Genomic DNA, 72,089 nt, shown 5'->3' with positions numbered 1-72,089 from the left:
TGACGTCTACTCAGCTTGTGTTGTCCATTGATGTACTTCAAGGCCTCATGATCGGTAAACAGAATAAACTTCTTCTGTACTAGGTAGTGACACCAATGCTTCAGGGACTGAACTATGGCATAGAACTCCAGATCATAAGTGGAATAATTTTTCTTTGATCCCGATAGTTTTTCACTGAAAAAAGCAACCGGACGACCTGCCTGACTCAAAACACCACCAATGCCAATGCCAGATGCATCACAATTTAGCTCGAACACTTTGTCAAAATCTGGAAGTGCCAAAACTGGAGCCTCGGTCATCTTCTGCTTGACCAGTTGAAAACTGGCCTCTGTCTCCTCAGACCACTGGAAATCACGCCCCTTGAGGCACTCTGTGATAGGGGCGATCAGAGTACTGAAATTTCTAGTGAATCGGCGGTAAAAAGACGCCAAGCCATGGAAACTTCGGATGTCATGTAAGGTCTTTGGTCTGGGCCACTCCAAGACTGCATCTACCTTTGACTGATCTGCATGAACACCATCAGTAGACACAACAAAACCAAGAAAAGTCACAGAAGTAGTGAAGAAAGAACACTTCTTTTGATTGACAAACAAGCACTCCGTTTTCAGCATCTCAAAAACAGCACGGAGGTGATCGAAGTGTGAAGTCCATGTCGGACTATAAACGAGGATATCATCGAAGTAAACTACAACAACTTTCCCCATAAAAAGCCGCAAGACCTGATGCATAAATCTCATGAACGTACTGGGCGCATTGGATAACCCGAAAGGCATGACCATCCACTTATACAACCCTTGTGGCATTTTAAACGCCGTCTTCCACTCATCTCCAGGTCTTATTCTGATTTGGTGGTAACCACTCTTAAGGTCAATTTTTGAGAAGACCTTAGAACCAGTTAGTTGATCCAACATATCATCTAGACGGGGAATTGGAAACCGGTACTTAACTGTAATTCTGTTGATCGCTCGGCTGTCAACACACATACGCCAAGAACCATCTTTCTTTGGCACTAGCAGAGCAGGGACTGCACATGGGCTCATACTCTCTCGGATATAGCCCCTCTCCAATAACTCTTCCACCTGTCGCTGCAACTCTTCAACCACTTTGGGGCTGAGGCGATATGCTGGTCGATTTGGCAAACTTGACCCAGGAACAAGGTCAATTTGATGCTAAATATCCCTCATAGGTGGTAGCCCAGGAGGAAGATCCTCTGGCATCAAGTTAGAGAATTCTGCTAGTAGCCGCTGCACTTCTACTGGTAAATCTGCATCCACGTCTACTGCATTGTTCTCACAAGGTAGTAAGGCATAGACCACGTCGCCATGCTCAATCTCATCTAAAAACCTGGACATAGAAAGCATAGTAGTATTATGGGTTACTGGGGTAGGAGTGAGTCATTCCCGCCGGGGTACCAACACAATCTTTTTTCCCTTGATGCTAAGGGAATATGTATTCTTCCGTCCATCATGAATGACACTGCGATCATACTGCCAGGGTCGACCCAACAATATGACACGCATCCATAGACACACATCACACCAGGCATTATCAAAATATTTTCTACCAATTGAAAAAGACACGAGGCATCGCCTATCAACTGTTACCTCACTGCCTTTATTTAGCCATGACAGCTTGTATGGCTTAGGATGACGGTCCGTCTTTAACTGCAATTTCTGGACAACCTCCTCGGACACTACATTCTCACAACTGCTGATGTCAATGATCATTTTGCAGACTTTATCTGCAACTGTGTAGGTCGTGTGGAAAATATTGGTTCTCAACCAATCGTCCCCTGAATCGCTCTTGGGAGTAAGTAGACTCTTACGAATGACCAGAGTCTCATGACCATCTCCATACAGCACATCATCAGTCTCATCATCGTCATACACGGGTTCGCCAATCTCCTCAGTCTCGTCTTCCGCGTTTTCCTCAATCAACAAATTTTTGCCCTTTTGACTAGCAGGCTTCCTGCAATCAGTCGCCCTATGCCCTTGTTCACCACAACGAAAACATCTAATAGTAGGGTTAGAATTACCCTGCGGTGGCTGTTGAGCAGGACGGGAATCCTGAGGACGAACTGGTCGACTGTTGTGATCGTTCCTGATCACTGGTCTCCTGTTTTGTTGTTTTTCAACAGCAAGTGCACGCTGGTAAGCTTCCGAAACACTCCACAGTGAATGAAGGCTGAGGACATCTTGTAAGGGCTGGCGTAAACCCCCTAAATACCGTGCCACCATTTGCTCCTCCGTCTCAGATAAATCGTTCCGGGCGACCAATTGGTGGTAAAACTCCTCCGTGTAATCATCGACTGATCATGCGCCCTGCCTCAACGCATGAAGTCGCTGAAACAAGGTTTGCGTGTAGCCGAAGGGAAGGAAGTGACCCTTCATCTTCTTCTTCATCTTCTCCCAATCAATGATCTTGGCCTTGCCCTGTCTTTCTCGTGAACGTCGCAATTGTTCCCACCACGCAGATGCTCTGCCCTTGAGTTTGATGGTGATCAGTTTCACTTTCACACGATCAGGGACTTCATTATATTCAAAAATACGCTCTACTTCATTAATCCAATCCACGAATCCCTCGACCTGTAACATACCAGAAAACTCAGGGAGATCGATCCGAAAACCGAGGTCTCTATGACGCTCTTCCCGACCACGGTGTTCCCGGAATAGAGCACGATTGTAATATGGGTTTTCGAAAGCGGAATTGGTATCGTGATCAGAGGCCTCACGATCCTCGAAATCCTGCGCCGCCAGGCGCTGGGTTAATTCTGCGACTTGCCTCTGTAAATCCGCAATCATCACATCATGAATGTTGCGATCACGGCGTTGGGCTTCCTCATTCGAAACCTGCTCACGACGACCACGACCTCCATCCATTGAAACTGATGAAATTTCCCAGGAAGATGCTGAAGCTCTGACACCAACTGATGCCAGACAGAACAGTGATTATCCTGCAAGCGCTCCAACAGATGATTCACAAGAGAAAATTCGCCCAAAAAAATCCAGAGAAAAAAATTCTCTAGGGTTTAATAAAATATTATCAAATCAAACAATACAAAAATCAGTCCACAAGTCGGACTGTTATAGCCAAAAATCGTCTTTATTCGAATTTTGCCAAAAAATAGCAAAATCCCGAAATCACTCTAAATTGAAATTCGAAATAAAATAAGCAATCTCCAAAAAATCCAGCCTAAATCGGATTTAAATTGACTTCCTAATTGACAATCGAAATATTACCATAAATAGTAAAAAATATCTAATTCTAGTGATTCGGAGGGGAAAACGACAGAATTTGAGGTTGAAAAAAAGGCCACATGAAGCGTAGCTCAATGTGGAGAGCGTGCGCGTCGAAAAGAGCTTTCCGGATTAGGGTCTTATGCGCGATTCTGACACCTGTAGCCAAAGTTATGGCCAAAAGACTGAAACATACTCAAAACGACCCCAATGAGGAACATGTCACAATTAATTCTCGCCTTTGCGCTGATCTGCCAATTCATGGTATCTCAGCGCCATCAAAGTGCAATCTGACAGCTCAGCATCATCTGTCTCGGATCCCCCTGCATCAATATATAACAAGAAAATTGCTGCCACTTACTATCACATTTTACCTGTTAATTGCTTGTCGTAACTAAATGTTATTTCTACTTTTACAGGTTCTGAAGAAGGCAGACGTGATTCGAAAAAATGCGGTTGAAAGTATTTTAGCTGACCGTAACATCCTAATATCTGTACGCAATCCTTTTGTGGTGAGGCTCAACATTATAATAGTTTTAGGGGATGCAATCTGTTTGTAACTTGCTGATATGGATACATCTTATGATCAAATAGGTCCGTTTCTTTTACTCCTTCACGTGTAGAGAAATCTTTACTTGGTCAGAGTATCTAAATGGTGGAGATCTTTACTCTTTGCGAAATCTAGGCTGCTTAGATGAAGATATGGTGCGTGTATATATTGCAGAAGTTGTAAGGGCCACGATCTTATCTAACATTTTATAAGAGACTGCGTATACCTGATTTGGACACAATAAAGTTCCCTCATTGATGCACATTGTTTTATATTTTGCAGGTTCCTGCATTGGAGTATTTGCATTCTTTAAATGTTATTCATAGGGACCTGAAACCAACAGTTGACAGATTTTGGGCTCTCAAAGGTAGGTCTATCACAGTACAGATGACTTATCAGTCCATCATTTAGCATAGTGGATATACGGAAGACGATGAACCCAAAGAAGATATCCCATCAAATATAGAACGGCGTCAAAGCATTCAATTGTTGGCACCCTGACTACTTAGCACCTGAGATACTTCTTGGAATGGGACATGGTCACTGCTATTTAGGATCAAATGACACATACATTATGAAGTTTAAAGTTTCCTTCTTTCTTGCTCTTGGTTATCCTTTTTTCATACTCCATTTTATTTGTAGGTGCAACTGCTGATTGGTGGTCTGTGGGTATTATTCTTTTTGATCTACTTGTAGGCCTTCCTCCATTCAATGTCTGAAACCCCTCAGGTAGGTCACACAAACGATTTTGGATCATAGTTACGTCTGTATGTAGGCGTGTATGAATTTGTTTTTCCCTTTTGATCAGATCATTAACTTTAGGAGGTGTTGAAGATTGTACATGTAGTTTGACCCATCATGTTTTCTGGTTCACAATATATTGACAATACGACGCGTCATTCTATCTTAATTCACTTTCTCATTACTTCTGTAAGTACCAAATTAATTTATATAACATGAACATGATTTAACTAAGATTATATGCTAAATTTTGAAGCCAAGATACATATATGGAGAATGGTATGCTGGATAAAATAATTAGTGTGGAAATCGATAAGACCCATTTTACCACTAAGCCAAAGTTTCAAAAGGAAAATAGTGAAAAGGAATTCTGAAGCCATCCTATCACCGCCTCACTTGTTTTATTATTTCATTGTGATAAGCTCTAAATCTAAGTTAATTTTATGTCTCATAAAGTTTGTAGTACAGGATGCTAAAATATTTTTAGCAAACAATTTTATTGGTCCTTCCAGGAGTAAGTACTGGCAGACTCTAGATGGCATATCCACAAATTCACTTCACACATGGATAATTAAGAACGTTAGGAAATGCAGCGGCTCATTTTACTATGAATAATTATTTATATAATTTTAAAACCTACTTTTAGACATTACAACAACTTAATACGGTGTTGTGCAAAGCTGGATTTCTACATTTTCTTATCTCCAGTCTAACCATTGGATAGGATTGCAAGGGATTAACTCATTACTCAGATTTTAGCATCCTTCAATTCAAACAGAATCCTCTGAACATTGGATATTTTTATTCATTCTTAATGTTATAAAACTGATAGTGGTTGTAGCTCGACATTATTACTATTTTGTCTTGATGATTGCAGCTAATTTTTGACAACATTGTGAATAGAAATATACCCTGGCCTAAGATACCAGAGGAGATGTCATACGAAGCATATGATTTGATCGACAAGTAAGCTTTACAAACAAAGAATTCTCAAACTTTATGTATGTTGACCTTTTGACTTTACATATGGTCAAAATTCATTGTAGAAACATTCATTCCTGCAGTAATTTTTGGTGTTCATATAATACTCATTACATGATCATGAAAAGTATGCACAAGTAAATACCTTCAAAGTATAAGCATCTGTCGAAAGCACGACCGTTAACTGAATGAAGTCCCTTAAACCCGTCCTAGTTGGTAATTAGAAACGTCTGTTAAATGTATTATGACTGAATCCATCAGAATGATAAAGATAATGCTCCGTCCTTATAAGGAAGAATTAATTAATCAAGAAAATTAGTCAATGGCATCCATAAGAAAAACATTGACCCTGAGGTTATAGTATCGACTGAATACAGAGTCCTTTTCATCTCTTTTGTGAGATGAGGAATTGTAGAAAAGATTTCCTTATGTTTGAACCCTTGCTTTGCCCCCTTCAGACTGTTAACAGAAAATCCAGTTCAAAGGCTAGGAGCCACAGGAGCTAGTGAGGTAATTTGCCTACAGCCCTTGGCAGGGACTTCTTTACACGATAAAATGATGTCAACAGTAAGCAACATGCTTTCTTCAGGGATATTAATTGGAGTACACTTGCAAGAAAAAAGGTCTTTAATGCCATTTATCTTTAACACAAATTCATTTTAAGAATAAATAAAGAGGAATATTTGTAGAACATAGTGAGATTTCCTTACTGGGATGCAGGCTATGTTCATACCATCAACTGAAGCACATGACACTAGTTACTTTATGAGCCGGTACGCAGAAGATGAACAAGCTCATGGAAGTAGTGATCTCGATGATTTGACTGACACCTGCAGCGGGTCACTCAGCAACGTGCAAGATGAAGATGTATGTGAAAATTTTAACATTCTTTTTATTTTATTTTCTGTTTATAGTGGATGATATTTCGATGATGCCTCTGCTACACAGCAATTTAAGGAGGCAACTTCTTAGTTCAATATAGTTTGAAAAGTTTATAGGACTTCATTTGAATGAAATGTTGCATAGACCACTTTTAGATGAAGAAAAAGGCTCCATCTATAAATAGTCACAAGGACTAGATAACGGTGTCTCTAGAGAGGAGAATGAATAATTCTTTAAAGAGTCTAAATCATGATTACCATATACATATTAAGAATTGCCCAGTTTGATATTTTATTTGAACCTGTAAAATACGGACCATTGCCGTTCTGAATTTCTTATGCCTATGAACCAGGGAGACGAATGTGGCAGTTTGACGGATTTTAGTGCTCCTGCCCTTGCAGTGAAGTACTCATTTAGTATTTCTCGTATAAGGTGAGAATGGCCACCACTACTCACTCAACCGTTTCCTTTATAACTTGTCAGATGGATTTGAATTAATTATTGACTACTTTAATCGTCAATTTTTTTCATATTGGTCCAAGTAGGAATCTAAATTATCCCCAGGCAGTACCGGGGGAAATAGTTGTCTTTGTGGGAAAGATGATAAATTACTAATATCTCTGTTTAAACGTCATTTACGCCTTATTACAATGTTGCAGTAATATTGTAGAATTTACTGGAGTTTTCTTTAACAGAATTTGTCTCAGTTGGCTTCCATCAATTATGATCTGGTTGTAAAGAACGCCAAGGAATCAGCAGAAGGCCCCAACCCTCTGAGCCATAACCGGTTTAGCAAATGTGTATGCAATCCCATATTTGTTCATCTGTTCTCTCGTGTTAGTTTCATCTCTCATGCAATCGTATTTCATCTACAATCCCTTGATGAACAAAATTTCTTTTTCCCTGAGAAGTTCAGGACGACGCTCATGTGGCTCAACACGGGCTCCAGCCGAAAGCGTAGCAGTTGATTTTTCCTGACTACAATTATATGCTGACATTTTCTACAAAGGGTGCATTGTAATCAGCTGACTATACAAATGAAACTGTAGAAGCCTGTCATAAAGTTCAGCCTTCACATCCGATCCTGCCGTCCCCTTTCGGCATCCTCCAGCTCCCCACACCACATGCCAATATCCCCATCATCTTACTTTTAGTTTCCTTAACGTTGTCGCCTTTTTCTGTATATAATTATGTTTCTATTTTTCATTATATTATTAATGAAATATAATAGCTTATATTGCTGTATTTCATTGTTATCTGCATTAGAGCCAAGCAGCGAAGACACGTACAGAGTAGCAATCATCGCTCAATTTGCATGCTTTTGGAAGTGAAGCAGCACTAAGCAAGTAAGCATCTCATTACTTGTTTTAAGTAGGGATGGCATTTTTATCTAGACCCGATCCGGATAGTTTTTTTTTTTTTAAATTGGGTTTGAGTCAGGTCGGGTCAGATTTTTTTAGGGTGTGATGGGGTGAGGTCGGGTTCATGATTAGGGTGAAAAATCTTATCTAGCCCTACATGATATTATATCTTAACCTTGTGGTCGTGGGATCGAGTCCCACGGTGGGCAATTCATAATTTTGACTGCCGGAGGTCTCCCACGGAAGCTGCTCTCAACCTGGTGTTGGAGGCAGCCTACTATCCTACCTCTCTCTTATTCCATTACAGATGGGATTAGGGTCAGCTAATTTTTACAATAATATCTCTTTTAATTTCATTTTCTTCAATTAGTTTCTTATTTAACCTAACAAAAATGAATTATATACATAATTATTTCGGTCGGATTTAGATGAGTGCGAGTTTAGACTAAAAATTCGGATTTTTGGTTGGGTGAACTCTCCTAAATTCAGGTTAGTTGCAGGTGGAGGGCTGTAAATTTTTGGATCGGATTCAGATGAGCCAAAAATCCTATTCGACCTTGATACCATCCCTAGTTTTAAGAGACATATGAATAACAACTAATTAAAATCCAGCATTCCACTTGGCCTAGGCTTTTAGGAAAACTTTGTCGTTGACACTATAAAATGTTGGAAAACTTTTGAGGATCTAAAGGAAAATACAAGTGTAGACACACCATTTCATCTCGCTTTATATGATATTATATATTACAGTTATATTGCATATTTATATCACAGGGTATACACGTTATATTACATATTTGTAATATTTATATATATTATATTTAGAGAAAATAATCTCAGTGACCGAAAATGCCTTATAATATACGATTTTGACCAACTTTTTTTCGATTTGCCAAAATGACCAACAAAATCGCAATGCGATCTCTAAATCGCAACGCGATCTCCAGTATCGCAAATCAGTTTCCAGATTCGCAACGCGATTTTGATTATCGCAATGCGAATATGTAAATCGCAACGCGATTATGAATATCGCAACGCGATAATACAAAATCGCAACGCGATTCTGACTATCGCAACGCGATAATACAAATTTGCAATGCGATTTTCAAAGCGCCATTAGTATCGCAACGCGTATTTTATTTTCAAATTCCAAACACGAATATTAATATATCCCGTAATCGTAACTCATAACCTAAAACCCTAAATCACAACTCAGTCCCATCTATATATCTCTCACTCTCTACGGCGACATCCGTCCCCATCTCCGAAGAAATCCGTCCCCATCTACGGCGAAATCTGTCTATCTCCATCTCTCAGAGCCACCCTAACAATCATTCACGGTCAGAAATGGAAAATCAATCAAATCAACCACCGAGGGTTAGTTTTTTTAATTATTTTTATTTTGAAATTTTTGCATTATTATTAGGTTTTTCATATTGAAATTGATGATAAGTTTACTGGTAATTTCAATAATAGATTAACCATTTTACTTAGATTGCTTCTTAAATTCATTCGATTGCTGCCAATACTGCTAAACTGTTTAGTCTTTAACCCTGTGAAGTTAGTATTTGTCTTTGTTTTGTCTTTTGGTTGAAGTAATACAATTCATTCAAGTTTCAATTTTAGACAATGACTATTTGAAACAGAGAAACGCAACGCGAAATGAAAATCGCAATGACAAAATCGCAACACGATTTTAGTTTCGCGTTGCGATTATCTCATTGCGATAGTCAAATTCGCGTTGCGATAGTCATTTTTCGTGTTGCGATTTTCATTTTCGTGTTGTGATTTTAAGTTTCAGAAACTATTCTTCTTCTGCAAATTGAAACTTGAATGAATTGTATTACTTCAACCAAAAAACAAAGACAAATACGAAATTCACAGTGTTACAAATTTAAGTTTGAAGAATAAACTACTACTACTACTCTTTATGTTTATTATTATTTTTGGTATATCTTCACAGTGTAGTTTTTGGTATATCTAATTTGGTATGTTTATTGTTTTTGTAGAACTTTTTTTCAGCTCAATTGACCTTAAGGAATAAAATAAGCCTAGTCACTACAATTACGTCGAAGCATTCACCTGTACAAAGAAAATTGTTTGAGGATACTTGCTTCGGGCCATGGCTGAAAGTACAACATCCGGGTGGAGATGTTATGTTGACCCATTTGTGGCTTCAGACCATGACTAGCGATCTACCCGAGAGTATAAAACGTGGTAATGAAGAGATATTTGTTTCATTTTCCACCGGCGTATACGTGTTTTGGGCGGGAGGAGTTTTGCTTAATCAATGGTCTACGCTTCGGACACGATGATATAGGTTGATACACTAGTCATATTACCCGCCCATCATGGTTATCCCGGGTTTTTCCTGAGCTGTCAATGGAGAAGTCGAATTTACACGTCCCAGATTATTTAATAAGAAAGATAGTTTTACTCGAATGGATTACGTCGATGTTGTCCGAGTATGCCTTTTAGTACTTTTGCATGCCGACTTTTTAGGCAGAGAGGCCAGACCTATTCCTAAGACCTAATATTATTGGTAAAGACCTAAAGGCATGGAACCTGTTTCCGTGGGGTTCGTATCTATGGAAAGCTCCTGGAATAAGTTGTCTGTCTGCCTTTGATGACCGAAAAAAGTTTGCGTGACGATGGTTCCAAATACACTTTGTCAGGCTTTATTTGGGCCTTTAAGGTAAGAATTTTTATATAATGTTTCAAAATTATAATTAATTATTTAACAATTACTAATGTTTGTGTATTATATTGTTTGTAGATTTGGATATTTTAGGCTTTTCCTGGCATGCAGAATATGCATTAAAAACTTTAAATGATATTCCTAGGGCTATTTCCTGGAAGAGGAAACGACGGCTGTTGGATTGGGAAGAGTTACTACGGTATACGACAATAAATATGTAAGTTAACACAAATACTACTATATAAACAAGTTATTACTAGTACATGTTTAAATTTGTTTGAGCTTTTATATTATTAGGAGGCCAACACTCCATTACAGAGGTTGACACCCACGGAGGCTGAGCTTGCCACTGATTGGTGGCAAGCTAGTAAGCGTTTTTTTGATGGAACGGATGATGAGCAGCCTCCACTTCGAGAGCCATCACCTCACCCAAAGCCATCACCTGATCAACCACACTATACACCTCTACAACGAGAGCCATCATATTCCGTCACATCATCGAGCCTCTTCTCCACCATCACCTCATGATAGGCGACCGGCAAAGATGCCACGACATTTATCTCCATGTTCTCCACCTCCACGATGAGTTAGGGGAGTTACGTGATGAGGTCAATGTCTTGCGTGAGGAGGTCGGTACTTTACGCGATGACAATGGTACATGGCGTGATGAGGTATATACTTTACGTAATGATAGCCGCTCTACGTGAGATGGTAGCATCGTTGCAGAATGAGGTTCATACTCTACGCAACGAGGTAAGTTTAAGATTTTCATATTTAACTTGATTTACTCGTAATTTCACTTAGATTAACCATTTCACTTAGATTGCTTAGTAAATTCATTCGGTTGCTGCCAATACTGCTAAACAGTTCTAAAATAACCCTGTGAAGTTAGTATTTGTCTTTGTTTTGTCTTTGGTTGAAGTAATACATTCATTCAAGTTTCATTTGCAGAAAAAGAATAGTCGCAACACGAAACTTAAAATCACAACGCGATTCGCATTGCGATTTTGGTTTCGCGTTACGATTTTTATTTCACATTGCGATTATCCCATTGCGATAGTCAAATTCGCGTTGCGATAGTCATTTGCGCGTTACGATAGTCATTTTCCGCGTTGCAATAGTCATTTTCGCGTTGCGATTTTAAGTTTTAGAAACTATCTTCTTCTGCAAATTGAAACTTGAATGGATTGCATTACTTCAACCAAAAGACAAAGACAAATACTAACTTCACAGTGTTGCAAATTTAAGTTTCAAGAATAAACTACTACTCTTTATGTTGTCCTTGAACATGCATTAAACCTATATGTTGTCATAAATGTTTATATAAGTGTTTACTTCTGGAATGTTATTGATGCATTTTGTGAGCTATGATAGAATAATGACTTGGGTGAATACGTGTAAGTTTGAAACATATTTGTCTTTGTTTTCACTGTTTAATATCATGTCTGTTATTACTGATTTATGTATTAATTTATTTTTAGTGACCCGATAAGGTGGATGTTTACGTCGGTGTTTCTTGTATGACGGGGTTCACGCATCAGGCGGTGTGCACGTGCCATACGTCTTCGTTCACCCCAAAAGTGCGAAGACTCTGTAAGAAGCCCGACTCATCTGTCTTCGTTCAAGGGGCCTCTCCTATCGTTCAAGAGGCCTCTATCATCCCTCAAGAGTCCTCTCACACCGTTTAAGACACAGTGTTGCAAATTTAAGTTTCAAGAATAAACTACTACTCTTTATGTTGTCCTTGAACATGCATAAACCTATATGTTTATTTTAAATGTTATATAAGTGTTTACTTCTGGAATGTTTATGATGCATTTGTGAGCTATGATAGAATAATGACTTGGGTGAATACGTGTAAGTTTGAAACATATTTGTCTTTGTTTTCACTATTTAATATCATGTCTGTTATTACTGATTATGTATTAATTTATTTTTAGTGCCCGATAAGGTGGATGTTTACGTCGAGTTTTTCTTGCACGACGGGGTTCACGCATCAGCGGTGTGCACGTGCCATTACTTCGTTCCCCCAAAGTGCGAAGACTCTGTAAGAAGAACCCGACTCACTGTCTTCGTTCAAGGGGCTCTCCTATCGTTCAAGAGGCCCTATCATCCCTCAAGAGTCCCTCCCACCGTTAAGAGGCCCCTGTCATCGTTGAAGAGGTCCCTCCCACCATTCAAGAGCCCGATTCACACGGCGTAATATGTCGAATTATTGAGAACCCTCTCACGTGCGGACATGATGGATGAGTGTTGGCTTTCGTATGAGTTATCAGCCAGTACTATTCCGGCAGATGAAGTGGATAGGAGAAACTACCGGAAATAATTCTGGATAATACCTTTAGGCTAAGACCGCAGTTGATTTTTATCTACATGAGTGGAGCCAGGTGTTACGCTGACATATACAAACTCAATAATATGTATTGTTGCTTGATCGTCTTGGTGGGTATGTTATTAGGGTTGAGACATAGCTATTTCGATGGGGGGTAAGTCTATATTTTCTATATTTCATTTTGATTAATTTTTTTTAAATTTATGTAATTCACTAATATATATCTTTTTTTGTAAAATAGCATATTGATGCATGGTGTCACGTCTTCTAATAATGAGGAAACTGAGGAAAAATAAAAAAATACGCGATATAAAATTATGCCGACGTCTTTTCACGTAATTCACTTGAATACTCAACGAGATGATTCATATGTGTTGGGTAATGGACAAGCTAAACTTTATCCTGCATGGTGGGTAGATAAGTGGTATTTATTTTTTTAAATATTTTAAAGGTTCTAAATAAGTGCGCAATTGAATTATTACTTATGAGGTGGTTTATCCCTGTTTTGGAACATAATCATTGGTTTCTCGTCGAGCTTCAGCTCCCATCCCTAAAGACAATAGTATATGACAGCATGATAAATTACATATCATTGTCTGATTTGAGAGATATTATTAAGGGATTGAGCTCTCATTTGAACTAAATTCTTGGATGCGATTAATTATTGGACTTATTATGGAAACAAGAAGCCAAAGAAGTTCAATGTTACAGTTATCAGAGACGAGATCGCGCCACAACAAACGCAGGGAGCCAGAGGGGATTGTGGTCCTCTCGTATGCATGTACTTAGAGCGTTTGACGACATGAAGTATACAGTTTCTACCTCTCATCGATAGAGATAGAGGTGCAGTAGGCTTGTAGTTTCGGCATTTTATGGCTAGAACGATATATGCGAGATGCAGCCTACCTGCATCCGCGTTATGAAAGTGTTCATAAACAATTGGTAAGTCAAATGCAAGTGTTGTTAAGTACCTATAATTCAATAATTTTTTGTTTTTTGGTTTTAGATGTGTAGAAAGTGTTGTTTGAGCAAATGTTTGGTTTCTGCAGGTTAATCCTGAAGTGAGCTGCGTGAAATTGATGTATGGGTGCATAAACAACTGTTTGGGGTACACTTTTTTTGATTGTTTAATTGATTCTTAAAAGTTGATTTGTTTAATTGATGAGGAAAATAAGAATTATTATTATTATTTGCTTGTTTTAATTGATTTGTAAAAGTTGATTTGTTTAATTGATGTGTAAATAATTCTTATTTGTGCCTGTTTAATTGATTGAAATGTAAAAGTTGATTTGTTGATTTCAATCTGCATCATATTGAAGGTAAAAGACCTGTTGAAGGTACACTTTCGCAACGTTAAACTCAAAATCGCAATGCGAAAGTCAAAATCGCAATACGAAAGCCAAAATCGCAACGCGAAAGTCAATTCGCGTTGCGATAGTCTAATACGCTTTGCGATTTTCTCGTTGCGATAGTTAAATTCCCGTTGCGATAATCAAATTCGCGTTGCGATAGTCAAATTCGCGTTGCGATAGTCAAATTCACGTTGCGATTTTTGCGTTGTGATAGTCAAATTCGCGTTGCGATTTTTGCTTTGCGATAGTCAAATTTGCCTTGCGATTTTTGCTTTGCGATAGTCAAATTTGCGTTGCGATAATCAAATTCACGTTGCGATAGTCAAATTCGCGTTGCGATTTTTGCGTTGCGATATTCAAATGAATGTGTAATAAGTGATAACAACTGAACAGATCATAGAAATGTTCAAACTCAAGTTACTAATACATGCCTAACTGAAAATGTTAAAAGTTTACACGTAAAATACACATAATACAATGTTTGCATTTAAAAATCACCTAAGTTAATAGTCCCAAAAGGTAAAGCCAGTTGTGATTGGGATTTTGATTTTGATTGCCTTTTGCTTGACACCATATGAGCTTTGGATTTTGATGAGGATCTATATTTTGGTAGAGGAAAAGATGATTGTGATGGCACTGGTGATCCACATGTCAACCTTGTATGACCACTTTCCTTGCACCGACTACATGTCGATATCTTCTTCTCTTCACCCTTAGACGGTATACGATCGTGACTTTTTGGTCGGCCAGGTAGCCTTTTGTCCATGGCTGGTGGCAAAACTGTTTGTAAGTCATCTGGTATGTCTCACTCAGAAGGATGTGGAATATGGTAGATAATCTCGGCATAAGTCTCTGTCGATATACTTCTGTAGTGTAGCAATCCATAGCGTATGCGCTTGAATCATCTTGGTTTAGATTAAGAGCAACTTTTATAACATGGCCACACGGATAACCAGATGTTTGTCATTTCATACAACTATACGTCTTTGCATTTAGATCGACAAGCCCATTTAAGTTATTATCAAGTACTTCAAACAAAGTGTTTGAACATGGTTCAACTCTCCATGACGTTGACTTCACAACACGTTTCGTTATCTTTTTTTCAGTCCATGGTGTAACACGATGTTCCAATGTTCCTGTAAATTAAATAATAACTTAGTAAAATATGATAAGTTACGAATTTAAAGAAATAATATCTGCATGGTTTCTTTTCTTGTAGTACCACTGTTGAATAGAGGCTCGAAAAAACTCCATTAACATAGTAATGGGTAATTTCCGAGAATGACGACTTAGAGCGTTGATTGATTATGCACTATTAGACGTCATGAAACCTTATCTTGCTCCAAGTTGATGTACTCTTGACTATCTTTCAAACCCGACATCTTCTAGTGTTTGAGCACACTGGGGCAAAACATGTCTTAAACAATTTATATGCTTATTAAAATCCACTTCCCGATAAGCTTTTACAGCCTTCCAGTATGTCCATTTGTGATTTTTTATACCAGCAGACCTTGATTTTAGATTTCTATACAAATGAACACCACAAAGTCCATGAAAAGCATCTGGGAAACACCTTCTAACAGCGTTGTCAATTGAGTTTGCCCTATCGGATATGATTTTCAGATTGCTAATAGGACCTATGCAATCCCTAAGATGCCCCATAAACCATGTCCATGAATCAGAGGTTTCAGATTTGCCAACCCCGTAAGCTATTGACAATATCCCATTGTTAGCATCCATGACTACTGCTAATAAGTTTACTCCAAGGTATCGACCTTTCAAATGTGCTCCGTCAACTATAATAATTGGGCGCATGCAAGTAATAAACGAACGAATCTATAAAATATATACAAAAAATATAATCATTTAAATGTGAAATGCATGTAACTAACGAAAATGGTCAACAAAATTATATGATTTACTAACCACACACCAATGGCGATAAACAGCAACTCAAAGCGTCCATCTCTATCTGTTTTGATATGAGTTACCGACCCATGATTTTTCAGCTTTAAATTGTGACAATAAGCCGGCAGTTGGGAAAACGATGCTTCTGGCGATCCCCTCAACAATTCCAAGGCATAACATTTGGCTCTCCAAGCTTGAGAATATGAGAAACTAATCTTGAACCGAGCATTCATGTCAGTCATAATTTCATGTCCCCGATATACCCTGTCATTCAAAACATTAACTCAGCCAGAAAACCACCCAAACCTTTTTGTTGCCTGTCTATGGTGAGGAAAAACTTGGGTTCTTGAACATGTATGTTTATCAATAAAAGTCCTAACTTGAAACATTTCGCAATTTTTTATCCTCTTTACAATCATACGCTACGTACAGTTTTTGTCAATCATACACATTGTTTCAAAACGATCTTTGCTTGATTTGTTAACTTTTAGTTGATAGCCATCTTTCACACATTTCGTATACAAAGTTATCTTCAAGTCTTCCTTTGTATCAAAACAATCATCTTTCTTGTTACGAATAATTTTTGTGTAACAATCAACTGCTATCTTTATCAACTCTTCTTTCGGTATCTGAAGTAATTATGGCATATTCCAGTTATACTCTCGTGGCATTTTCTTCGGGAATTTTTCTTCGAGGATTTCTTCTTCTTCTTTTTCTTCTTCAAGGTTATATGAATTACATAATGGATGTTCAACATGTTCATTCACAGTCGTAACTTCCTCCTCATTATCATCAACAACATCTTCCTCGACAGCGACTGTTTCATCATCAAAATTTGGGTATTGACCAATATCAAAATCATTACACCCAGGGTCTGTTTCTTCTTCTGAATCATCATCAAAATCCGAGTATTAACCAAGATCAAACTCCGGGTATTGACCAAGATCAAATTTTGAATACTGACTAGTACTCACAATTTTTTCCTGTTGGCTCATCATCGTCTAACTGGTCAATACGAAAACCGGAATTTGGTGCGAAAGTTGATTGGGATTTGGATTAGGGAAAGGTTATGGGTTTTGAGATTGTGTTTGGTATTGGAAATGTGGTGAAACAAAATTTGCTTGGGTGATGAAATTGTGGTGGAACCATTAAATTTTGAGCACCATAAACTGGGGTTTAAAAACTTAGTTGATTACTACCCGCTACTGACTCAACTTCACTACTTCTAGGTTCAACAACATACAATGTAACATCATCTTGTGAAACACTAATGTAAGTAATGAATCGTTCAACATCTTCATTGTCGGTTAACAAATAAACTTTACCTTTTCTCTGATAAGATAGCCTAAATCCACTTAGGGGCTCTAAATTCAATTTATTTGCAACACGTAACATTAAAGTTTCATAAGTTAACTTTGTTAATGATAGTTTTAATTGAAGATTCATGGGTAAAGGCATATATTGTAAAACACCATGAACATTCTCCCATTACCCTCTAAAACACAAATCTATCCAAACATGATCAACATTAGATGATTTCATTACTGTAAATTAATTTACTAAACAAACGAGTTGCGAAACTAAAACCTGTTGCTGGATGGGGAAGGATGTCGTTGGATATAGGATGTCGTTGGATATAGGAACGGATGTCACCGGAGAGAGTGATAGATGGAGATGGAATGAGTTGTGATTTAGGGATTTAGGTTATGAGTTGTTGCTGCTGCATAGTTATATACCCAAAATATTTGTGTTGCGAAACTAAAACCTGTTGCGAATTTGAAATTCAGTGTTGCGATAGTCAGAATCGCGTTGCGATTTTGTATTATCGCGTTGCGATTTACATATTCGCATTGCGATTTTCTAAAAATGCAACGCGAATTTGGAAAATCGCAATGCGATAGTCAAAATTGCGTTGCGAATCTGGAAACTGATTTGCGATACTGGAGATCGCGTTGCGATTTTGTTGGTCATTTTGGCAAATCGAAAAAAAGTTGTTCAAAATCGTATATTATAAGGCATTTTCGGTCACTGAGGTTATTTTCTCTTATATTTATGTTTATAATATTGAACATATATATATATATATTATTGATTTTATTACATGTTTTCAGACCCAAACATATTCCCAAGGCCCATTACAACGAGTGACCCAATACCCAGCAACCTAGAAGCCTAACAGTGATCCAACAACCATAAGGCCCCGATCTTGGAGCAACCCGAACCGACCCAAGACCCAGTTCAGACCCGAACCAGCTTAACCCGAAACATCTAGGATTTTCAAACCCTAGCCCATCTCCTCAGCGCCGCGCAAGCAAGATCCTCATACCTCACGGCACTTTGATTTTCCCGGCGACGTGATGTTGTAGGACTCCAAAGCCAGCCAACAAACAACAAACAAAGCAAGAATTTTAGTCCTATTAGGAGTCTAAAACCGAACCAAAAATAGGTTTCTTAGCCCTATAAATGCATGTAAAAATCACAAATAAAATATAGAGAAAATACGGAGAGATCAAAGAGAAAAGCTTGTAAACTTTCGAAAATAAACGTAAAATTGTAACCTTTTTTTTCCTTTTTACCTGTCTCGGTGGTGCTTGCATGTGGCTTTGAGTGTCTTTGTTTCATTTTTGACTCAAAAAACTCAAAAATAAGGAAAGCCGATGAACATGGGGTAGGGTTTCGAGATTTTCAATCTTAGATCTATCCCTCCCCGATGCTATTTTGAAAAAGGATTTGGATTTTTGATATGGGGAAGAAGAGCTTTCGGAAAAAGCAAAAAAATTCGACCACGGTCGATCTACGGCGACCAACCGGAAACTGGGTTTGGTGGTGGTGTTCTTCGTTTTCACGAAGAAAACCAAGAATATTTGAGAGAAAATGGTTTTTGGGGTTTTGATCTGTTTAGCTTGGGGAGAAAAAATGAAAATGTGTTTGTGGTTTTGGGTTTTATACCCAGACCCAACGACCCGAGCGGATCCCCTCAGGGATCTTTTTGAATTAAAAAGGGTTAATTTCCTTTTTAGTCTCTTGCTCGTTTTAAAGATCTATTTTGACCCCTTTAATTCAATTTTATCCCGATTTCTTCTTAATTTTACCGTCCATTTTATTTTTATTTTATTTTAGTCCTTTTTATATTTTATTCCTTTTTTATATTTTATTCAATTAATACTACATTTTATTATATATATATATATATATATATATTATTTTTTACTCTTTTCTTTTTGTTTTTTTGTTTTGTTTCTATTTTTTTCTTTTTTTTAAATTCCATTTATTTTATTTTATTTTGCTTTATTTTGTTTTTATTTTTATTTTATTTTTCTCTCCTTTTTATTTTTGATTTTATTATTATTATTGTATTTTTTTCTTTAAATAACGTTTTTACTTATATATATTTATATATGTTTTTTATTATTATTTTTTTCTTTTTGTATTTTTATTGTTTTTCCTTTACCTAACATTATATATATATTATATATTTTTTCTTTTTATATTTTCTCTTTTTTTATTTTTTATTATTATTATTTTTTTTATTTGACTTATTTCTTTAATTTAGTTAACTTTCTTGGTTTTTACCCTTTTATTTTGGGACATTTTTTTTATATTTATTATCTTTGGATTCTACATTTTACTTTATCTAATATTTTTTTACTCTTTAAGGGTATGCTTTTAAATTTATTAAAGGTGAGTAATTCGGATCGAATTTTTATTTTTCAATTTAAATTACAATTTTCTTAAGTAAGACAATTGAAAATTAATTAGTACCGTAAGGGCATTTCAATGGTGTTAATCTTTTCTTGACTGTAACCGACTCCCGAATCCAACATATCATTGGTAAGATGCAGATCAAGTAAGAAATTGAATATTTGATCAGCTTATTTTGTTCTTAAAATAAATGATTAGTGTCGACTCAAATTATTTTATTTAAGTCGAAGCCTAATTCGACCTACTCAAAAGATGACTGCTACAATAAGCAATCCGAGAAAAGTATATTAAGTCGAGCTTTAAAAGCTGCGTTGGGTCTGATCGATTGATTTGAGCTAATAGTTTTAAAAATACATTTTGTATTGATATTTGCAACATGCCCATCGTTAGTTCCGTGTGATCAGGCATTTTCGTTTAGATTTAGATAGTCATTTGTAATTCGATTGGAGGCTTTTTAGGACATTCAATCTTCAATATTCCCTTTTGTTTTTGTTTACGCTTTTCTCTTTTATTTTTCAAATTAGTCAAATTAATCTTTTCTTATAATCAAGTTTAACGGAATGATGCTTTCGTATTTTTAGATTTGGAGAAGATGAAAACAGCGCACTATGGAACAGGGGAAAGAAACGAAGGAAAGCAGAGGAGAAGGCGGCCGCGTGAAACAGAAGGGTAGGGTTTGATTTCATAAAACGCAGGGGCGAATCGCAGCATATGTCCCTGTTGTTCCTAATATTTTCGATAAATGGCCCAAAACTTTATTTATTTTACAAAATGGCCATTTAAATTTATGAAAAAATCAGTTTGATCCTAAATTAACTTTAGGGTTTTAAAAATATCCCCAATTTATAGATTTTTTAATTTGGAGAAAAATCGGGGTGTTACATACGTTCTATCCTAAAAAACCTCGACTCATGTTTACATGCTAGCAAAAGTCAACGGAGTCTTAACATTTTCAATTTGACAACAGAACGATGGAGCCTGTTAATGAAACAATAAGTTTGGATGGTATAAATGAATTAATGCGTTTTGGGGTCTTTAGTTTGTTACTGGTTCACTCTGTTAATGGCTTTTTCACGATACTTTTCACGACGATCGGCATACTTTCACGGTGGGTGGGGAATTGGGTTTTGGTCGAGGCGATGAGACGGTTCTGATGGTGTCAACAGTGACAGTCACGGACTGACGGTGGTCGAACGATGGATAAAAAAATAAATTTTGAATTTTTTGAGTTTTTTAATTATAATATTAAATATTTTTTAAATATATATTTTTAAAATTTTATATGCATGACACTTGGTAAATAAAGGCCCAATTTAACAGCTGTTACGGTCAAAGTACTTAAAAATATAACGTTAGACACCTATTTTTAGCGAAATTCTTTAGATACTAAAATTTAATTTGAGGCATAGTCTAGGCATTTAAAAATGTATTAAGCCTAAAAGAAATGAATGCTACACTAGAATTAAAACCCAGAAAAACAGAAAATATAAACCCCTAATCTTTTGTTCTGTTCTGTTCATCTTTTAAGACGTCAAATATAGGAAGGGATATAAGAAAACAACCTGGATGCGGCGGCGGCGGCGTTCGATTGTCTCTTTCCTCACAAAAACGGACGGAGAAATGCAAAAGATATCTTTTTACAAGATATATTAGATTTAATGTTAGGGTTAGGACTAGGGGGTTTTTTTTTGTTGGAAGGTCCCTCCGAAATCCAAATTGTCTTACGGGTCGGGTTGCCATGATAATCCCTTTCTTTTGGTTTAAATGTTGATTTAGTTCTGAAATTTTCGTTTAGAATTTAAACTGAAATTTCGTTCATAAAGTAATACTTTTGTTCATTTCTTCTATCATCGTTTATTCACTAATCTGTCAACCATGCCATTGGCTTGAAAAGAAATCTTTGCACAACACAAATATTTATTGCGTAAAATTATTATATTTCTGATAATCTTTTTCACAAATATTTATGTCAACATTAATTTTACAATCGAAGTCTCTAAAATGTCCCAAATTTGAAGTCTTCTGAAAAATTTATTCGTTGATCTAATGATCATCATCTTTCTATCAACAATAATCCTTTTACATTACCTCTTATAAGATCACATAGAGACAAACAAAAAATTTATGACACGATGTGAACTTAAGAAGTTATATTAAAAATTTAAGAGATGCCAAATTATTATCTATAGAAATACATAATCTATATGGATATTAAAATTTTCACGAGTATAATCACACTCTCATCAATCTATCCATGAACTTATGTGATCTATCAAATCCAAATCACTGAGAAAACAATCATATATATTTAATTTACTTTTCTACAAGTAGTCATTATTATCCTATGTGTTAAAACAATACTAAAGGTTTTATATAAATTCTTATGCAATATTGAATAGGGTTTTTCAAATTTTATCCCTCTCTATTTAGGCCAAGTGCAGTAGGCATGTGCCCACCTTGAAATCTTTTTTTATGTTAGTTGTTCATTTACTGAACGTACTCACTCTAAAATTTTATTTGTGCTCGTCTCATACGAAATTTTTTTGTTATTAATACATATGTGCCCACCAAAAAAATATTTATAGATCCGCTAATATCAAAGTGTTATTCATTATCTATAACTCATCACTCTCCCTAAAATATTCATCAACTACGACTCTCTAAATAAAAAATGATTAATCATCTAAATTCATTGATTTCGACTCTTTATTTAAATAAAAAAAAAATAATCATTTATAATCCACGTAACCCCATTTATTACCATCAACAACAGTCTATGAGTGCTTGGAATGTGTGAATTTTAATTAGTATAGATTTCTCCTCCCATCTTTTTCATCTATTTTGTTTATTATAAATATTATTTTATAATATAAATAATAATGTTTAATTTGATTTGGAATAAAACTTTAATTATTAATTTAATTAATAATAATTTACAGTATTGTTATTAAAATTCCTAAGAAAAGTTTAAGCAGACAATAAGAACAGTAGTACAAACAGAAAGAGGTAAAACCAATGTTATTAAAACCGGACCGGATCGACCGGTTCGACCAGTTGAATCGTGAACCGGTGGCATGTCCGGTCCGGTTAATTCCCAAAATCGGATTAGCATAGAACCGATAAAGAATCGGAAGAACCGGCTGAAAACTGAGAAAACCAGGGTGAACCGGCTGAAAACCAGCAAAACCGGTTTGAAATGCCGGTTCACTTTTTTTCTTTAAAAAAAATTAAACCAAACGACGTCGTTTGTTCAACGAGCCAAGTCAAATTCGAGTATTGCTGAGCTCGACTCGAACTCGAAAACTTTAAAAGTAAGCTCAACTCGACTCAAAACTCACGAGCTAAAAATTATCAACTTGAATATATTAAAACTTGAAATTGAAAAGGCTCGAACTCAAAAAAAACTTTAGAAGTTCGATTGAAGCCTAAAATTTGAGCTCAATTGAAGCGAAAGAATAGTTCGCTTTGTGCTCACCAAAGGCTCCTGATTTGAATGCCAAATTACCTCTATTATTTATAGAAGTAAGTTGGGATCTTTTTGTTCTTAGCCATGTGAGATTGTTTTGTTCTCATATTTTTACTCTTTAAACTTTGGGATACTCTTCTATGTTTCTAGCCATGTGAGATTATTTTTTTTAAAACAATAAACCAAATGACATCATTTGTTATAATTTTTTAAGCCCTAATTTTATTTTTGATTATAGTTATAATTATATTTATTATTTAATATGTTTTACCTTAATTATTTATAGTTGATTTGAATTATTTTGTTTCACTTGATTTTATGGTTTTCATTTATACGTGTTATGACTTGTGATATTTTATACCTTTTAATATTGTAAACTTAAAAAATGTTACATATATATTAATATTGCTTTGAATATTCTGTAAAATTAAAAAAAAATTTATATAAAATCTGGTTCAACCGCGGTTGAACCAGTGAACCAATACCTTCACCGGTTCAATATCCGGTCCGATTTTAAAAACATTGGGTAAAACAATTCATCATTTCATTCTCATTTTTCAAACCTATTTTAACCTATTTCTCATTTGAGCTAATATAGGCTGTTACACTTTTTTTTTACGGTCCAACTCACGCATTTGATATACCGAAGAGAAAAACAAGTAGTAAGCACGAGATAACTTATTTTAGTAGTTAAAAAAATTATTTATGTTCCTAAAGATTATAAGTTTAAGTATCAGTGATTGAAAGTTCTCTTTTTATTAATTTGAGGTGAATACAAGATAATATATATTTAAAATAATTTAAATCATTTAACGATGAATGTTTATACAGTCTGCAACGTTTTTAAAATATATTTAGATAAGAGTGCTTAATTATATTTGAGCAAATTTTCGAGAAACAAACATATAAGTTTCAGGTAGACTCAAAAGTTTACAATGATCTTAAACATTACTTTTTGTCCTGCGTGCTTTTCCATCGTGCCACGCTATCCATAACTTACCATGTTAAATTTAAGAATGAAATTTATTTTTAACTGTTAAAAGTAGATACTTTTGAGAACTAAATAAATATTTAATCCATAATATTTATAAATAAATATTTAAAAAATGATTTAACTTTTAAAATTAAGACATCAGACATACATTGTTCTCGTAATAAAATAATAGACGAGTAGAATTTTTTTATTAATCAGTAGTCATTACAAAGTTATATCTATTTAACAAAAATTAGTCTATCTGTAATACCCACCGATTGATGTAGGTGACCCGATCCAATCCGACTTGTCACATAAGGGCCACAAGAGCGATCCGCGGTAAAAATCCAGGAAAAAATTAACTTCATTAAAACATGTAAGATCATTAAACAATTTATAAATAAAATACAAGTTCAAAAAATCACTCATATATTACAAACAGGATTAAAATCATACAAGTTTCAGACTCAGTATAAAAATCAAATGTGACATACATCCCCCTAATTACACTTGTACCGTACTCTGCAAACAAAGCCAAAGGAACTCCCATTACAGATGTCGATAGATGCATTTGATCAATTCTTTTAACCTGAAATGGTGAGTAAAAGAGTGAGCTTTGGGAAACTCAGTAATATAGAATTACCAAGTGATGTTGAAGGACATGCATATAATAGGCATGCATAAAAATTTTCTTATTGATTCAGGCTTCTATAGGTTTTTGTAACTAGCTGACGTTCCACTGATATTTCTTCAAGTAAAAGACATTAAGGTTACAATTTAGAGGAAACGTTTAGAGGACCGGGTTCAGCAGATCGAAATAGGATGCCTAGTGTATTCCTACGAAACCAGAATAAATAAAATCATAGATTAAAAATAGTAGTATTTTATTTCAGTAAAACAAATTTTTAAAATCACTGTAATATCGTCCATCTGAATACTTCATATGCAGTCCCCAAGAACTGCATCCATAAGGGCTTACCTTAAGCATAAAGCAAATGAGCCCCTAAGGGAGTACCTTGGGGCCTATGAGCCTACCCAAGGGTCACCTTAGGTCTGTAAGGAATTACCAGCTTGATCAGAGTTGAACCTCCGTACTCCAGACTCCTACCCATACAATATCCAGTAGAAATCAGATTTAGCAGTATCTTATAATATCAAAATCATGATCCAATAGAATATTGTAAAAATGATGTTGGGATTTCGATGAAGCTCAAATTGATCAACCGAATAATTTATCGAGAGGCGGTGAATTGACTTTTGAGTTTAAGAAGTAAGGAGTATAAAGGTCAGACAATTTGCACAAGGATTTATAGTGGTTCGACTTCTCAACCAAGTCTACATCCACTACCTAAGCTTCTCACTTAGGATTTTCTAGCAAATTCACTATTTTTTCCAGGATAAAGAGATAACCTTTACAACTCCCTAGCTTTTCAAAGGCTAAGGTAACTAATCCCCTTTACAAAGGAATAAAAGAAATAACAAAAACCTCTTAAAGGAATGTGTTTACAAAAATTAAGCTCACAAGAAAACAATTAAAAAGATTTGCAATGAGCTCAAACACATATGTACAAAGAAATATCGGTAGCCCCTTGGGTATTGGTACATATTTGCATTCTGGAATTGAGCAATTTGGAAAGCAACTGATAGTATCGATACTATAGAGAGTATCGATACTTCTCTTACCTTTGGTATCGGTACACATGAACAGTGTCGGTATTGTACATGTAGTATCGAAACTGTAAGAACAGTATTGGTACTACGTACCCAGAAAAATAATTTTGTGCTCAAATTCTAGTTTAATGGACTTTGAATTATTTTTGAAAACTTTGAACAAATTCAATCAAGTCCAAAACATTTGTCTTAATTTGCTATATCAAATATTATAAAACATAGTTCAATAATCTCCCCTTTTTGAATAACAAAACATTTGAAAATTTGTTTTGGCAAAACTCCCTTTAATAAAATATTTAATGAAAAAATAGCATATTTGGAAAATATTAAAGCTCTCACTTTTTCATTCTTGAAGTTGAATTTTTCAAACTTGTACTTCCTTTTTGTTATATAAAAATAATTCAACTTAAAGTTCAAAAATAACAATGGAGAGTAAGTGGAAATTTTAGCATAAAATCATTTGAAAAATCAAAGCCCCCCTCAATAAAAGCATTCCAAACAAATTTGACTTTAAAGCTTGACACTTAAAAGACATGAATTTCAGCAAAGATGAACATACATGTTAGTAGCACATGAAATTCAATATTCAGTCTAATAAACTTTATGCAATACCAATTTTTGTATTTAAGTGCATGTGCATAAAGATATCCAAAAATGTTATGCATTTGAGAAATTGATATCAATTGTTAGAGAGATATCAATTTGCAATAAATCATGCATAAACATTAAATTATGGTCAAAAATTAAAATTTGAAGAAACAAAGCATTAAAACCAATTTTGACCAAAATTCATTATGAGAACAAGCATATGAAAAATCATTAAACTTTAGAAAATGTTCATCACAACACTTTTTAACATACATGAGATAGAAACCATAAAATGATTTAAAATCAAAACTCATGCATGCTTACAGCTAAATGAGCAACCAATTATGCAAGATAATCAAAATAAGCTTAGAGGTTCCCATCCTTTTCTTTTGTGTGACATGAGCAATTTGAATATATTCACTTTATCACCATTGCTCCAATACACCTACAAGAGACTTTCATTTGGATTTTGATATCCAATTGCTTTGGATCCTGAATATTAGTACCAATGTCTCTAGTTCCCAAAAGAACTCATACTTGTCTAATTTTAAAAGATTTTCTTTTCTTATAGGACAAGTAGTACATTGTGACCATGAAAATGACAATGTGAGCATTTGTCATTTTTAACATAGATGAATTATTTTTAGAAATGATTATTTTTCTTTTGTTAATCATTCAAGCTTAACTTTCAATTCAAGATTTTATTTTTCCAAATCTTCAATTTGTTTTTGAAAGCTCAAATCATTTTTCAAAATTTCATTTTGCTTTTCAAATCCAATTTTGCTTTTAAGAGAAAATCATTTTCAACTTTGAAATTTGAAATCAATTTCTTATATTTGGAATTCATAGTCTCAAATTCCAAATACAATCATCATAGACAACTTGTAACTAATTAAAAGAATAAGAATTTGATTCACTGGAGCTATAAGTTACTCGGGCTCTTCAAGAGCCATTAAGCACACCTTTGTTGGTTCTTTTTTCTTGTTTCCATGGATCTTCGAGCTTATTCCAAAGCTCCTTGGCATTTGAATAAGAAAGAAACTCATTCATAGACATCGGACAAATGCACAACACAACATGTGCATGGCCTTAGCATTTTATTGAGTTTTCTTCCGTTCTTGGGCACTTCACTAATTCGACTTCTTCTTTGGAGAAGAGTACCTGTTCTCGATCATCTCTCACATATCAAGATCATTGTATTGGATGAATAGCTTCATTAATTTCTTCCGATGATGGTAGTTAGCTCCTTGAAGTATGGGTCTTGTCGATCGGTTGGAGTCTTCATGTGGAACGAGCCGGAGGTGGAAGTCATTCTCGGTTACTTCAAAAATGGATAGAGCTTCTTCAAGGATCATATCAAAGTTGTTAGACCTTCTAATGAGTCAAGCTATGATACCAATTATTTGAATTTCGATGAAACTCAAATTGATCAACCGAATAATTTGCCAAGAGGGGGTGAATTGACTTTTTGAGTTTATGGAGTAAAAAGTATAAAGATGAGACAATTTGTATAATGATTTATAGTGGTTCGACTTCTCAACCAAGTCTACATCCACTACCTAAGCTCTTTACTTAGGATTTTCTAACAAATTCACTAATTTGTTCTTTATTTTTCCATGATAGAGAGATAACATTTACATCTCCCTAGATTTTCAAAGACTAAGTTATAACCAATCCCTTTACAAAGGAATAAAAGAAGTAAACAATAAAACCTCTTAAAGGAAGGTGTCTACAAAAATTAAGCTCATAAGAAAATAATTAAAAGATTTGCAATGAGCTCAAACATATATGTACAAGAAAAAAAGAAAATAAAGAGTGAAAGAGCTTTTCTCTTGATCTCAATTGCTTGGATAGGTATTATTAACCTTCTTCAAGTGTCATCAACTTGTTTTTATAATTTGGAATGAGTTTGTGACCGTTTCTAGCCGCTGGGGATATTTTGGAGCCGTTGGGGATTAATTTTCTGCAAAATAAAATTTCCTAAGACAGGGAGTATCGATACTCCTTTAATGAGTATCAGTACTATCTTTGTAATATTTAAATAAACTAGTTGTTAAAGACCATTGGGCTTGACCAGCATCGATACTATATTTCAAGGTATTGATACTACTGTGTAAAGTAGTATTGGTACCCCTTTGGGTATCAGTACCTATTTTGCATTATGGAATTTGAGCAATTTGGAAACCAACTGGTAGTATCGATACTACCTAGGGAGTATTGATACTTCTCTTACCTTTGGTATCGGTACTATGTACCAAGAAAAACAGTTTTATGCTCAAATTCTAGTTTAATGGACTTTGAATTATTTTTGAAAACTTTGAACAAATTCAATCAAGTCCAAAAACATTTTACCTTAATTTGTTATATCAAAATATTAGACAACATGGTTCAACAAATGACTATGTAGTTATTTAAATCACATTAATGCCCTCCACCCGTACACTATATGGAGTTCGCCAGAACTGCATCCATAAGGACTTATCCTAGGCCCAATGGACCTAGGAACCAACCTAAGGAATACCTTGGGTCCGTAAGGAATTACTAGCTTGATTAGACCTGAACCTCCATACTCTAGTATCCTACCCAAAACAGTATCTCAATAAAACAATTCACACAGTAAGCAGTGAATTCAATGGTCCATAAATCGACATAACCAGTGAAAACAAGTAATCATATAACATATATAAGATAGTCATGGTACATAAACAGTCAACCTGTATATCAGTAAATTAGTAAATCAATAATTTTGGTAAATCACATTTCAAAACAGATAAAATAATCATATAGCACGTAGGGAACACACCAACAAATTCAGTTATTTTTCAGAGGTATTTGATCGTTATCAAGAAGGGAAAACGTATAATTTTTGTAGATTGATCGGATTTCAAGTAGGTTGTCCCTATATAAAAAAGGTTCAATTACTAACGGATTTAATCAGACATTTAGAAATTGATACTTCAGTACCATTTAGGATTCAAGTGCATCAGGAAGGTATTCAGAAACCTTACGTCAGAATAATTTAAAATTCATATATAACTAGAATAATTCCATTATTCAGGCAATCATGGGCATTTTGGACATTTGATTATTGGAAAATTCTTAGTAATATAACCTAATAATGGTTGGGTGATAATTTGCAATAATTAAGATTATATCAAATAATCATACTTGAGTCAAGTCTCACTAATCAGATTCCAACACTGCAATACTTGTCAAACATTTTGGTCAAGATAATTCACATATATTCACTCCCCAATACTAAATGCACTAGTTGAACGAATCTCCATTATAATCAACATTGAATAGATCTTTACAAGATGAACAAATATTTCGGTTGTGTTTAATTTATTTATGAATTGCAACAATATCCAGAATGACCGACGTACTTGGGTCATGCTTCACCTTAAATGGCGATACAACACTTAGGTTTATCGATGTTTCTAAAATCTACCAAGGACATCTACTTATTTTAAGTCATTTAGATAATAGGTCGCTTCAAAAGTCGAGGTTACTTCGATCATCTTAGAGTTCAAGGTATTTTGGTTCTTTTAGGGTTCAATATATTTTAGTCATTTGAATATTGGAGGTTATTTTAGTTGTTTCGCAACTCGATGACATTTCGGTAATTCTGATCAATCCAAACATATGTACCTTTTCTGGTAATTTGGTTAGGTATGTCATTTCTGGGTTATTTTTTACTTTTAGGGGCAATCTTGGTCTTTTTACATTGCAAAAGCATTTTTGTAATTTTACTCTATAGGGTTGTTTTTGTTATTTTGATTTTTTGAAAGAATACTTAATAATTCAACGATAATTCATCCTATTCAAGATTTATTTTGAATTATCTTGCTTCTGGGTCAAATAAGGTTGAATAGATCTCAACACTACGATACTCACTAAACATTCGGACTGATATCCTTCAAAATATTACTTCTCAATACTGATTACACTAGCTGAACTAGTCACCATCATACCACCATCAGAATAAATCTTATAAAGACGAACATGTATCCCAATCATATTACTTATTTATGTATTGCAATCGTATCCAGAGAAACCGACAAGCTTGGGTCGTGTTCCAAGACTTTTAGAGGCAATTCCATGCTTAAGTTTAAGGTATTTTTAGGGTTTATCCAAAGTTATTCACTTATGCCAAGTTGTTTCCACTATCAGAGTTAACTCATGTCATATTTGTATCCGAAGGGTATTTTCAACATTTTACCGATATCAGTATAGGTTTAGAATAATTAATATTTATTCCCAACCTAATCATATTTATTTATGCATTAACCAATACTTAACTTGTACCATACAACATGCAATGGGTAGTAAAGTATTACCTCGATTCTCGAGCTACATCGTATGAACATTAAAACTTTATTTGATTGCTCTCGAACTTGAATCCAACGTCCAATAATATCTCGGATACATATCAACAGAAACTACATTAGAAGCAGAGCTTAATTGCGAAAACGGATCGAACCGAGAGGTTAATCAGTTAAAAATAACTTATTGAGTTCGAATTTGGCGAAACGGACCTAAAAACGGACTCAAGACGTCAAAAAAATCAGGATAGGTGTTCTTGAAAAAAGTCAACGACCAGTCAACGGTCAAGGCATGGTTAATGGCTCGGCTCGGTTCATGGCTCGGTTTAGCTCAACCTGTTCAAACTGATCAAACTAGTTTAGACCTGTCCAACTGACCCCTTTGTTGACAGACGATGCCTACGTGCGTGTGGCGCGTGCGACGGCTCTGGCCGTCGGTTTGGCGTGAAAATTTCCAGATTCGTAGATCAGCACCTCGGGAGTCTCGTGCATGGGTTATTTTTCGATGAAACACGGTGGAGTGTGGAATTTTAAAATGTTCGAACTTTTCCAACAGTGACCGACGAGTGACAGTGGTGGAGCATCGACGGCGCGATGATTTCTGTTGGGTTTTGAGCGCACGACGACAACGAGTTTGATGGTGCAGGAGGTAAGGCTAACAGACGGTCGGATCAACGGGAAACGCTGAAAATTCGAGCGTCGAGGGTGATTTTTCTGGTGATGCTTCGAATGTTGATTCGCACTGATTGACGACAAATCACGTTTCGATAGCCATTGGGTTTTGGTCGTCGGTCGACGGTGAATCAAATGGGAGCGGTAGCGGGCTGAGTGGTGGCCTGACAATAGAGAAATCGACGATGGAAGGGTCGGCGACTAAGGATTGTGGGGGTTAGGGATTTGGGAAATTGGGGATTTTGGGGTGGGTAACCCGACCTTTAAATCAATAAAATCATTTTAAATTAAAAATATCAGTAACAGTACCCTAGCCTTGGCGACCTTCTCGGGGGATAAGGGTTCAAATTCCCGCATCCACCAACTCCATTTCTTTTTATTTTTGTCTCTGTCTATAGAAAAAGGGAAAAATTGGGGTTAAGTCCCTGAACTTCAAACATCTTCTAAACCAAAATGCAAGTTTCAAAAACTTGTAATTTGGTCCCTAGTTTCATTAAATTTGGGGTGTTACACTATCAATTACAATTAAGTATACTCTTTTTATAGGCACAACTACTTGAATCTGAATCATTTAGAAAAATAATATTATCTTTCAACACTAAGATTACTCAACGAGTTCAATACACAAGTAGATTAAACATAACTAAAATATGCAACAATCATTTGTTAAGATGATTGTCTCTGTAATATTCTTCACGTTGTCTCATCAACTTGGTGGATTTATTCTTCACGTTTGTTACTAAATTTGTGTTAAGTAAACATACAAATTGTTTCATCTTGGTAGTTTAAATATCAAGTTCCGCGCCTCCTCCACCAAAAGAAGGCAATTGTTTGGTTTCTTTATTTCTTTATCCTTCTCCGGCGCAAGAATCAAAGGATACTTCTTAAGTATTGTCTCCCCTGTGTTAGTTACCATTTATGTTTCTGTTTTTTTTTTTGTTATTAAAAAGACTGTTTTGTGAAGCCATAAATTAAGGAACTTCCATTAATCCATTTGGTGATTCGTGTTTTTAGTTTCCTAAGCACGTTTGGAAATTTGGGGTTTCTATTCTTTTGCCAAATTTCAGTGAATGAAAGATTTAATGAAGAGAAATTGAATTTTCTTTTCATCGAAAACTATTTATTTTGTTCCGGGAAAATGAAATATTGCATTTAAAAAAACAATGTTGGGCAGCTTCATTAACAGAGTGCTTGTGTAAGTGATTAACTATGCATTTCCATTTTTGTTGTTTTGCGTTAATATTCTTTGGTTGTTCAATTATAACGGGTCATTTGAATTTTCTGGAATTTGTTACTATCTGTTCTGTCTTCCGATGATTGCAGGTTGCTTCTTGGATATGCGTATCCTGCATTTGAGTGCTTTAAAACGGTGGAGAAGAACAAAGTTAGGATCGAGGAACTCAGATTTTGGTGTCAATATTGGTAATCAATCTCTTATTTATTGCCTTCTACTACTTTTCCCATTACACATATGACGTTGAGGAGGATTAGGGTGGTGGATCAGTTATATATATTTTATCATAGGGTTATTATTCTCTTCATCCTCTCTTAATTTCATGAAATTCGTTATACTATCATTTTTATGAACTTAAATAACTAAAGAGTCACTTTGATATTACTTATCGCGGTGCTATTACTCTTTTCTTAAAAGAAATATTTGATAGAACAAACAGTACTACCACTTATAAACTTTAAAATTTCTTTCTTTTTTTAATATAAGATTAATGTCTCTTACCTCTTTAAGACGTGACATTATATTCCATTAAGCAATAATCGATTAATTTTACCAATTATTGGCTTGTGCATCATTTGTTTGGCTTTATGTTAAATGTAAAAGTTATGCATACAATGTATTTTCACAGGATCCTTATGGCGTTTCTGATAGTATTCGAGTGGAGTGGGGAAGCATTTATTTCATGGTATATTCACACCTCTTAACTTTCATGTAGCTTAATTTGTGATTTAAATTTGAAAATTGAGTTATCAAATCTTATTAAAATTCAATTCAATTTTATTATAAAAAATATCGACCTGAATCTGAATTGATTCAAAATTTACAATGAACCAACTCGAAAACTTGAATCTCAAACCTTAATTACATTAACTCCAAAAACACTCGAAAGTGACGCAAAACAAAAATGACTCAAATCCGATTCAGGTTGAATCGACCCAAAACTAATCCAACTTGCCTAATTGTGAAGTATAATTGTTTATGATACTAACATTAGATTTTGAACAATCCTGAAGGTTTCCAATGTATGGCGAGATGAAGATTGCAATGTTAGTCTACCTATGGTATCCTAAAACAAAGGTAAAGGTAGTGGAATAAAATTTACCTTTTTTATTTTTCTGCAACTTTTGAACTCAATTGGCAATACCAAGGTTTTGAATTTTGATAATTTAGGGTACTGGTTATGTATATGATACCTTGCTTCGACCTTTCATGGCAAGACACGAAACAGAAGTGGATAGAAAGATACAAGAGATCAAAGCTAGAATATGGGACTTCATATGGAAATACTGTCAACATTTCGCAGATATGGGGCAGGGAAAATTCTTTGAAATGCTTCAATATGTGGCAAATCAATCTTTAAAGTTTAAACAAGCCAATCAGGTAAATTCTTCAACAACAACAAAAAATAAAGTATTTGTTGTTTCAGTTTCATCAACATAACTTGAAACATTCAGAAAAGCCAAACCTTTTTTTGCAGAAACCTGATGAGCAAGTTTCACCGTCCACGCCAAATGGTTACAGTGGTTCAAGCAATGATTCACCTCGTAGAAGAACTCGTCCGGTTCAAAACTGATTGACCTCGCTGGCGTATGAAACCACACAATTAACAATTTCTAATAAACAAACAAAAATTGTACAAAGAGATAAGAAACCCAGTCTGCAAATCAATTCAGTCATTTTTTATTTGCAACACAAATTACTTATATATATATATGTTTTCCTACAGTTTATGTACTTGATTGAATATTCTATCCCTTGTTCATGTGTATACGCGACTTTTATCTTTATCTGTTGAAGATGGTTCCAATGGATCCGAATATCCGATTGACGAGTCCGGTCAGACCAGGTAAGAGTTTGAGGTTGAAGAACCGAAGACAGGAAGAGATGGGATTGTGAGATGAGAACTGGAGCCAAAGCCGACAGAAAAAGTGAGGACCGGAGGAGTCTGGGGAGGCTGACATGGGCTGCAGATATGCCCAAGCGGCCTGTTTTACTAAGCGGTTGCGGATTGAAATTTCGTACCCAGAATTTGTGGCGGATCCCGCCGCGGAGGGGGAGTTGATATCTACGGCGGGGGAAGGGAGGATGTCTTTGAGTGAAGTGTAGGAAGCAAAGGAGGCTTTGAGGGAGATAAGCTCGAGGCTAAGCGGAGATGGGGCGGCGCTGCCTTTTGGGAGGCTTGTGGCAGTTTGGAGAAGCTTCGGAGTCACTATAGTTAGCTTCGCAGGGATTTGGACGGGGGTTGTGATGGAGTTGCGGCGTCGGAGAGTTGATGGCGGCGACTGCCCTAAGACGCCATCCATTATCGAAAATACAAGAAGGAAAAAGAATTGAAAGTGGGCTTTTAGTTTCAACTTTAAAAAGAGAAGAGGAGCTTCTTAGAAGAAGCTTTCGGCGGCGGCTGACAAATTGGTAAGAAATTGGAGGGAGTGCAATTCTATAACAAAAATATAAATTCTGTCGCTTTTTTCCCCCAAAAAAAAGAACTCTTTTTTCAATCTCATCGCTCATGTCATGTTGTGTATTTTACTCATGTGTCTATTTCACTTGTTTTGTTTGTTTTTTTACTTAAAAATAACTAATTATCAAAATATTATTCATTGTTGATTAATTTTCAATATAACACTTATTATTTTGCAAAAACGTCTTTTGTTAATCTCGATCAGGTTGGTCTGAAATGAAAGAAAAAAAAAGGTTAAAATATGAAAAATGTATGTGAATTTTGTCTACAAAGAACAAACACGTACAATGTGTGTTAATGGCACATAATTACACAAGTACAAAAGGGGGAACAAGTCACGACACGCTTTGTATTAACCTTATGTTTAATCATTCAATAAATAAATGCTTAAAATATTATATTTAAATACTTGAAAGCTCACATATCTAAATAATATGGGCTAATACATGTACATCATCATTGTCGCCCGACCTGACTCGTGCTTGTATTTGTACAATTACGTGCCTTTGACACGCACCGCACACGTTTATTCATTTTAGATAAAATTCGTGTAATTTTCTTTTTATATTTTTACCTTTCCTTTCTTTTTTAGTTCATTTGAGTCCAATTTAAAGAGTTTTGACTTTTTTGTGCCACGTAAGCGGAAGGCGCTTCCTGCAGAAAGTGTCTTTTTCCACGTCAGCGAAAGACACTTCATGCAAAACACGCCTTTACCAACTTGACATAAAAATGTGTTAGAATGAGAAATAATCTGAAATGAGTATTATTTTATGGATTAATTATTTTTTGAGTGATTTTTGGGTAAAAGCTAATTTTTCCTTCCTTTTTTCTATTTTTTGGTTTATTTGTTTGTTTAAAATAAAATAAAAATATATATCAACTAATTAATATCAAGGGCTCTTATGAGTAATAATTTAAGATTAAAGGTTTATTTTAGTAAAAAAATTGCATACATTTATTTAAATAAAGCTATAGTAGTTTAAGGACATTTTTAATATGTAGTCATTCTTTTATAACTGGATAATATTAATATTATTTTCATTGGTTATTTTAAAAATATTAAAATCCATTTTTTTGGGTTTGTTATTTACTTGACAAATACTCCTAACAACTTGGAAGTAGCTTATCATATAGATGAACTGTAAAATGTCAACGAGGTACTTACGAAGGGTAAAAGACACTTTTACCTGACATTTCGTACAAAATACAGTTATTTCTCAAGAAACTCTTTAACTACAACCATCACCACGCAAGTCTTCATACAAAATTACTTATTATTTATTTATTTTATTCAATTTGAATACATTAAATGTTTCTATATTATTTCAGAATTTAAAGCTTTTATACTATTTTAAAATTTATGTTTATATTTTTATTTTTATGAAATCGAGTCTCTATTATTTTTAAAATAGTTTTAATTTAATTTTATATACTAACTTTGAGATGAAACTATTCTCTCTTTCCTTTTATTTCTTTGTTTTTTTTTATATATTTTAATCAATTTCATTTATGATCGACTAGTGCAATCTCATATGCTTCAATTATTAATTTGAGCCTGAGGTTAAATCTATAATAATAGTGAGTATAAGAGTTGATTTTATTTTTCTAATTCTGAACTCTCGTACATGTTTTGCTAAATGAACAAAAGATTAGAAAAAAGAGTGAATGATTAGAAACATCAAAATATATAAAGAATCAAAAATACGATTATGTAAATTATATACAAATAGACTTTGGATATTACAAAAGAATATCAATTTGGACTCTATTCATATTTTTTTAGAATCGAAAAATATATATATAAGAATTAAGTAATTTTAAAATATATTTTTGATTAATTAAAATATTAAAAGATACGAACCAAAATATGGCAATTAAAATCAAATAAGGGGAAGCACGTAGAAAGAGATGAAGTGAATCTAGGGATGGGCACGGGTTGGGTTACCTGAAAATTTTATATCCTTCACCTAACCCAAAAAATATATACCCTCCACCCACCCTAAATCCGATCCGATTTTTTGAGATAAAATTAGACCCGACCTAAAATAATAAAAAAATATTATTTTTATTCAATAAAAATAGTGATTTAATTAAAAAATAATATATAGAGTAATATTATTGTAATTATTTTTAAATATATAAGGTAAAATTATATTTTTTGAGGTCGGGTCGGATCGGGTATTTTTCACCCTAAATTGAATCTGACCCGGCCCGAACATCACCTTTAAAAAATCTAAACCCAAATTTAAAAAATATGGATCAAATCGAAATCCGTTGAATTCAGATCCCATATCCATCCCGGACATCCCTAAGTGAAAACCCCACCGCTTCTTTTTAAAATTCGAAGACATCTCATAATGATTTCTTCAAACAAATTAAATAAAAAAGAGAATGGTTATGGCCACTCGTTCCTACTCTAAAGCATCAACTTTTTTTTTTATTTCTTTGAAAATTTATGTTTTGTAATTGGTCAAATTCGAGTAGCTTTCTTTCATGTTTCAATACTTCTTTTTATTTTCTTGACGTGTCTATTTCAACTTTTCGAAAGCATATAACCTAATTTCTTTTTGAGAGCTCTGTTGCTAACCACGTCCACAATCATTGCCGTTTCGACAATGATTTTATCGGATTAATGTTATTTCTCCTATCAAGTACGTTGTTGATTTATGATTAATGTGGCTCTTTAGAAAATAATAATAATTTAATTCTTTGAAAAAAAGTATTAGTGTGTTATCTTGATAGTTTAAAATATTGAAATAATTGTTTACAGTTAGTGACAGACCCAAAAATATTTTTGAAAGTGAGCACATATATACCAATAACAACAAAAATTCATATGGGGTAAGCACAAATAAAATTTCAGGGTAGGCACCATCAATAAAATTAACAATTAATATAAAGAAATTCGGATTTCAATGTGAGTACGTGTCCACCCTAACCTCCATGTACATCCGCCCATTCTACAGTGTTGATGACATGTTTTGATCCACGATGTTAACATGATAGCCAACAATATATGATGACGTAACAAAGAGGCTTAATTGACTAAAGTTTGGGGGCTTAATTAACTTTTTATAAAGTTTGAAGGTTTATTTGATTTTATAAAAATATAAAAAATATTTACATTTTAAATATAAAATTTTTTAAAATATTCAAAAAAAATTAAATATATACAAAAATAAAAATACTAAAACACTATTGAAAATTTAAAAATTAAAAATATCAGAATTCATAAAATGATAAATTATAATTTATTGAAAATAAAATTTAAAAATATTAAAATAATTTAAACACTTTTATATAAAATGATAAACTATAATTTATTAAAAAAATTAAATTTAAAATATTAAAATAATTTAAACACTTTTATTGAAAAAAGTATTTGATTGTCTCTCGGTGGTTCGAGTCTATTACTATTTAGTGAACATATTTTTAGTCAATAATATAGTAATATTCTTTATATTTTTAAATTTTCATTATTCTTTGAAGATAAGGTCACAAGACCATAAAAATACGATTTTAGAAACTCAGAAGTAATGCAAGTATTTTATATGCTTACTTATTATTTGATGTGCTAGGTTACAAATAATCATTCGAATTGTTTAAAATATGATTAAATGTGTGTGATTGGTTCGAATGACTTACGATGTTTCCTAACTATGTTTGAATGCAAAATTTTTAAGTCTCGATTAATCTAATAAGAATATTATTTATAAATGTTGATCATATGAATGTATGATAATGAAAGCATGTTTAATGTGTATATGTAAAAGATAAAAATATATGACATGTGTGGTGATGATTAATGACATTTAAGAATGCTAATTTTTTGAGGAAAAAATAATAATATTATTAAAATTTATCGCACTCGCAAATTGAGAGCACATAGGATTAGTATATAAAATACTTGATTTATATTACTATCCGTCATTCCTCGTTTAAATTCTAGATATAACTATGATCACTTTTTTCTTTAAAATAAAAAAAGTTATTCGATTGTAATTTAAAAAACCAGTGGCGGAAAATTGTTCATAACATTCAGTAGTTATTAAGGGTATAAAGAGAAGTTGCATTTGCTTTTATGATGGTTGCTTGATTGTTCTTTTCTTTCTTATCACGCACCTCATTTTCTTCCCCCAATTGTTTTAATAAATTTATCCAACCCCAATCAAGCCCAAGTTTATTACAAGGCATTTGGGTTCAAAGTCTATTGTTGCATTTTATGGGTTCAAAGGTGTAGGATTATTTGTGGTCTCTATGACAAAAATTAGGTTATCATTAAATTAAAAGGTAAGTTATGACAAAGGCAATATATTTGAACATCGAAATAATTTATTTCCCTTAAACACATGACGAGTCAATGTACGAGCAGCGTTACTAGGCCGTTGAGATTTCTTACGAGCAAAGGTGGTTCAGGATGATACGATGGTTTCATGGTTGAGATAGTCTTGAATTTCATCATTTTCGAGTCTTGATATGATTTCATATATCGAATTTCACGCGGAGAAACCAATCTGAAATAAAAAGTGTTACCTTACCCTACAAGCTTTTCAAACTTCAAATAATGGTAGTGAAAGTGTGTGCGTTTACACCCAAAAGTTTGGTCAAAAAAAGAAATCTATCCCATCTCCAAAGTCTATATGTATTGAACTCTGCAAAACGTCAACGAGTATTTTCAATTGGATCGCCACATTTATTTTCTAATACCATTTGCTTTGGTAACGAACGCTATAACACTTGAGATTACCTCATTCCTATATTCTTTAATTGAAAAAAAAAGAAACACCCCACCGAATTAAAGAAAAATAAATCAATAAAAATTCAAAATCAAACAAAACAATCAGTATTATTTTATTCAACAAAACCTACCCCATAAACCCAAAAGTCAACAAATATTTACATGAAACCCCGAATGAAGCAGCTCGAACAAATTCAAAGCAATGACCCATCAGAAATCCAAACCACACCTGGTGGTTTCAAAAGCACCAGCGACGCTATTATTGGAAGCTGAGTTGAAAGGAACCTTCAAGTCACAGGAAATTCTAGGCTTAAACCTACCAGTTTTGATCCTTCCAAGCTTAAACCTAATCCTCAAATACAACTTCACATCAATACTGTAAACCCCATCTCTCCTCTCGTCATTCAACTTTGAAGTTTCCTTGGCACCAAGTCTCACGAATTGTTGCCCTACGAGAACAGGGTTCAAGAAACTGGTATTTTTGTGTCCCTGATAAAACGGGGTCAACGTTTTGGTACTGAATCTTTGATCCTCGAAGTAAGCCCGAGCCTCGATACGATCGTAGTAGATGCCGATCCTCCTGTTGGGATTACGCACCGTCATGTTAACGACGAGGTTGTAATGCAAAGTGTTGTTGGCAGTGAGGTTGAACTCGGTGAGTTGGACGTCTGTGACATGGAACTTGACCCTGTTGGGGCGGAAGAGGAGCCAGAAGATGAGAACGGCGAGGCCGATGATGACGACGGCGGTGATGATGATGTTGAAGAGACACTTTAGAAGACAGCAGCCGCATCCGCAGCCCGAGCTGCGACCGGGGCGGTGGTAGGTTCTCGGAGGAGGTGGGATTGAGGGGCCATAGTAGGCACCATTGAGGTGAGACTGTTTGTCAGCCATGGAGAAGAAAATGTGGGATGATTTATATAGGAAAGGCATGTAAGAAGAAGTCGGCAAATATAGCGATACTTAGGCAGGTCATGGCCACGTTACGTCGTCATTTTGACGCGGTTGCTTTGGGGATTTGGTAGTCGATTTTTTCCCATAAAACTTCTATAATTAATAAAACTCATTTTAGAATGATATTGAGTATTAAAGTTAATTCAAATCTGTAACTTTCAAGTGTTAATATGAATTAAATTAGTATTTAATTATTTTATTATATTTTAAAAAATTATAATTTATCATGAATTAATAATGATGATTAAGTTTTGCAGTATTCAATTTAAATTAATCGATTAATAAATCAAAAATGGATAATTATAAAAAATATTTTTTTATTTATTATGTTTTAAAAATTATAATTGACAATTAATTACATATTTTAATAATTGAAAACAGGGTCATACGGACCCACTAGGGTGTTTTAGGTGTAGAGAAACTTCCAAGTTCGCTTTCTTTGACTCCAATACTCTTTTTTCTTTCTTTAATGAAATCAATATCTATTATTTGTTTTGAGTTAATTGTATGGATGATTTAATATGTAGTTTTTTATTAGTTTGGAGTTATTAGTACGTAGTATTTGTTTGAGCGATTTTTAATTTTTTGATAATGAATGTTCAAATATTCTTGTAAAACTTGTTCAAACTTAAAACCTTTAAGATAACAATGATTCTTTAACCATTAAAATCATTTCATTCGTACACTATACAATTTTTAGAATGACGTCGAAACTCTTCACATTCAAAATTGAGAAGACTTGGCTAATGAACTCTTGGCATGCTCGATAAAAGTCTGAATTTTTTAGAATGATTTAATTATTAAGTTTATTCTATAATTTAATTTTTGCATAGATGATAAGAATAAAAAGATATTTTCTTAGAAGAACAAAAACGATATAAAAGTACATTTTATTTTATTTTATTATTAGAGCCTTTGCGAGTATTAACAATTGTAAAATGCGAGAAATTTAAAAAAAAGCGTCTCTTTATTTTCTCCTCTTTTCTTTAGAATTTAGGATGCTTTTTTCTTAATAAACATTAAAAACTTAGGGTAAATTATACGTTTAGTACTTCAACAATCACTTTAATTTTTATTTTAGTTATAACTATTTTTAAAAAAATCAAATTCTAATGTTTAATTTTAGTAACCTACCGTTAAAAAACTAACTGTAATACCGATGTGTCACCATAAGATAATGTCACATCATCTTTGAAAAAAATTAAAAATGAAATGTGAACAGTTCTGATAATTTTTTAACAATAAATGCTCAAAATGAAACTAAAATTAAACATTAAGTATGAATTTGGAAAAAGTTAATTAGATGGCTAAAATGGAATAAAAGTAATAGTTGAAGTACTAAACATATATTTTACCCAAAAAAATATCTCTTTCTTCTCAATTTCACCTAACACGTCTAAAGGACATAAAGCTATGTCTTTATTGACAAAAACGTTAGAAAATTGGGTGGGAATAATTCTACCAAATATGAGCAGTTCCAATAATCAACAAATACCTAACAGTATCAGTAAAATAAATTTCATGATGGTTGTGGTCAATGGTTCATGGATTTTGATAATTGAACAATTAAAATCTCTATTAAAATGAATCTATTGGTGGTCTTAATTAGTAAAGAGAGTATTGTTTTTCATTAAGATCTTGATTCAAAAAAATACATCTATAAAATATATGTACGTTATTAATAATTAAAAAATAAAAATATATCACCTTATAATAATTCAAATTAAATTACTCATAATATAATTATTGATTCTTAGTCTCGAGTAAAGTCATTTAAGACCCAGTTTCGGTAGATAAGTGAACTAAGCCCAATTGATAATTTGTGATTGAGAGTGAGCAAGCCTGGCCCTCTACTCCCCCAATTTCTTTTTCTAAATAAACTTAACTGTATGTTTTATTTTTGCATTGTTGGAATATACTGACCTCCCTAATTTACTGTCCCAAATTTCTCTCTTTCATATACCTTTTGAATAGGTGACCCATACATAGCACTTGGAGATCGACATATTCGTATAGTGACTTTTGTTGTAATATTTTTATTTCCTAGCTACATTTAATTTGGGTAATATGTGTCTATATTTTGAAAATATTACTTTTGTTATTGATGTTATATTTGCATGATATTGATTTTGAAATATTTTATTTTTAAGATTTTAATTTACTGAATTTAAACTTTGATGTTATTAATTAATTTTTAAAGATATTTAATTATAATTTAGATTTTAAATTATCAAAGAATGTCTTTAAATTTTTTTATCGTAATCCGTTAGATCTGGTCGTAACGTATAAATTAAGTTTAAGGGTTATATCCCCACTGTGATCTTCTACTTATGGTTAGACGGTGAAACGAGGAAATTAGAAAGGTAAAAATCTGTTTATAATATAAAATATTATTAAAAATATAATTTTTAAGTTAAATAAAATAATATTTTAAATTGAATAAAAAATATTACATACATGCATGTATGTAATATGTTCAATTACAACACAATATTATAAATTTATATAATTTACTAAATTAGTCAGAATAATAATTTTAAATTAAAATCGCTTTAAATTAACGTTAAATTAAGTTTCCGTTCAATAAAATTACCCCGAAAAAGACTCATCATCGCACTACTTTATTTCTTTGGAATTTGGACCCATGTCTTTCACTTCCTGAAGCAATCAAATCAGGTATATATTGAAATGATAAAGATAATATTATTTAATTTAATTTTAAATTTAACAGGGTCTAAAATATATTTGAATAAAAGAATTGAGTCTAAATTTTATTATAATTTTTAAATTAATAGAAATTTGAGAAGTTATTCAACCTAAAAAAAACTAAAATATCAAATTTTAATTTATATAATTTAAACTTATAAAAACTTGAGATGCAATTGATCTCAAGATTTCATCTCTCCTCCATCTTAACAATTAAGTAGTAAATGACTTGTTTCTTTGTTTCAATCAATAAGAAGTCGAACCTTTTTTCCATTTTTTAAGAATAAAATTCAAGCTTTCTAAATCATAAAGTTTTAGGGATATATAAGGAAATACATCTTAATATAAAATTAAGAAAATAAATTATCGGGAGTATAAATATTTTTTTAACATTTTTGATAGAGCGCTATCTAAAATATTGTTTTTTTATCGAAAATATTAATATCGGGCACTACCTAAAATGTTATTTTTTTTATCGAAAATATTAATATCAGAAATATTTATTTTAGATAGTAAAATTAACATATTCGGCAGAAAAATAACATTTTAGATAGCACTGTATCAAAAATATTAAAAAAATATTAACATTTCTAGTAATTCATTTCCTTAGACTTATATTAGACTGCCATACAACATAACTACCCAAAATTTTAGATTATAATAATTTTTAAAAATCTCATAAATTTTACAATTTATCTCAATAAAAATTGATTTGACCTTTCCCTGTTATTTAATTTGGTCTATTTATTTATTGTAAATTTTGATTTATTAAATATAAATTCTACCTTAATTGTAGACTTGATTTTGATGGGAAGTTAACTCAAAATAACCTTTGAACTGTTTTCTTTTCTCTCTCAATGAAACAAAACAATTTCCAAAGAAGAATGATTTCAAGTTAAAGATGTTTACGTAGGAATAACGGATTATGTGAAATTTATAAAAACAAATTATTTTAATACATAATTAAAAAACCATTAAGCACATCAATTAACCAAATCATTACAAATAAATAAAGGAAGGAAGATGTATTATTTAAATAGAACTTACATCGTAATCAAGGTTGAAAGTATCCCCTTCTTTTAATAAAAACAAAATTTGGAGAAGAATGAAAAAGAAACGAAATGAAGAGTAAACAGCAAGCAAACAGAATTCTGAAAATAAAATAAAATTCGTTCACTATTCATTGAAAAAAAAATCTTATTTAATTGTAAATTTTGCTACATTTATTTTCTCGTATCAACTTATTTCTCCATTTAATCTACAGCAAAATGTACAAGTCCTCCACCTACATATATATAACAGAAGAAAATTAAAATATTAACGGCGTGAAATAAAAAAACGAGGGAAATAGATTTAATACGGCGTTTCTTTCTTCATCATCTTCCTTGGCCACCCTCAGATTCAGACGCTAACACTGCATCTAGTCACAAACTGATACTTAATAGCGTTTTATCCTACCATAACGCCGGTGCTTTTGCTCCCGAAGGTGATATAAGCCGGACACCTAACGTAAAGATGATATCTCCCGGAGATGAAAGTTCCAACTTTCCATCTCACCCGTCCATCAATCTTGATTATCAAGAAAACCGAGCCGGCAGCTGTTGCATTTCCAAGCTGGAGGAGAATTCCGGGGCGATGGGTACCGAGTTTCCGTTGATGAAATGAGACCAAACGTTGATCTCTTTGTGACCCTGGTACGTCGGAGGGATGGAGGTTCGGAGGGTGATTTGTTGGTTATTGTAAGTGGCGTAAACGTCAAGGCGGTCGTAGTAAATACCGATTCTATCGTTGGGGTTTCGAGAAGATAGAGTGAGCTGGAAATTGGAGGTGAGGAGTGTTAGGAAATAAACCGAGTACGAGTAATTTTCCTATAGCCAGATTAGTGAGAATACGAAATAAAAGCGGAAAAATAATACCCGAAAAAATGATAACGGAGTTCAGCCAATTGTGCTTACGTCTCCGGACTGCTGCAGATCTTTTACTAAAGAGAAAAAAATTACAGGTGTTTACAAAACACACTTGAGAGAGAACTGGAAGATTTTGGGATGATTTTCAAGCTAAATGAACTAGTGTATTTATAGTTGAAACTTAAGGACTAATCTTGTAAATACCCTAAAGTCTAGTGACTAAAAATAATTTTCCCATGCTTAAAATATCAACAAAATCTGCTAAACTTTTGACAAAAAATAGCCGCGGCTGCTTTGAATTGTTGGTTGCCCACCGGTTGCTTTGAATTGTTTAACAATCTCCCACTTGAAGATTGATTTTAATCTGTCTTCACACCTCGATCAATGCAGCAGCTTTTTTAGTCTTGTTACTCTAACATGCCAACTGAAGCTGAACACAACTCCAGTTTGTCCGTAGTCACCATCTTTGTTAACATGTCTGCCGGATTTTGAGCTCCACTAATCTTTTCAAGTTTCAAAATCCCATCTTCCAGAAGAGACCGGATAAAATGATATCTCAATTGTATGTGCTTCATTCTGGAATGAAAAGACGGATTCTTTGCTAGATGGATAACACTTTGACTGTCGCAATACAAGACATTGTTTTCTTGTTTCTTGCCTAACTCTTCCAAGAAACTTTGGAGCCAAACCATCTCCTTGCTGGCTTCTGTAACAACGACATATTCTGCTTCAGTTGTGGAGAGAGCAACTATCTTCTATAGTTGAGAAATCCAACTCACTGCAGTTCCTCCTAGAGTATAGACATACCCTGTAGTGCTCCTTCTGATGTCGACATTTCCGGCTAAGTCAACATCAACATAGCCTGTCAGTAACGTATCTCCACCTTTGAAATAAAGTGCTTTGTTTGTAGTACCCCGCAGATATCTAAGGATCCATTTGACTGCTTCCCAGTGTACCTTGCCCGGATTATTCATGTACCTGCTAACAGCTCCCACTGTATGAGCAATATCTGGTCTGGTACAAACCATGACATACATCAGACTTCCAATTGATGAGGCATACGACACCTTCACCATGTGTGCGTGTTCTTCCTCCGTCTTTGGTGACTGTTCTTTGGAGAGTCTGAAATGAACACCTAAAGGTGTACTTACTGGTTTAGCATCTTGCATGTTGAACCTGGAGAGTACTTTGTTGATGTACTCAGCCTGTGATAACATCAAAGTCCCCAACTTTGTGTTTCTCTTGATCCTCATCCCAAGAATCTGCTTTGCAGCGCCCAGATCCTTATAGCAAACTGCTTCGACAATTTTTGCTTCAAGTTTATGATCTCTTGCATGTTTGAGCATGCAACGAGCATGTCATCAACGTACAACAATAAAATAATGAAGCTATTGTCGAACCTCTTGATGTAGCAACAATGATTTGCTTGGCATCTGGTAAAACCACTGCTACTCATGAAACTATCGAACTTCTTGTACCACTATCTAGGAGCTTGTTTTAAACCATACAAGCTCTTCTTTAACCTGCATACTAGGTTTTTCTTGTCTGCCTCTATGAAGCCTTCTGGCTGCCTCATATAGATTTCTTCCTCCAAATCACCATGAAGGAAAGCTGTCTTTACATCTAACTGCTCAAGATGTAAATTTTCTGCAGCTACAATTTTCAACACCAGTCTGATTATAGACAACTTCACGACTGAAGAGAAAATTTCATTGTAGTCAATACCTTCTTTTTACTGAAAGCCTTTGACAACCAATCTTGCTTTGTAGCGTTTTCTCCCATCGTACTCTTCTTTGATCCTGTAGATCCACTTGTTATGGAGTGCTTTCTTGCCTGGTGGTAATTCAGCTAATTCTCACGTCTGATTTGACATAAGCGAGTCCATCTCATCTTTCATGGAAGACTCCAACTTGACTGAATCCTCCACTTGTATTGCTTCATCATAGCACTCTGGTTCACCATTGTCAGTCAGCAACAAGTAGTACAAAGAAGGAGAATACCGTTGGGTTGGTTTAGGAATTCTGGTGGAGCATCTCAGTTCTGGTGTACGTGGTTCTTCTTGAACTGCTTCAAGATTGATCTGAACATCATTTCTAGAAATCTCCTCGAACTCAGCAAATTCCTTTATTTCAGCTTCGGTATTGGAGCTACTTGATTCTATGGTTGACCTGTCTTTGTACATCACATTCTCATTGAAAATGATGTCTCTGCTTCTGATGATCTTCCGATTTTCATAGTCCCAAAACCAGTAACCGAACTCATCACCGCCATAACCAACAAAGGCACATTTGTTGGACTTAGCATCAAGTTTACTTCTTTCAACAGAGTCTATGTGTACATAAGAAATACAACCAAACACTCTTAAGTGTGAAAGGTTTATTTATTTCTTGCTCCAAGCTTCCTCTAGTATTCCACTATCCAAGGGAACTGAGGGCCCACGGTTGATCAGGTAAGAAGAAGTGTTGATAGCTTCGGCCCATAGAAATTTGGGCAATCCGACATGTATCCTCATGCTTCTGGCACGTTCATTCAGAGTTCTGTTCATGCGCTTTGCTACGCCATTTTGTTGTGGTGTCATGGGAACTGTTGTCTCCATCTTGATCCCATTGTTTGCACATAAATCTCTAAATATACTATTTTTGTACTCTTCTCCATTGTCAGACCTCAACCGCTTAACTTTCAAACCAGTCTCATTTTCCACCATGGCCTTCCATTTTCTGAAGGTATCAAAGACTTCTGATTTCTTCTTCATAAAATAAACCCACACCTTCCTTGTTGAATCATCGATGAAGGTGACATAATATAGTGAGCCTGCAAGAGATGAAACTGGAGATGGTCCCCATACATCAGTATGAACGAGCTCTAACTTTTCAGCCTTGGGTGTCTTACCAATCTTTGCAAAGCTGACTTTCTTTTGTTTGCAAAGATGCAATCCTTGCATAGTCCGACATTTACATTCTTTAGATCCGGCAGCTTCCCTTTTGACAAAAACGTCTTCATCCCTTTCTCGCTCATATGGCCAAGCCTTTGGTGCCATAGGTTTGATTTTCCATCAGTATCTACGGCTGCAATGATATTCTCTAAATTTGAGGTTACATAGAGAGTACCAATTTTCTTACCACGAGCAATGACGAGTGCTCTTTTGGTAATCTTCCATTCACAGTCTGAAAAAGTTATGTTATATCCTTCTCCATCAAGCTGTCCAACAGAAATCAAATTTCTTTTGAGACCAGGAATATGTCTCACACCTTTCAGCGTCCAGGTGGTCTGGTTTGGCAACATTAGTCGGATGTCTCCTTTTCTGACGATCTTCAAGGTTTCATCATCAGCTAGATGAACCTTCCCAAAATCACCACTGACATAGTTCTCCATGATTTCTCGACATGGGGTGGAGTGGAAAGATGACCCTGAATCCAAGATCCATGATTCAATCAGACTGTTGACACTTAAAATCATGGCATCACCTGTCTCCTCCGTCATGTTGGCAGAATCCTGTGCGCATGTATTTTTCTTCAGTGTTGGGCAATCTCTTTTAAAGTGACCCTTCTTACCGCAGTTATAACAGGTAAAATCTTTCTTTCCTGTTATTGATTTTCCCCTTCTGGATTTTGATCTGCCACGATTTGAATTTCTTTATGAAGTTCTCCCTCTAGACTCTATGTGCAAGGCTGAGGAGGTTGATGATTCACCCGATTCTCTTCATCGAATTTCTTCACTCAATACCAGATCTCGAACATCGTCAAATTTTAATTTGTTGTTTCCCGACGAGCTGCTGACTGCTGTAACAGTAGCATTCCAACTGTCTGGTAGAGATGATAAGAGAATTAAAGCTCAAACTTCATCATCGAATTCAATTTCCACGGAACTCAACTGGGTTGTGATAGTGTTGAGTTCATTTAGATGTTGAGCCATTGATGCCCCTTCCACCATCCACAAATTGAATAATCGCCTCATCAAATGAACTTTGTTTGAGGCTGATGGCTTCTCATACATACCGGAGAGAGCCGCCATAAGACTCGTCGTGATCTTTTCCTTTGCTATGTTGAAAGCAACATTGCGGGATAACGTCAGTCGGATAACTCCGAGGGCTTGTCTGTCGAGAAGAGCTCAGTCTTTATTCTTCATGCCCTCTGGTTTCTTTCCTGAGAGGGGTTGATATAGATTTTTCTGGTACAGAAAATCTTCGATCTGCATCTTCCAAAAGCCAAAGTCCGCACCATCGAACTTTTCAATTTTCACCTTCCCTTCGTCTGCAACCATCGCTCCCACTCGAATCTGGCTTCGTTTGGATCGTTTCTGACAATTCTTGCGAACCACCGTGTATTAGAACACCTCCGTCGACAAATTCGTATCGCTGATAAAATTTTTACTATTCACGAAATTCACTATTCACATGAATAATAATGAATAGTAACCTCGCAAAAATTGACAAAATTCACAACTAAAAGCTCTGATACCAGTTGTTAGGAAATAAACCGAGTACGAGTAATTTTCCTATAGCCAGATTAGTGAGAATACGAAATAAAAGTGGAAAAATAATACCCGAAAAAATGATAACGGAGTTCAGCCAATTGTGCTTACGTCTCCGGACTGCTGTAGATCTTTTACTAAAGAGAAAAAAATTACAGGTGTTTACAAAACACACTTGAGAGAGAACTGGAAGATTTTGAGATGATTTTCAAGCTAAATGAACTAGAGTATTTATAGTTGAAGCTTAAGGACTAATCTTGTAAATACCCTAAATTCTAGTGACTAAAAATAATTTTCCCATGCTTAAAAATATCAACAAAATTTGCCAAACTTTTGACAAAAAATAGCCGCCGGCTGCTTTGAATTGTTGGCTGCCCACCGGCTACTTTGAATTGTTTAACAAGGAGGTTGGGGGTGGAGGCGTTGAAAGCGTAGACGGTGGTGTCTTGGAGGATGAATCTGGGCTTGCTGGGACGAAGGATTGCGCAAATGAGGAGAATTATTATGAGGATGATGAGGAGGAAGATTAGGATGTCGGCGATGATTCGTCGGAAGATTTTGCAGTGGTATTCTCCGTGGTTGCCGCACTCTTTCACCGACATCGTTGATGGGAAGAGTGAAGATGAAAGTTTGGATGAAAGTTTAAGGGGAAAGAGAAAGATGTTTGCAAAACAGAGGAAGGAGCCCTCTGTTTGTGTTTGTGTAATGAAAGGAACATGAGTGTGTTAAAGAAGTGGGGGTTTATTTATTTAGTTACAAAACAAAAGAAATGGGATTACTTTTATTTTTTAAATATAATGAAAGAATAATGACAATGTTATACCATAAATAACTTTTTTATTATTAATGCATCAAACAACTGTCCTATAAAATGTAGTTTGGGTGGTGGTTTATGCAGCGAAGTTTTTCTTATTTTTATTTTATTTTTATATAAATTGAAATAAATATCCATGTTTTGTATTTGTTTTACTTGGTCTTGAAATGTTAGCCTTTATCAGCTTTTATATAAGTTTGTTCTTATCTTTTTAAATTTTATGGAACAATTTTGTATATCATTATGATAATATAACGTTTATTGTTAATTTATCACGGCGTATCTCTTGGACAATAAAAATCAACGGTATCATATAATTAATTTTCTTTTATGATAGTTTATCGATGCATTTAGAATCATTCGTGAAGGAATATGTTAGGTTACGCCTTCATCAATATTAAGTTTAGACTCAAATGGAGGCATACAAATTATTAATAGTTGCTGGATTTTTTGAAATATGAAACATGTATTTAAAATAATATTTTATTTTAATATTTTCACGCTCTTTAGATTTTCGTTTGACGTTATGTTGCATTAATTGTAATTTTTTTATTTAACAAAAATCTAGTTTTTTTTTTCTTTTAAAATGAATTATTTTATATATTACTTGAATGTGGAAAAGGATAAATATGATGAAGACGTATGGATACTGATTGGTGATATAATAATTATAACTATTTGAAGAAAAGTTCGTGAAGCTAGTAATTTTCATTTCTTTTATTATTACTGTTATAGTATTTATATACAAACGAATTACCATGATAAAATTTTATAAAGTGATCAAAATATATCCAATTATTTCGTGAATATACGATTTTAAAAAGGAAAAAGTTGTTGCAATAATTTAGTGATGAAATTATACAAAGACTCTTTATAAATAACACTTGATGCAATGCCAAGTCAAGAAAGGGAAGCGTATTTTTTCGTTAACCAAAACGTAGAAACCCCAAAAAGTAAGAGAAAAAAATAAATTAGGGTAAATTATATAAATGATCTACAGATTATAAGATATTGTTTTGTTGAATTTTTTTACTATTGAAAGTTATAAAATAGCCTTTCGACTATAAGATATAGTTTTGTTGAGTTTGTCGACTATTAAAAGTTACAAAATTGTCACCTAATTATTCATATGTTTCAAACTCATCATTTTTTCGTTAAAAATTGATTGTCGTTTGAGCTGGATGTCAACATACCGATTGGGATTTGATAAAATCAGATGTCATAACCATATTTTGAGCACCATTTTTAACCACCCAAAACTCAACTAAAAACCCCAAACCCTTTACATTTTTTTACACCCAAAGCCCAAACCAATTAAACCCAAACCAGTTAAAATCCCTAAACTCAACCCGGGCTCACCCAGATCTGACCTGACCTGGGTCTACCTTAACTTAGCTGGTAGTCGCCCAAGCACCCCCAGTCAGTTTTTCTACCCCAACCGAAGTCCACCCGTTTATGCCCCAATAACCATGCACGCCGGCAACACACTCCACGCCCCTGTAGAATTAAATAAAAGCAAACAATTTCAATCATTATTTTTTTTCTTCTTCTGAAAATGGGTATTTAAGCCATGAATTTAATCTGTAAAAGGATTCAAAAATCCTAAAAAAATATTGTAATATTTTGTTCAAGCAATAACAACAACTTAAAAGGTTATTTGTCTTCTATTGTTTTTTTATTATATTCGAATACCTCATTTTTTATGTTCTTGCTCTATTCGTTTCAAACCCAGTAGATAAAAAAATTTCTTTTCTTTTCAATTTTCGAATAACCCCTATCGCTTCTGTTTTTTTCGTAATATATATATATACACACAAAGATTTTCTAAAAAGCAAACATTTGAATGTTTCGAATAAAAATAAAATAAGAGCTTTTTTTCGAATATTTTGGCCTAATCATAATCACTAACAACCCATTTTGCAGTAAATAAACAAAAAAAAAAATAAAAAGAAAGTAGATTGGATCATACCTGAGTTGAAAAGAGGGTCGATAGAGTCCGGGGTAACCGAATGATCTAGGGTTGTTTTCGGGTAGTTTATGGTTGTTTTCGGTGGTTTTAAGCCCTAAAATAGGCCCTAAGAGGCTCTAGGTCTGGTGAGATTTTTCGGGTTGTTTTAGGTTTTCTGGCCGCCTTGTGCAGAGGTCGGACGACGGCCAGAGCTGGTTAGGAGTGGTTGACCTACTACTGGCCGAGGAAAGGGGAGAGCACCTAAAAGGTTTTTTTTTTCTGGGTTCAGCTTAAAATAAATTGAAAAACAAAAATGTTTGGTATTTATAGGAAAAGTTTAGGGGATTTTTGCATTTATCCCTCGAAGGTTTAGCATGTTTTTACAATTTGGTCCCTTTAGGGACCAAAATGAATATTTTACATTTTCTATGTGTATGTTGTTATTTTTTGGTTTATTCATGTTTTAGTCCCTCATGTTTTAGCATATTTTTACATTCTGGTCCTGTAGGGTTTAAATATGTAATCTTCCCTTTTATTTGCCATTTTTATTTATTTTGGTGGAATTTCTGTTTAGTCCCTGTAAGTTAGCCATGTTTTTGCATTTTAGTCCTGTGTAGTGACCATTTAATTTTTTTAAAATATATGTGGATCGATTCTGTAATTTAACCAGATTATTTTTAGGCTTTAATAAAATGAAAATTTTCTCTTAGGTCCCTGTAGATTATGCGTGTTTTGTGTTTTATTCACTAATCTGTTTAGATTTATTTTGTTTCGAATTAGACTTTAAATTTTAGTTTGTTTTAATTTAGCCCCTTTTTATTTTAATTTATTCCATTTTAGTTTAGTAATTTAATATTTATGCAATTAGGTCCTTATATTTAATTAGGTCCTTATATTTAGGTTTCTTTTATTTTTATTTTATGTTGTTTTTTTATTTATTGTTTTAATTAAGTTTATTAAATGTTTCAATATTTCAATTTTTAAATTCTTAGATTTAATTTTAAATTAGATTAACACTCGAATCGAACTTAGAATTTAGGATGACACTCTAGTTTAATTAGGGAGCAATTCGAGCCGAATTTTTGCATAAGATGCCCGATTACTCGAATAGATTGCTCGACTCTTAAAATTTATTAATAATTAATATTCTCTAAAAAAACTTTAGGCTTAATAATTTAGATAATATCTAGAATTTAGGTTGTTGTTTAGCCCCTCAACTTTAGAAGTTATCAATTTAGGTCATTCGATATTTTTAGATCTTGACTTTTTAGTCCCCAAACTTTGATTAGAACTTTGTTATTGACATAATTAATTAAGATTAATATTATAGCCGCCATCTTAGGCTTGATTTCACATTTAGTCCTTTAATTAGGTGAATTCTTAATTTGGTCTTCACTTTTTATCGAAGTTTCAATTTAATTATTCGAAATAATATTTATTAAAATTAATTTAAGTTAATGTTAGAGCCTCTACTTTAGGTTAGATTTCAAACTAGTCTTTTAATTTAGAGGATAATTCGAGTCGGCCCTCGTGTAAATGCTCGAGGGACCATCTCGGTTATTCGATTCAATAATTGGTTTAAAATCGACTAAGGTTAATATTAGAACCTACACTTCTAGGTTTGTGCCTTTAGGTCCTTTAATTTGCATAATTTGACACCTTAAGCTAGAAAAAGCCTTTAATTTACCTTAGCTTAATTAGGATTAAATAAAAATTTGTTTGATTGCATTGTTTTTTTAAACCTAAGGTAATGTTCACTTATTAGAGAATTAATGGTATATCTCCCGTAAGTATGCTCAGTGGGTGAGTGCTAGTGATTTCCAAAATAGGTCGACATCCTTTTCAAAGATTGCATCATGATTTTCTAAAAACGAGGCAATATTCAGTTATTAGGTACAATAATTGATCTCCCACATTTACGCTTGAGAGTGAATGTTATCGTTCTCAATAAACGAATACCATTTTTCAACTTTGCATCTGTAATGATTTTCAAATTAAATAAAGACCGTACTCAAAATTTTTGATTTTAAATATAGGGTAATCAACTAGGTATCAATTTTGGGCGCTTGTGGGGGTACTAATATTTCCCCACGAGTAACTAACTCCCGAACCCGATTTTAGGATTTTCGCAGACCTTAAAACTTAGTATTTTGATAAAAATAAAATATTTTATTAAAATCACCCGGTTTTCACGGTGTCCCAATTGCACCTTAAATGATTGGTGGAGACTCATCACATTTCGAAAACCTTTTCAAAGAGAAAACCCCAAGTTGGTATCATTTTTTTCCCGCCCGGGCGAAAAACGGTATCGACACATTTGAACTGTATATTCAATTGAGATTTTGAGATCAAATTTTATCATATCCCACTCAATAGATTAACGCCCAACTCAGACGCCCATCATTTTTTAAACGGAAAATTAAGAGTTTGAAACATATGAATAGTGGTGACCATTTTGTAACTTTTAATAATTGGGGGACTAAAAAATAACGTCCTATAATCGAATTTGTAACTTTTAATAATCGAGAACTTAACAAAGCAACATTATATAATCAATAATCATTTATGTACTTTATCCAATAAATTAGTAAAATCGAGAAATTTAAAGATAAAGTATGCAAATGATCCATCAACTACAGGACACTATTTTGTTGAGTCATTGACTATTAAAATTTATAAAATAATCCCTCAACTATTGAAAGTTAAAAAACATTTTCTCGGCCTTTCTTATATTTTGAACTCGTCATTTTTTTGTGTTGTATTTTGTGGGTCGACTCTCCGTTTACATTGTGTTGTCGAGGTAATGCTTGAAACATTATGTTGTCAAGCCAATGCTTGAAAACAACGACGGTGCCAGTAGACATTTTTAAAATATAATTTTATCATATCTCTATCAGCAGATTAATGCACATCTCATACGACCATCAATTTTTTAATGAAAAAAGAAAGTTTGGAACATATTAATAGTCGAGTGACAAATTTTATAACTTTTAATAGTTGAAGGACTTAACAAAACATCGCCCTATAATAGGAAGATCATTGTAACTTTAAATATCGAGTGACTCACCGAAATAATATCCTATAATTGAAAGATCATTTTACAACTTTTAATAGTCGATGAAATCAACAAAAACAGTACACTATATAGTAGGGGTGTTCAAACTGTTAATTCGGTCACTGACCGAACCAAATTAATCATAACCAAATTAACCAAACTTTTATTCTTTAACCGTTAACCGAACTGAAATTTATTTGAAAATTATTAATCGAACCGAACAAATTTCGATTAATTCGGTTAATTTTCGAATTAACAATTTTTTTATAATTTTCTAATTTATATAACAATTGAAAATTTTTTAACTGAAAAAAATAGTTTACAATTAATTTAAATAATATTTAGATTTTTTTAATTAATTAATATTCATTTAGGTTTAACAGTTATTGGATCTTAAATTATTAATTAGATTTTAAATGATTTGGGCTGAGCATATATTTTATATATAATATATTTAATATTTCAGTTAATTAATTGATTTCAAACCGAATTAACCGTTAACCGAATTCTAAAAAAATTATTAACCGTTTCCCGACCGAACTAATTCGGTGGCCGACCGAATTAACTGAATTAATTCGGTGGCCGACTGAATTAACCGAATTAATTCGGTTCGATCGGTTAATTCGGTTAAAACTGAAAAATGAACACCACTACAATATAGGGACCCATTTATGTATTTTACCCTAATGTTAAAATGAAAGTGAAGCATTAGTGAGTTAGGAGTGAGACGTTTCCATTAGAATCCAAGACCCAATTATCAAAATGACAGGGAAGCTTCCAGCTCAATCCCCTTTGTCGCCTTATTTATTACATTCAAACTTTAAATTAATTATATTTTATTTTAAATTTTATAATTCAAAATTTAATTCGATATATTAAAACTATATTAGCGGATTAAGGAATCGATAAATGTCACGTGCGTTGCATCTGTAATAGTAAAACATTGGAAAGAAAATTGAAGTCAATAAACACATTTCTCTCCTTTTCCAATAAATCATCTTTTACCGCTAAAATGAAAAATGAAACATCCCACTTTTTTTCTCTTTGTTTTTCTATGAATATTAAAGGTTTGAAAGTGCATTACCTTTATGAAAACCTTTTGTGTGTTTCAGTAAATAGGGAGAATGCAAATACTATAGTTATATTTTTCGCTAGCGAATAACATTTTGAAGAGATTTGTAACTGAATATTAAAAAAAATTATATTACATCTAATATTTTTAATAATAATTAAATTATATGTAATTTTGAACTCATTTACAACATGGATGACAGTGCTTGTAGTGATAAGTTTAATAAATCTGGATTATTTATTTAAATAAAATATTTTTTTTGATATTTCAATAACACTAAATGATTGATACATATCTTAATGTTTAATTTTCAAATTAAATATAACTGAAGGAGCAATTTCAATAATTAAAGACGATACGTTTATTTTAAAAATATGAGATTTGAATATCATTGCTTGTAAGCTACGACTTGAGTTTATTTAAGGCTTCGATGAGATATATATTATCATCAGACTACATTGAAAATGGTCAAAATAAATTTTAAAATTAAATTATTTAATACTTAGATATAAATTAAGAAATATGTGCCATTTTACAAATCCTCATTGTACTGTTTAATATATTTTAGTATCTATAACCCGTTGGACGTAGTTTGAATAAAAGTTTTTTCCTTCATGAAAAAGAAACGATTCAATAGATGACTCACACTACCAACAATCTTAGATCGGAAGTACCTAACATTTATTCTACTTTAGATATAGAAACAAAGGACTAAATTATATACAAGGAAAAAGACCAAGACTTTCGTCTCCTTCATAATGTTTTAGGGAGAGAGAGTAATATATTTCTCAAGCTAAATTATTGTTGTTCTAATTACATGAGATCATCCACCCAAATAAGCTAATCGAAATAATGTCACATATGTATGGAACTAATTATTTTAATATTGTACGAATTGAGTGACCTCAATGGTAAATAAATTGTTATTATTTTTTAGGTTTCGAGTTAGAGCACCAAGAATATCTAAAGTATGAGTGTTCAACTCAACGTCACATGATTGATAATTATCTTTAAACGGATACTACCTTAATAGCAAATGCCCCTCATAATATTTAAATTTTTTTATATTAAATATTTATTTTATTAATTATATTCACTCTAAAATTTTATTTCATATAAAAATTTCTGATGCTTATATATATATATATATATTCACCTTAAAATATATTTGTGGATAAGCCATTTACTATTCGTAGTGTACAAAATTTTAAGTGAACAAGTTGCATTTCTTTCAATGAAAGTAAAAAAAAGAAATATAATTTTGCTGGGAAAAATGTTTAAAATTAAACCCTACCGTGTGAAGAAAATGTAATTACTCTTCAAATTCTTATTTACTAAAACCCTTTTTGGCTCTTAATAAGGCTTTCCCTAAAAATGTTTGTCTTCATAGTTTTTCTTTTTAGTTTGGGGTAAATATAAGGATAACGTTTGATAAAATTTTTCAATAATTTTATATTGAATATTTATATTCCTGCATGCGTGATGTTCGAATTTGATATATAAAAAACTAACAACAATTCTTTATCTGCTGAAATCACTTAATTTGTAATTATCTTCATAGTTAAATACTTAATAATACAAAATTATATTAAAAATTGAATTCAATTAATTCACGATAATTACTATTAAAAAATATTTGACATCAGAAACTTCTCGTCAATGTGGACGCCCTTGTAAAAGGAATGTGAAACTAAATTAATTAAAAAAAGCACAAAAGAAAAAAGCAAAGAAAAGTACTGTTAGGCTGAAGTTACTGAAAATGTACATGAACATCTCAACTAAAACAAAAGGGAATGGTTTGGTAGGCTTGTAACCCCAGACCGATGCGGGTAGTTCGATCCGATCCGGGAAGTTACATTAGGGCCACCGGAGCGACTCACTGTAAAAATAGCAGAAAATTTAAAACTTTTTATCAGAACATGTAAACTTATAAAAATAAATTTTTACTAATTAAAAATAAAACAAATTTCCAAACTCGTATATAAATCAAAATACAATTACATGCCCCCTAATCACATGTACCATACTCTGCAACAACGCCGGACGAACTCCCTTACTGAAGTCGATAGATACACTGGTACAATTCTTTTAACCTGAAAAGGTGAGTAATAGAGTGAGCTTTGGAAAGCTCAGTAATACAGAACTACCAGATGATGCTGATGAGCGTACAGATATAGATAAATATATATTTCCTTATTGTTTCCGATCATTTACAGATTTTTATGCTGAGCAGAGATCCTACTGATATTTCAGGTGGTAACGGACAATGAACTTTCAGTTCAGACAAATATTTCGGATGACTGAGTTCAGGAGATCAAAATAGGTTATCTAGTGTGTTCTCGCAAAACCTGTGAAAAGATGCATATCTTTTCTTTTAAAACAGTGGCAATTTAAAACATATTTTTATTCAAAAACCATATTAATCCATCCAACCAAACACACCATAATGTGTAGGTTCCCCAGAACCATACACCACCAACACACCAAGTAAGGCTCTGAGCACAAAGCAGAGGAGCCTGCAGTAACGGTAACGATAACTTCCTCCAACAACACCCTCCCATAAAACATTTATCAAAAACCATAGTAATCCCTCCAACCGAACACACCATAATGTGTAGGTTTCCCAGAACCATACACCCACCAACACACCATAATGTGTAGGTTCCCCAGAACCATACACCCACCAACACACCAAGTAAGGCCCCGAGCATAAAGCCGAGGAACCTGCATATATAGTAACCTCCAATAATACCCCCTTATAAAACATGTTCCGTCCGTAAACTGATATATCAAAAATCAAAACATAATTCATGTCAAGTATCATATCAAAATCCAGGTCAAGTATCATATCAGAATCCAAGTCAAGTATCAGATCAGAATCCATGTCAGATATCAGATCAGAATCCATGTCAAGTATCAGATCAGAATTCAAATCGAAAATCAGATAAAATATTCATGTGGGTAGGGAACACACCAGAGTTTACAGATATTATTCATAAGTACAGAATAATCTTATCAGGCAGAGAAACACGATCTTCAATATACTGATAGAATGTTGGGATTTATAATCACTATTGGAAGAGTTCAATAACTGATGGAATCATAAGTTATTCAGAATGTGAATTATCAGGATATTATGTTATTCGGACAGTTTTCAAAAGCTGTACATAATCAGAAGGGTATTCAGAATCCTTTACATCCATGTCAATTGATCTGATAATCGAACAACTTGAGAACAAAGATTCAGAACCTTAACAATCTATGTCGATTGATCGCATTATCGAACAACTCTTAGATGAATAGTTCCCAGAACTAATACTTATTGACTGGTCATTTCGTGTCCTTCTAGGGTATTTACACTTTAATACCAAAAATTCTTATCCATAAATCATCTTTGGAATCATCACTGAATAGATCTTCCAATGTCTTTATTTCATTTTTACGCTTCCACTATATCATGAAATACTGACGTGTTTGTTTTGTAGTTCATGATCCAGAAGAACAATATATCGTGTATGTTCATTAACGTTTCCAGACTCATCCAAATCACTTATTAAAATCTTAGTCATTGAGGTTACTTATTTCACTTAGTAGTCAAATCCATTCCAATTACTTCAGAGTTTTCCAGAGTAAATCAGACATTTTCTGAATTTCAGATAAATATTGTTTTTTCGTTCAGTTCAGTATTCGTGGTTGATTTGTCTAACAAATATCCAATTCTTAGTACTGAATATGATATAGAGTTGAGTTGAGCTGAATACTTCCAAATTTATCATCGAGCCAAACTTGAGAAGACGAACACATGTTACAGTAATATCTATGCCATTCAGGTATTGACATAGCTTTAGGGTTGATCTATTCACTTAAATTGTTTTCCATTACCTTTAAAGGTAGTCCAATACTTATGCTTGCTTGGATTCCTTAATTAATCCAAGACATTTACTTAATTTAGGCCATAAGGGTATTTTGGTAATTTTGATGTTCAGTTTTATTCCATTCATTTTAGAGCTCGAGGGTATTCAATCATTCCTGAGCTTGGTGATATTCTTGAGTCATTTATATTACAGGGGTATTTTGGTCATTTTATAGATTCAGCGTATTTCAATCCTTTTATTTCGTCTGATCTTACTATTAAATTAATCTTATCATTTATTTCAGTCATTTCGAACAATTATGACAGTATAATACCCCCGAATAAATTACTCTTCAAGTCTTTACTTATTATTCGAATATTTTTGGGTCAAGTGTCTTCTCAGATTTTACAAACGGAAAATCAGGACTTTTCCTAAACTAAGTCAGGATCTTAACAATCAAATCTGTACTTAATCGAGTTAAGTACGAATCCTCAAAGTATTTTCTCATTCAGCGTTAACTAGGACTATTTTACCTCTCAAGGGCATTTCCGTAATTTCTTAACCAGATAATTTCGATATTAGCTCTTAACGAAAATAATTATAATTTAAAGATCCTATGATCAATTACTTTCCTGAACATTCTCTGATCTTGAAATGATTCCTTAATAGAATTCTAATATCTTGCACAAACCCTCTAGGGTTAAAAACCGGTTATCCAAAATATCCAAGTAAAACTAACATTTCTTAAGCACATCAATATTTTTTTATCAGATCAATATGTATGTAAAAACCTCTTATCCAACTTCCATATTCCAATCTTGTCTTTTTATAACACAAGGGTATTTTTGTAATTTTATCCTACCAGAGTATTCTCATAATTTCTCATCCAAATACCTTTAACATTTAACCTTTGATGAAATAAATTATAAGTTACAGATCTAGATTGATTTCTTTATCACTAAGCACATAACTTGTAATTTAATTCTAACAATCCCTTAATTTCTTATAAAAGTCATCTGAACCATAATCAATTACTGAACCTTTTTACTGTATTCAGATCGAGTGTAGAACTTCATTAATTACACATATGAGACCAAACATTTCCATTCATGCATTTACCAAGACCAACATGTTCTATAAAGCATAAAGAGGTAGTAAAGTAATACCTCGATTTTTATGCAATACTGATCGACCATAAAAATTCCATTCGAACGCCTTTGATCTTCAATTCAACTTCCAATAATTCCTCAGATACATATCAACTAAATTATATCAGAAACGGAGCTTAATTGCGATAAACGGATCGAATCAGATGATAAATCAGTTAAAACCAACTTATCGGGTTCGAATTTGGCAAAACCGACTTCAGATTCGGATTCCGGAAATCGACAGCATAAAATATGACTTTTCGAAAATTTGGAATTTTCGGTCAAAATCAAAGTCAACGGGTTTGACCGGCAATTTCGAGGCCTTCGGGTTCGAATTTTGAAAAACGGATAGCGGAATCGGATTTGGAACGTCGAAAAATGTCATGATAGGTATACTCGGTCGAAGTCAAAGGTCGTTTAATGCCCGGTCAAAGCCGGTCAAAGTTTTGGTCAATAGTGGTCAACGCCAATCAACGGTCAACGGTCAGCGGTCAACGGGTCGGGTTAATAGGTCAGGTCGGGTCGGGTTATGACCGGTCAAACCGGTCAACTATGCACCAAAACCGGTCAAACCGGTCATTTTTCCTTCCCTACGCGCAGTGGCGGCGCGTGAACAGTGCCCTGATATCGGAAAATTACCGGAAAAATTCCTAAAAATTATTTTAAGCGATTTCGAGATACTTACAAAGCTCGGTTCAATTTTTTGAACGACGGAGAGCTCGATTTCAACGAATCGAAAACTTTGACCGCTTCACCTCCACACGCGCCGCCGCCGCCGGAGAAAAGGGAGGACACCGGTGGACTCGGAACGACACAAGGAACACGATGGTGCGGGAAGTGTCGTAAACGGATGACCCGATCGTCGTGAATCGATGAAAAACCAACTAAAACCGAGTTATTACCGACGATACTTCCGACTGAAATTCACGACGAACGGCGATGATTCACGACGAAAGGTTTGAGGGGTTTTGTTCCTCGGTTGACAACGAACACGATGGTGGTTTCAGCTTGTCGATCGAAGGTCAGACGGCGAGTATATCGGAGTTGAAAGTTGGTTGATCGGAGAGGGAAAATCTGGAAAATTTTCCAAAAAACATACGGGAATGAGGGATTTATAATTCAACTCATAATAAAAATGGGTAAACCATGAGTTTAGTCACTGAACTTCCTGCACTTCTTAAAATGGTATGCCAACTTTAAAATGTTACAATTTAATCCCCAATTCCTTCCAAAAATACCAATTAAATTCACCACTTTATAATTTCTTAAATTTAGCCCCTAAATTGGGGTATTTCAAGGCTGAAATTCCAACGCTTGAAATCATGGTTTCTTAACAATACTCAATATTTATACCATGAGGGGTGATTCTATAAATATTTCTAAAGATAGATACATATATATTAATAATAATAATTTTTAAATGAGATAATATAAATAAAATTTTATGATATATACTAACAGTAAAATAAATAATTAACTGAAGAAAACTTGAATTTGAAAATAAATATATACTCCCTCTCGAGAAAACGTAGATCCACCATACAATCAATCAATAAAACCTTAACTTAGATATTTATATATACATGTTAAAAATACTTTTGATCAACATTATTATTATCAATGTATACAAAATACATATATATAGCATTGATAATAAGGTAACTACTTCTAACCAACCTCTAACTAACTCCTAACTACACAATAACACCCAATTAACTTTTCTATACTCAACACTCCCCTTCAAGTTGGGTTGTAAAATACATCTTTTACTCCCAACTTGGATAACAAATATTCATGCTGTGAAACACCAAACGCCTTTATTAAAATGTTTGCTTGTTGTTACGAGGTTGGAACAAACTCTGTCTGAATCAAACCTGTAACCCCCAGACCCGGTCTGTAAGTTAGACCCAAACCTAAGTGGTCACATATCCCATTCAGAGATTTTTTTAAAGAAACTTATTAACTATTAAAGGTAATACGGAACAAAATATTGATAATACAGTTATATCCAAAATAATAGCAAAATACATGTCACCATATATAACTGAAAACATGTAGAGTTATTCGTTCATACAAAAGTAAAAGTAGTTGATCTCTCCTGATGCCAAATCTGCTAGCTTATTGTATGCTTCTATCTGAAAAAGGTTAAAATTTACAGAATAAGCTAAAAAGCCCAGTGTGCTCCAAACAGTGTATAAAAATATACGAATAAAATATTCTAGTAAAATCAGTTATCAAACATGTGTAAAAAAATATGAACAATACCCCCATCCGTCAAGTCTAAAATGTGTAGGTTCCCCAGAACCATACAGCCGAGGAGCCAGTAAGTAAGGCCTTGAGCACACAGCCGATGAGCCTCCAGGTATACTTCCTCCAACATTATCCCCCCAAATAAACATGTTCCGTTCGTAACATATGTATATATCAAAAATTAAAACATAATTCAGGTCAAGTAGTAGATCATAATCCATGTCAAGTATCATATAAAAATCCAGGTCAAAAATCAGATAAACTATTCATGTGATATTTTAAAACAGTAAGATAACACTGTCAGGAAACACACTTGTAACAGTATGAGAAATCAGATAGGGAAGCCTATTACTAGGTCTGTCGATCACGCTCTGCTGCAGCGCTAGATCCTATGAATTAGAAAAATCCATATTGGAATCCTAATATAAATAATCTAAATCTTATTTAAATAATATACGGAAACCTACGGGTAATTCTCGTAGTACGCGGTTCAGGCTGATCTAACGAACGGACAACTCCGGACCTAACTGATCCTCGCTCACGTGAAACACGAGTACCTTCATAAAATATTTCACTGAATCAATTCCTTAACCAAATCTCAAATAAATAATCAAAATACTAAAATACTAAGCCTTTTGGGTTCACATGCTCGATTCGAGGATTTCGGGTCAGAATTTGGCAAAATGGACTTCAAATCAGATCCAAGACGTCGAAATACATAATATATTACCTTCCGAAAATTAAATTCTTGGTCAAATTCAAAGTCAATGGGTTTGACTGACGATTTGGAGACTTTCGGGTTCGAATTTAGTGAAACGAACCCTAAAAACGAATTTGAGACGTCGAAAAATATCAGGATATGTATACTCGGGAAAGATTAACGACCGTTTAATGGCCGGTTAAAGTTCTGGTAAAAAATGATTAACAGATGATCCACCATTTTACACAATTATCACCATTTTAAGAAATATTTACGAAACTATCACCCTTTTAAAAATATTTACGAAAATATCACTTTTTTAAAATAATTACGAATATATCACCATTTAAAAATAATTACGAAAATAGCACTTTTTTAAAAAATTATGAAAATAATACATTTTTTAAAAAAATTACAAAATAGCACCATTTTTAAAATAATTACGAAAATATCACCATTTTAAAAATAATTACAAAAATATCACCCGGTCAATGGTCAAAGGGTCGGGTCGGGTCAGAACCGGTTCACGCGTAGTGGGGCGCGTGGAACCTCCTCCGGCATCGTAAAATTCACATAAAAATTTCTAAAAATTATTTTGAGTGATTTCGAGGTACTTACAAAGCTCGGTTCTAATTTTTGAACGGCGGAGAGCTCGATTTCAACAAATCAGAAACTTTGACTGCCTCACCTTCTCACGCGTCGCCGTCGACAGAGACCAAGGATGACACCGACAGACTCGAAACGGCACAAGGAACACGATGATACGGGAGGTGTCGAAAACGGAGCAACGATCGGCGATGGTGCTAAAAAATCGTCGAGACTTTGACTTGAAATTCACGGCGTTTGGCAGTGTTTCACTTTAATTAATTTAAGGGGTTTGTTCCTCACTCGATGATGAACACGATGGTGTTTTCAAATCGACGATCGAAGGTCGGACGGCGTCAGAATCGGGTTTCAAAGGAGAGGTTTGGGAGAGCAAATTTGGGAATGGTTTTCTGTTTTGAAAGAGAAAACCACGTATATATCATGGTTTTGTCGACATTTCTAGGGTAAATTTAGGGCTTGGTCCCTGAATTTCCTTCATCTCTAAAACATGCTACAAGTTTTGAGAACTTTTAATTTAGTCCCTAATTTCACCAAATTACTTAATTAAATCCTCAAATTGCAATTTAATATATTTTTTTCAAAATTCTGGGTTGTTACAATTCTCCCCCTCTACAAGAAATTTCTTCCTCGAAATTTACCTTATGAAAATAGGTGAGGAAATTGAGCCTCTATAGACTCCAATGTCTCCCAAGTAGCTTCTGAGGGGTTACAATTACTCCACTGAACTTTGACCATTGGAATACGCCTATTCCGAAGAACTAGCTCATCATTCTCTAAAACCTGAATAGGCTCCTCCTCATATGACAAATCAGGTCTCAGCTCTACCTCACCAACCTGAATGATGTGATCTGGATCTGGACGGTATTGCCTCAACATAGACACATGAAAAACATCATGAATACGACTGAGCTGAGGAGGTAACTCAAGCTGATAAGCAACATGTCCGACTTTCTTCAAAATACGATACGACCCAATAAATCGCGGACTCAGTTTACCCTTACGTCCAAATCTCAATACCTTCTTCCATGGGGATACCTTGAGAAAAACCTATTCTCCAACCTCAAACTCGATATCCTTACGTCACTTATCTGCGTATGATTTCTGCCTATCAAATGCCTCTTTTAAGCGATCATAAATCAATCTGACAGTATCTTCAGTCTCTCGAACCAAGTCTGGACCCAAAGTTTTCCTACCATGCAACTCAATCCAACATATAGGAGTACGACATCTATGTCCATACAGAGCCTCATACGGTTACATACGAATACTTGCATGATAACTATTATTATAAGCAAACTCAGCTAACGGCAAGAAATCTTCCCAACTACCACGGAAATCAATTACACAACCCCGTAACATATCCTCCAATACCTGAATAACTCGCTCAGACTGTCTATCAGTATGAGGATGAAAAGCTGTACTGAAATTCAAACGAGTACCCAGAGCCTCGTGCAAAGCCTTTTAGAACCTGGAAGTGAACCTCTGATCTCGATCATATATGATAGACAACGGTACACCATGAAGTTTAACGATCTCAGAAATGTACAACTTAGTCACCTTGTCCAGAGAATAATTAATCCGGATAGGAATAAAGTGCGCTGACTTGGTGAGTCGATAAACAATCACCCAAATAGAATCCTTTTTGGAAGGAGTCAGAGGAAGACCAGTAACGAAGTCCATCATAATGCGCTCCCATTTCCACTCAGGAATCTTAATTGACTGTAACAATCCAGATGGTTGCTGGTGTTATGCCTTAACCTGCTGATAAGTCAAACACCTCGCGACAAAATTTGAAATATTGTTTTTCATACCAGTCCAAAACTAGCGCTCCTTGAGATTATTGTACATTTTGTCCCCGCCAGGATGCATAGCATAAGGACTACTATGAGCCTCCTGAAGAATAATCCGTCTCAACTCATCATCTTTAGGGACGCAGTAACGACCGTGAAAACACAAAATACCATCTTGATCCACAATATACTCTGAACTCGATACCTGCTTAACTTGTTCAATAATGGAAAGCAATGAGCTATCCAGAAGTTGTTTGGCCTTAATTTTCTCGGCCAAAGTGGGTTTAACCTGCAACTCTACTAACAGACTGTTATCATCAAATAAACTCAAGTTGGCGAATAAGGCTCTGAGATCTGATATTGTCTTACGGCTCAAGGCGTCTACCACTATATTAGCCTTCCCTGGATGATATTCTATCTATAAATCATAGTCATTTAGAAGATCCAACCAGCGACGCTGTCTCAAATTCAATTCTTTCTGAGTAAGCAGATACTTCAGACTCTTATGATCAGTATAAATATAACACTTTTCTTCGTATAGGTAGTGTCTCCATATCTTTAAAGCAAAAACCACGACAGCTAACTCCAGATCGTGAATAGGATAGTTACGCTCATGTGGCTTTAACTGACTCGAAGAATAAGAGACAACATTCCCATCTTGCATCAAAACACATCCTAATCCAGAGTGAGAAGCATCATTGTAGATAGAAAAATCTTTCCCAGATTCAGGCTGAATCAGCACTGGGGCTTGAGTTAGAACAATCTTCAATTTCTCAAAGCTAGCTTGTTGGTTCTCAGACCAGACAAATGGAACATCTTTCCTCATTAGGTTTGTCAGAGGAGCTGCAATAAGGGAGAACCCCTCAACGAAACGACAATAGTAACAAGCTAAGCCCAAGAAACTACGGATATCAGAAACATTCCTGGGTTGCTTCCAGTTCAGAATAGCCTCCACTTTGCTTGGATCCACCCGAATAATATCAGCAGAAACGATATGTCCAAGAAAATTCACTTCGCTGAGCCAGAACTCATACTTGCTCAACTTAGCGTATAGCTTATTCTCCCTTAGAGTCTGTAGGAAAATCCTTAAATGCTCCTCATGTTTTGCTTCACTTCTAGAATACACCAGTTTGTCATCAATGAACACAACTACAAACTGGTCCAAATAAGGTCGAAACACTCTATGCATCAGATCCATAAAAGCAGCAGGGGCATTTGTTAACCCGAATGACATCACTAAAAACTCATAATGCCCATACCGAGTACGGAAAGTAGTCTTCGAAATATCCGAATCTTTCACTTTGAGTTGATAATAACCATATCACAAGTCTATCTTTGAAAAGATAGAAGCCCCTCAAAATTGGTCAAATAGATCATCGATCCTGGGCAGAGGATATTTGTTTTTAACCGTGAGCTTGGTCAGTTTCCTATAATCAATACAGAGTCTCAATGTCCCATCTTTCTTCTTGACAAAGAGAATTGGGGCTCCCCACAGTGATATACTGGGTCGGATAAATCCCCTATCCAACAACTCCTGGAGTTGAACTTTCAGTTCCTTAAGCTCCTTTGGGGCCATACGATAAGGAGCCATTGAAACGGGAGTGGAACCAGAATAGACTTCAATCTCAAACTCAACCTCTCTATTCGGCGATAATCGAGGCAACTCTTCAGGAAAAACATCGGGAAATTCCTTGAAAATCCGGATGCCTTCAATATCAGATTGATAACTCCTAGTATCCAATATATAAGCAAGAAACGCCTCGGAACCTTTCGTGATCATCTTCTCAGCTACCAAAGCAGACACAACATTCGTCAGAAATCCATGGCGTTCCCCGATCATTACAATCTTTTGATTATCTAGGGTCTTCAGAACAACTCTCTTGGTCTCAAAATCAATATTTACTCGATGTTTATACAACCAATCTATGCCGAGAATCAAATCAAACTCTTCCAAAGGTAACTCCATCAGGTCGGCCAGAAAAATTTCCCTATTGGTCTCTATAGGACACTCTCTAAAAATACGATCCAACATTATGGACTTGCCTAAGGGACTTTGAACTATCACCTATTGCTCAATATTCTTAACAGGAATATGTAGAACCTGAGAAACAGAATGCGATACATAGAAATTGGTGGAACCACTATCAAACAATGCAAAGTAGGGAACTGAATGAATAGTAACAGTACCTGTAATCACATTAGGCCTATCACGATCATGTCGAAGTCTAGCAGTGTAAACCAATGCAAGTTGTCTGGCCTCAGATCTGTCTATAGCCCTACTCTAAGATGCTCAGCCTCTACTAGCCGATCTTGGTACCCTGCCCTGATTACGACTTACTGCTGGAGTCTGAACAGTACTCTGAGTACGTGTAGGAGTACGAGCTGGCGTCTGAAATGAACGATCTCGCTCTAGACAGTCCTTCAAAAGATGGTCACCAGAACCACATTTATAACATGTGCCCAATTTCATCATGCATTCTCCAAGATGATGTTTTCCACAGTAATCACATGTCTTCAAAGGTTGCAACCCAGAAGATCCACCATGTCTAGAAGAATGTATAGCTGAAGAACCGGATGCCACAGGCCTGACACTCGCACCACCTCTCTGAAAGGATTCACCCCTGCCTATCTTGCTGGGTTATGCAGAAGAATCAACAGAACCAGAAGGCCTCCTGAATCGGGTTTGAGCTCGATCACTATCTCTCTTATGCTCCATACCCAATCGCTCTATTTCCTCAGCAGTCTTGGCTATCTCAACTAAGACATCAAAATTCCATTCTCGATGAGTAACGACTCAACTCTTGATCTCATACCTGAGTCTATTGTCGAACCTCAAGCATTTAGCTGTCTCCGTATCAACAAGTCCAGGAGCATAACGACTAAATCGGATAAACTCAACCTCGTAGTCCATAACAGACATGCTACCCTGCTCCAGATTTTGAAACTCCTGACGTGGCTCCTGCATGTATCTATCTCCGATTTAACGACTTCGAAAACACGTCTTAAAAAGATCCCATGTTAATTGGTTCCTCGGAATACTACCAGAAATCGATTGCCACCATCTGAAGCTTTCTTTCTTCAACATAGTTAGGGCCCCCTTTAACTTCTGCTCAGGTCTCAGATCCATCTCATCCATAATCCTCTCTATGTCCTCCAGCCAATACTCAGCGTCTGTCGGAGGTCCACCAGTAATACCCTCAAATGGAACTACACCAGCAGCAACCAAAGAATTTGAAATTTCAACCACAGTCATATTACTAGGGGCTCTGAAAGCTCCCTGAAACATGCAGAATATAGCTCTATTAATGGTGTCTTCATTCATGTCAATATCCTCATCTATAGTGATGGGAGTGTCTCTCGCATGAGTAATCTGATCATCATGAGAAAGGGTCGTATCAACTTGCGGAACAGGAGGATCACGTGGTGACATTGGATCATCTATCGTAACAAAAGGTCGAGCAACTTGCCCTCGACCGCATCCACGTCCTATCCTACGACCTCTAGCAGCACTCATCGTTGGATCTATAAGGCTCTACAGAAAGAATTAGAAACATATGTCAGATTAACATCAAGGATCTTGAGAAAACTTTAAATCATAAAATAAGGTGACACGTTTTTTTTTTCAAAATTTCTTAAAAATCCAAGTTTAGGACCCATACACAGTCCGAGTGTTTAAAACCGAAAGCTCTGATACCATCAAATGTAACCCCCAGACCCGATCTGTAAATTAGACCTAAACCTAAGTGGTCACATATCTCATTCAGAGACTTTTTTAAAAAGAAAATTATAAACTATTAAAGGTAATACGGAACAAAATATTGATAATACAGTTATATCCAAAATAATAGTAAAATACATGCCATCATTTATAACTGAAAACAAGTAGAGTTATTCGTTTATACAAAAGTAAAAGTAGTTGATCTCTCCTGATGCAAAATCTGCTAGCTTACTATATGCTTTTATTTGAAAAAGGTTAAAATTTACAGAATGAGCTAAAAAGCCCAATATGCTCCAAACAGTGTATAAAAATATACGAATAAAATATTCCAGTAAAATCAGTTATCAAACATGTGTAAAAAAATATGAACACTACCCCCATCCGTCAAGTCCAAAATGTGTAGGTTCCCCAGAACCATACACACACCGTCAATTCCAGTAAGGCCCTGAGCAGACAACCGAGGAGCCGGTAAGTAAGGCCCTAAGCACACAGCCGAGGAGCCTCCAGGTATACTTCCTCCAACATTATCCCCCCAAATAAACATGTTCTGTTCGTAACGGATGTATATATCAAAAATTAAAACATAATTCAGGTCAAGTAGTAGATCATAATCCATGTCAAGTATCATATAAAATCCAGGTTAAGTATCATATAAAAATCCAGGTCAAGTATCAGATAAACTATTCATGTGATAGTTTAAAACAATAAGATAACACCGACAGGAAACACACCTGTAACAGTATGAGAAATCAGATAGGGAAGCCTATTACTGGGTCTGTCGATCACGCTCTGCTGCAGCGCTAGATCCTACGAATTAGAAAAATCCATATTGGAATCCTAATATAAATAATCTAAATCTTATTTAAATAATATACGGAAACCTACGGGTAATTCTCGTAGTACGCGGTTCAGGATGATCTAAAGAACGAACAACTCCGGACCTAACTGGTCCTCGCTCAGGTGCGAGTACCTTTATAAAATATTTTACTAAATCAATTCCTTAACCAAATCTCAAATAAATAATCAAAATACTAAAATACTAAGCCTTTGGGTTCACATCCTCGCTCGATGATGAACACGATGGTGTTTTCAAATCGACGATCGAAGGTCGGACGGCGTCGGAATCGGGTTTCAAAGGAGAGGTTTGGGAGAGCAAATTTGGGAGTGGTTTTCTGTTTTAAAACAAAAAACCACGTATATAACATGGTTTTGCCAAAACTTCTAGG

At 34.3% G+C, this 72,089-nt stretch overlaps 3 protein-coding genes and 2 pseudogenes across 3 annotated transcripts; 2 read left to right on the top strand and 3 right to left on the bottom strand.

Annotated features, from left to right (window-relative positions):
- The window catches only part of LOC120146166, a 13,267-nt pseudogene extending 5,706 nt beyond the window's left edge, over positions 1 to 7,561 (top strand).
- A 25,024-nt stretch (positions 7,562 to 32,585) lies between these two features.
- Positions 32,586 to 34,329, top strand: LOC120146154 (HVA22-like protein j). Its single transcript, XM_039159804.1, has 6 exons — positions 32,586 to 32,633; positions 32,762 to 32,860; positions 33,301 to 33,357; positions 33,686 to 33,749; positions 33,843 to 34,060; positions 34,194 to 34,329. Exons 1-6 carry the CDS (start codon positions 32,602 to 32,604, stop codon positions 34,243 to 34,245), a joined length of 522 nt encoding a protein of 173 aa, XP_039015735.1. The 5' UTR covers positions 32,586 to 32,601; the 3' UTR covers positions 34,246 to 34,329.
- Positions 34,330 to 34,390: 61 nt separating this feature from the next.
- On the bottom strand, positions 34,391 to 35,074 carry LOC120146155. The gene has a single exon (XM_039159805.1). The coding sequence runs from the start codon at positions 34,973 to 34,975 to the stop codon at positions 34,457 to 34,459; it is 519 nt and encodes a 172-aa protein (XP_039015736.1). The 5' UTR covers positions 34,976 to 35,074; the 3' UTR covers positions 34,391 to 34,456.
- A 4,890-nt stretch (positions 35,075 to 39,964) lies between these two features.
- On the bottom strand, positions 39,965 to 40,768 carry LOC120146179 (NDR1/HIN1-like protein 3). The gene has a single exon (XM_039159820.1). The coding sequence runs from the start codon at positions 40,763 to 40,765 to the stop codon at positions 40,082 to 40,084; it is 684 nt and encodes a 227-aa protein (XP_039015751.1). The 5' UTR covers positions 40,766 to 40,768; the 3' UTR covers positions 39,965 to 40,081.
- A 4,164-nt stretch (positions 40,769 to 44,932) lies between these two features.
- Positions 44,933 to 50,529, bottom strand: LOC120146157 (annotated as a pseudogene).
- Between the last annotated feature and the right edge of the window lie 21,560 nt (positions 50,530 to 72,089).

The sequence above is a fragment of the Hibiscus syriacus genome, unplaced genomic scaffold (assembly GCF_006381635.1).
Source record: "Hibiscus syriacus cultivar Baekdansim isolate YM2019G1 unplaced genomic scaffold, ASM638163v2 tig00110896_pilon, whole genome shotgun sequence".
NCBI classification, from domain to species: Eukaryota; Viridiplantae; Streptophyta; class Magnoliopsida; order Malvales; family Malvaceae; genus Hibiscus; species Hibiscus syriacus.
Note: the sequence above shows the minus strand (reverse complement) of the source record. Positions and strands in the feature narration are given on the sequence as shown.

Bases quoted from the DNA above. Each gene is read 5' to 3' on its own strand.
- LOC120146154 (XM_039159804.1), top strand. From the start codon at position 32,602: ATGTTGGGCAGCTTCATTAACAGAGTGCTTGT. The intron at 32,634-32,761 runs GTAAGTGATTAA...CGATGATTGCAG, and splicing joins TTCATTAACAGAGTGCTTGT to GTTGCTTCTTGGATATGCGT. The intron at 33,750-33,842 runs GTAAAGGTAGTG...TTGATAATTTAG, and splicing joins TATGGTATCCTAAAACAAAG to GGTACTGGTTATGTATATGA.
- LOC120146155 (XM_039159805.1), bottom strand. From the start codon at position 34,975: ATGGATGGCGTCTTAGGGCAGTCGCCGCCATCAACTCTCCGACGCCGC.
- LOC120146179 (XM_039159820.1), bottom strand. From the start codon at position 40,765: ATGGCTGACAAACAGTCTCACCTCAATGGTGCCTACTATGGCCCCTCA.